At 34.6% G+C, this 72,089-nt stretch overlaps 1 protein-coding gene and 1 long non-coding RNA gene across 2 annotated transcripts; both read left to right on the forward strand.

The window, feature by feature from the left end:
* The first annotated feature begins 18,383 nt into the window (after positions 1-18,383).
* Positions 18,384-35,974, forward strand: LOC127855350 (late secretory pathway protein AVL9 homolog). The gene is made up of 7 exons (XM_052390849.1): positions 18,384-18,446; positions 22,864-23,002; positions 25,032-25,112; positions 26,393-26,507; positions 28,355-28,408; positions 28,753-28,841; positions 29,685-35,974. Exons 1-7 carry the CDS (start codon positions 18,402-18,404, stop codon positions 29,792-29,794), a joined length of 633 nt encoding a protein of 210 aa, XP_052246809.1. The 5' UTR covers positions 18,384-18,401; the 3' UTR covers positions 29,795-35,974.
* Positions 35,975-47,643: 11,669 nt separating this feature from the next.
* On the forward strand, positions 47,644-48,787 carry LOC127855699 (uncharacterized). Its single transcript, XR_008037644.1, has 2 exons — positions 47,644-48,006; positions 48,611-48,787. It is a non-coding gene; the product is annotated as an uncharacterized LOC127855699 (long non-coding RNA).
* The last annotated feature ends 23,302 nt before the right edge of the window (positions 48,788-72,089 follow it).

Consider the following 72,089-nt stretch of genomic DNA (forward strand, 5'->3'; position numbering starts at 1 on the left):
ACATAATGACATATAGACCCTTTAAGGCGTAAACATGGGTGATTTCGGCTCTGGGCGTACGAATGTAGCAGTACCGAAATCCCCGCTAATTATTTTCCAAAAGAAGTAACCGAATGGGAGATAATACATGTCACTGGTTGCTAATGAAAAAAAACACAATAATAATTTTGTTGACACTTGAAGGTTTGTACAGCAGGATTTCGGTACCGGCGCGCGTTTAAGTTCTAGTGTAGAATTACCGAAATCCCCACTGAGAGGCAACTTAATGCTGTCAAGAGTGCTTAATAATTAAAATTAATATCATTTTTTTGCACCTTAACATTCATGTGAAGTCAAAAACCATTCATACCGATGACCTATTGACCCTTTAAGGCGTAAATATGGGGATTTCGGTACTAGGCGGGCGAATGTAGAATTACCGAAATCCCCTTTTCATCATCGCACATTAGTGTAACATAAATTTTAACACAATATATGTAGGGAAACTCATATGATTCGCGTAATGTGAAAATGATTATTATGCTATAATTCGACCACGAAACTTGACGTGACTTAATACCGGACATTATGGAATGGAGCTACGCTGGCCGTATTTGACATAAGACCCATTTTCGCATATTATCTTATCAATGCTTATATGAATTTGATTGCTATAATCTAATGCGTATTCGACACGGAATTATTGTCAAGGTTTTTCATTTTGTCAATATTTATCATAGCAGGGGACATTTCTGACATCAATATGGATACTGTTTTCATTTTCTGTCGAAAAATGATATGACTTATTATCAAGATTATTTTATAGTACGGTAGCGTTCTCTAAACAAGTGAGATTTATTTGTACTGGTAAATTGCTCTTATACTCACCATTCGGACTCGACGATCGGCTCGAATAAAAATGTAAGTCGCTTAAAAGTACAAATTCATCATATTGAGCACGATTATTATTATGATTATTATTATTATTATTATTATTATTATTATTATTATTATTATTATTATTATTATTATATAGCTTTTAGAAACTTATACCTTAAAAAAAATCCAATTGGAAAAAAATCCCATGGGATAAAAAATCCCATGGGAAAAAAAATCCCATGGGATAAAAAATCCCATGGGACAAAAAAATCCCATGGGGTATTTTTATTTTTTTAAAACACGATTTAACGCGTTGAAATCGCGAGAAATGCTCATCATTTGTTAAAAGGTAGTGTTTCTGAAGGTTACATGAATAAATCTCTAAAAATCAGAAAAAAATCCCATGGGATTTTTTTTTCCCATAAAAAAATGGGATTTTTTTTCTATCAAAGTTAATTGAACGAAAATAAGCACAAATGCTTTAACAATGCTTAAAATCGATAACTAAGCACAAACGAACGTGTTTTATGTTTTTGAAAATCCCATGGGATTTTTTCTCCCATAAAAAAAGCTGGAGAAAAATCCCATTGGAGAAACCAAAATTCCCATGGGATAATGAAAAATCCCATGGGAAAATACAAAAATCCCATGGGAACCCCAACTTTGCTAATAAAGTTCATAGTGAAGAAAACGCATTTAACAAGCAAAAATAACCAATTATTAATCACAAGTTAGACTTTTATCTTATACTTTATCACAAATAAGCAAACCTTCAAGAAAAAGGGTACTTAAGTTTGCGAAATTTCGGTTTCGCAAAGTTTTTCCGGTGGCCGTTTTTTGTGAAGACAGCATGCAAAATCGTCAATGCAGCACGTGGGGATATACGTCACGTCTGTGACAAAACTCTAGTTACAGTACAGCCAACGCGGCACAAACATAATCCGCGGATACGCAACGACGGTGAGTCTGTATTAACCTCGCGTACTTTCGCGTTGTAAATCCGCCGCATACGTAGGCGGCGGATCGAGTGAAAAGATATCCACCTACATGTACATACATGTATGTGTAGCGTAGAATTAATTACGCGCAACTGTTAATATTTCGTTCGATTATCATTATTAAGTATGCAATTCGAAACACACTTCCGAATGTTAATGCTAATGCGACCTTTGGCAAATTCTAGCGTCAAATAAACAGTGCTAAAATATCCTTTGTTTCATAAAAAGCGCGCGAAAATTATGCAGACATGTAGAACGTCGTTTGGAAAGTTTGGGTGTATTTTGTGTTGAATAAATACATGAACATCACGTCAGGCGTAACTTGCGTGTTTGGTGGAAAAAAAACGCCCCGATTAGACGTTATTTCATCTCTATGAATAGTAACACATGCCAAAATGTATTTGATAATTAAGGAAATATCGAGAATGTTTGTGTATCGTAAATATTTACCAGCATTTGCTTTAAAACTGGAATATACGGGGTTATTGGGTAATTAGTAGCGATATTAACCGTATAATATGAACAAAATAAAACGTGTTTATATACGCATATTCAAACAATAGTTATAATAAGCTGATAATTAACAAAACAACAAATACGTTGTCACCGTCTTGATTATTGATGTGGCTTCAAACTGCTATTTTTCTCAGCTTAAATATAATAGCAAAATCAACATGCCATTAATATATAAATCCACCATATGCTGGAGCCTTGACCACTTGTATGTGCGAAAACATAATTATGTGACCTTGTTTATGTGTGAAATACATACACTACGGGCGGGAAACAAACTTAATTGGCCAGACACATAAACTATGCTTTCATGTATATATGCTAATACAATCCGCGCACAATAAATTCATTATGATTTTAACTATTATTATAATTGTTCTTTCAAAACTTGTTAACTACATGTAACTAATAATTTTAAAAATATTTTTTATTTCATGATGCGCATCGAATTGGCATCATTTCGCGGATCGCGGCATGCTTCGGCGTACAGATGCAAAGTTTCGCGGCGAAATGCGACTTGCCGCCGCATACTAACGCGGCTTCAACGACTGACACGGCATCGACTCGTTTTGTCTTGGTGCCGCGGATCGCGAAATACGTTTGTTTCGCTTTGGCTGTACTGTACTTCATATTTTGAATATACTTGTTGATGTTTTTGTTGTTATGGTTTCATAAGGTTTTCTAAGCCTTGCTAAAAAACTTTCTTATAGTAAAAACTAACCTTGTATACTATATATCTCTCTTGGCTGTGACCCTCTATGACACAAAAAACTGCGAAAGTTCCTACTATGACATCAAAATGGTGACAGTTCCCACTATGACACCAAAAACAGTGACAGTTCCCACTATGACACCAAAAACTGTGCCATTACCCACTATCACACCAAAAACTTTGACATTGCCCACTATCATAACCAAAACTCTGACATTACCCACTTTCACAACAAACACTCTAGCATTTTCCACTATCACACCAAAAACTGTGACAGTTTCCACTATCGCACCAAAAACTGTGACATTACTCTCTACAACACCAAATACCATGCCATTGCCCACCGTGAGTATCACACCAAAAACTCTGAAATAACTCTATTTCACAACAAAAACTCTGACATTACTCTCTTATCGTACCAAACAATGGGAGATGACACACTATCACACCAAAAATGTTAAATAACCCACCATAACACCAAAAACTGTTTCATTACACACTGTATCACCAAAAGCCGTGGCATTACCTAATATTGCCCCAAATACTGGGACTTCTACCATGAAACATAAAAAAACAAACACATTTCCTTGATGATATTTCAGCTGTGGTTGTCAATCTTGCAATAATTCATCTCTTGTTACTGGCCTAGAAGAAGTCCTATGGGAATAGAATTAAGCCATGCTCTGTGAAAAAGGGGTTTAATGCATGTGCGTAAAGTATCATCCCCGATAAGCCTGTGCAGTTTGCACAGGATAGTGCAGTCTGCACAGGCTAATCAGGGATGACAATTTACACTTATATGCAGGCTGCACAGGCTAATCAGGGATAACACTTTACACTTATATGCAGTCTGCACAGGCTAATCAGCGATGACACTTTACAATTATATGCAGTCTGCACAGGCTAATCAGGGATGACACTTTACAATTATAGGCAGTCTGCACAGGCTAATCAGGGATAACATTTTACACTTATATGCAGTCTGCACAGGCTAATCAGGGATGACACTTTACAATTATATGCAGTCTACAAAGGCTAATCAGGGATGACACTTTACAATTATATGCAGTCTGCACAGGCTAATCAGCGATGACACTTTCTGCAAAAACATGATTTTTGCTAAAAATAGACTTTCTTAAAACATAAAATATCATTAAAGTGGAAAGTGTCGTCCCTAATTACCCTTGTTAACTGCACAGGCTAATCTGGGACAACACTTTACACACACTGAGGATGGCTTAATTAGAATGTGAGTCGATAGGGAATAAATAGCAATGTGCGTCTTGGCTTTATGCTTATTGTGAATTTTAACCCATTTATGCCTAGTGGACTCTCCCATCCTTCTTAATTGGATATTTTTTTTCCAAAATTAGGGATGTCTAGTATGTTTTTGCCCCCATTCGAAGAAGAGGGGGTATATTGTTTTGCACATGTCGGTCGGTCGGTTGGTCGGTCTGTCGGTCGGTCCGTCCACTAGATGGTTTCTGGATGATAACTCAAGAATGCTTAGGCCTAGGGTCATGAAACTTCATAGGTACATTGATAATGACTGGCAGATGACTCCTATTGATTTTCAAGTCACTAGGTCAAAGGTCAAGGTCACAGTGACTTGAAACAGTTAAATGGTTTCCGGATGATAACTCAAGAATGCTTACGCCTAGGATCATGAAACTTCATAGGTACATTGATCATGACTGGCAGATGACCCCTATTGATTTTCAGGTCACTAGGTCAAAGGTCAAGGTCACAGTGATTTGATACAGTAAAATGGTTTCCGGATGATAACTCAAAAATGCTTATAGCTAAAGAAACTTCAGCATACAGGTTAGATAGTATTGACAGACCTGTACGCTGAAGCCAATCCCATATCGAAAGTCAACCAGAGTTGAAACATATTTATGTCACGCTATAAATCAAAGACAGTTCATTTTCTTGGATACATTTCTTCATATAGTGGTGAATGAATATAAATTACTGCATCGGGGCATATTTTAAGGTTCAAATAATTCAAATGCATCTTACAATAGATGAAAGTAACTCTCATCAGCCTGAAATTCACAAGTTTGATGCCATTGTCGCTTTATCACGTGACGAGTTATCATTTGGATACTTTCGGATCGACCTTGACATTTTTTGCTGAAATTGTAAACATTACTTTCGTTTTCTGAAATCTATTATTTGTGATTAACAACTTACGTCTGGTGGATTAAAACACTGATTTCAAAGTGAAATTGGTACTTATAAAAAATGTTTACTTTGAGTTTGTTTTTACACTACAATTTGTTTACAAAACAAGGAAGAATAATTTACAATGCTCGGAAAAGTCATTCTGAATTTGAAAACACTTGAGCACATGGTATGTTACAACAAAAATGGAACATCATATGACCGTGAAATCTCGGGAGATTCCCATTTCAATCATGTCTGTCGCATCGATGTTTTTCTCTATATGTTCGAGCAGAAAAGATAAATTGTAATTGTTTAAGATAGTATTTTTTGAAAGAATGTATGAGTAAAAGGTGAAAAATGTCAATCTTTCCGATCAAGTGTTTGCTTTGGGCAAATAACTTTCATTTAAAAGCTGTTTTGGACCGGTCTTTGTTAACTGTCAACTTTTCGGGAATTTCTGGTAGACTTTTCTAACGGGGTTGGTCCATAACTTTAATGTCGCGCCAGTCAAAAATCGTAAAAAGCAACATTTAAAGTTATGGTAGCCAGAACTAGAATGCTTTACGCCTAGGATCATGAAACTTCATAGGAACATTGATCATCACCGGCAGAAGACCCCTATTGATTGTCAGGTCACTAGGTCAAAGGTCAAGGTCACAGTGACTCGAAACAGTAAAATGGTTTCCGGATGATAACTCAAGAATGCTTACGCCAAGAAACATGAAACTTCATAGGTACATTTATAATGACTGGCAGATGACCCCTATTGATTTTCACGTCACAAGGTCAAAGGTCAAGGTCACAGTTACTCGAAACAGTAAAATGGTTTCCGGATAATAACTCAGGAATGCTTATGGCTAGGATCATGAAACTTTATAGGTACATTGACCATGACTGGCAGATGACCCCTATTAATTTTCAGATCACTAGGTCAAAGGTCAAGTTCACAGTGACTCGAACCAGTAAAATGGTTTCCTAATGATAACTCAGGAATAATTAGGCCTAGGATTATGAAACTTCATAGGTACATTGATCATGACTGGCAGATGACCCCTATTGATTTTAAGGTTACTAGGTCAAAGGTCAAGGTCACAGTGACAAAAAACGTATTCACACAATGGCTGCCTCTACAACTGACAGCCCATATGGGGGGCATGCATGTTTTACAAACAGCCCTTGTTATTTCTATATTTAGAATATTTCTTACAGAAATACCTTGAAGCAAACAGTGCAGACCCTGATGAGACGCCGCATCATGTGGCGTCTCATCTGGGTCTACGCTGTTTGAAAAGGCCTTTTTTCTACAGACGCTAGGAATGAATAGGTTAACACTCCTTTGACTTCTGAGAGTCACAGCAATGTCAGATGGGTGACATATTGTGTTCCTGAGTGGTAGCAACATGTGGTCTCACTTTGGTCATAAAATATGGTTGACTCTAACTTGAACCTTCATTGTTGAACAGTTGTATGATATGGCTGTCCAATTTGGAATAAATTACAGGAATTTCTCGGGGGGATTATGAAGAATCTGCAAGATAGTTTTGATTGGTAAAATGTTATTTCTTTTAAAAATATGGGTTGATTTAGCTTGCTTTGAGATTGGCAAATGTTTGGGCACAATTTGGGATATAATTGGTTGGATATTAATGGTATTAAAGTTGTCAATTTGGAATAAAAGAAGGTTCATCTGCTAATATTTTGTGACAACACTTATGCAGATTGGTCGCGTTTTATTGTGAAAACATTGTCAAATTTCTCAATTAATTGTTTAAATATGGGCCGTGCTTTGTGAAAAAGGGTGTTAAATGCATGTGCCTAAAGTGTCGTCCCAGATTAGCCTGTGCAGTCCGCACAGGCTAATCAGGGACGACACTTTCCGCTTTTATAAAAAAAATATTTTACAGAATGTCTTTTCTTAGCATAAAAATCCAGGCATAAAGTGTCGTCTCTGATTAGCCTGTGCAGACTGCACAGGCCTATCTGGGACGACACTTTACGCACATGCATTTAACCCCCTTTTCACAGAGCATGGCGCATATATATGTGAGGATATTAAACATGATATTCTTTGTGGTATTGCCTTAAAACCATGCATGTCAAAGTAACTGTGACTTCAGTTTGTCAAGTGGAGAATTTTCAAAACATTTGTTATATGCTTTACAAAGATTAAAAAAAAGGCAAAATGACATTGATTAGTCCCCTACCGGTGAAACCGGAGAGGGACTTTTGGTTTGCGCTCCATCTTTCAGTCAGTCTGTCATTCTGTCAGTCAGTGATCAGTCAATCTGTCTATCTGTCACACTTTTCTGGATCCTGCGATAACTTTAAAAGTTCTTCATATTTGTTCATGAAACTTGAAACTTGGATAGATGGCAAAATGGACATTGTGCTCGTCATTTAATTTTGTTCCTACATAAAAAATTCCGGTTGCTATGGCAACAAATAAACTAGAAATGCTGCTGAAAATGGTGTTTTTTTCTGGATCCTGCGATAACTTTTAAAGTTCTTCATATTTTTTCATGAATCTTGAAACATGGATAGATGGCTATATGGACATTATGCACGTCACTTCATTTTGTTCTTACATCAAAAATTCTGGTTGAAATGGCATTAAATATATAAAAAAAATCTGACAGTGGTGAAATTTCTGACAATCGTGGAGCCGGTAGGGGACATATATTGCTTGGCAATAGTCTCGTTTTTTCTGTCAATTTCAATATGGAGTACCATAGTTACTCTTAAGATTTTGGACACTCTAAATTTTTGGACACCCCCACTTTTAGTCAAAATAATTATTTTTGTGACTACATTTTCTGACAAACCGGTATGTGTCCATAATAAATGGCTGTTTTGGCTCTGACTTTTCGGACAATTTATTTTAACATGATATTTTTCCATAATTCTGCTATGTTGCCCATATCTGGTGAAATTTTGATCAAGCGTTCTTACAACTGGATTAAAGTCATAAAACCTGGCAGACGAATGCATTAAGGCCATGCAACATAACATATGCTTTATTTGGTAAATAACTATGTATACCGGAAATATATAATAGTTTCACTCAACAGCTTTATAAGTGAAACATATGTACATTTTATTGTATACAACGTTGCATTTTGCAAGCATGTACTATTATTATACCCCCACAAATGAAGTTTAGGGAGTGAACTTGTCTGTCGTTCGGTCTGTCTGTCGGTCCGTATAATATGTCCGCTCTCTAATTCAAGTAGTATTCATCCGATCTTCACCAAACTTGGACAGAAGTTGTATCTATTTGATCTAAAGGCCAAGTTCGAACATGGGCCTTGCCGGGTCAAAAACTAGGTCACGGGGTCACTTAGTGCGTTTTAAATATTCAGCATGTTGTCCGCTCTCTCATTTAAGTCCACAGTTTTCATCCAATCATTTCCCAACTTGCACAGTGTCTTTATCTGAATGATGAGTCAAACCCTATTGAAAATGAGCAATATCGGAGTTATAAGTCCAAAATTATCTTCCCTTGAAGTCGAGAAAAAAAAAGAAAATCTTTAACATTTTGCCATAACTTTTGCAATATTGAAGATAGCAACTTCATAATTGGCATGCATGTGTATCTCATGGAGCTGCACATTTTGAGTGGTGAAAGGTCAAGGTCATCCTTCAAGGTCAAAGGTCAAAAAAATAATTCAAAGCGGCGCAGAAGGGGACATAGTGTTTCCGACAAACACATTTCTTGTTTGTTTACATATAAAGTTCCATCCTTCTGAAACTGCAACGGATGTTTTATATCATCAAGGGCCAGAACCCTATTGAGAGTGAAGAAAATGTGTCCAAGTTATTGTTGAAAACGAACCATTTAAAGTTTAAATTTTACGTTTCTTCTTGTTTATGCCATAAATTTTCCATTTTGGGTCTGTTTATTTAAAACTTACTCAGATTTTTCATACTATCAAGGGCTTGAGCCCTATTGATTCCAGCCAGTAGAGCGATTCAGGCCCTCTTGGGCCTCTTGTTTTAGCTGTAGGCCCGGATATGATTCATGAAAAGGGGGGGGGGGGGTACGGGGGTTCTTCCCCGGATTTTTTTTTAATCCTATAACGCCTGTGGTAAGATTTAAAGCATATCTAGACTAATAATAAGATAAGACTTTGGCATGTTTTTCTCCGATATTTTACTGTTTTATCTAAATGTCAGAGAACTAAATTTTACTGTATTATCTTTATACCAGAGAACTAAATTTTAAAACAATATGGAACAAAAAACATTTAAAGTGTAACACTCCACTTATTCACTAGTCAAACCATGGGAAATTTTTTCCAATAATACTGTCTATAACAGCACGTTTTTGTTCGGCATCAAGGAATCGAACCGACCCGGATTCAGTCAATGGATCGGGATACGGGGGCAAGTGCTCCATTTTAATTGTCCGCGGTCATAAACATCATTCGGAATGTTTCTTAAAAAGCCAACGATAATCGATTACAACTTACTGCAGTGTTCGAAGGCAGACAAGTAGATCTATGTAAACTTGGTACAGCAGGTCAGGTGAAAAGTAGCGAGCTAGAATCTATGCACATAGAAAGAAGTAGAGTTGATAATTGGAAGATATGTCCTTTGAACAAGACCAGAATCCATTGTCTGAGGATTATGTCAATATGAAATGCAGATTTCAAACACTTCACCCCCCTCAGGGTCAACAATTGAATGTGTTTTTCGAAGTTGAGGCATTAAAAAAAAAATCATGTTTCAAAAAAATTGTAGGCCCGGGCCTGCTCTGCCTAAAAGCAGCTATGCCCCTGGTATGCATTAATGGTGTTTCAATTTTGTAAATGAAGCAAGTGTGTACACTTGGGAGACTTTTTTAATGCAACACTTTTCAAATATGAGTTATGGGTAAGGTTTGGTTTTACATTTTTACATGTGGCACCAGAAAAACTTAATCATGGTTTTATTAGCTCGGCTGTTTTCGGAGAAAACCCGAGGTATTGTCATAGCCAGCTGGTTATGACGTCCGCCGTCCGATGGCGTCGTGCTTAAACCTTAACATTGGCTCTAAAATCAAAGTGGTTCCACCTACAACTTTGAAGCTTCATATGTAGCTGCACCTTGATGAGTTCTGCATGCCACACCCATTTTTGGGTCTTTAGGTCACTGTGACCTCTAAAAAAAAAATCTTCAGACAAGTGTTCATTTATTCACAACTGCACCCGCAGCCGAGCGTTGGCGCCCGCTATGTGGTGCTCTTGTTAATTATATATTTTCCTTGTGTAAGAACCCACCAAAAATGATGAAATTGAAATAAAATTACACTTATATCGCGTTTCACCATTGTCACTAATGCAAAAAGAAGAAACCCTACCCCACACGTCTGATCGTCACAGGTGAACTATTTTATCATCAATTTGTTAAGAATGTTAAAAAGTCAACTGATCAAATTGTACAATTTTAAAGTAAAATCTTAACTCATAAGTGAGATAATCCAATTTGAAAAGTGTTGCATTAAAAAAATGAAGTTAAAAAAAAGATGTTTTACATCCAGGAAATGAATTGATATACTTAACACAATTATTGCACACTTGTGACAATAACATATTCATTGAAAAGGTATGCCATTTAAAAAAAATATGCTAGTACCGGTACTGAGTGTTGTTAACTGGATATTGGAGTGTTGTTGACTGGAAATTATTTGCAACTCATGCTTTGCAACTATGAAGTATTGTATAATTGAATGACATTAAATGTAAAATAATGATTATTTGTGAATAAGTTTTTAAGGAAATGTGCATTGTGTTTTTATTTAACAATAATTGATGATTGTCTTTAGACACGCATGATGAAACAAATAGAAGTTTGCACATTTGTTTTATAAAACAATATTGACATATCATAAACAATGGCATAATAGATATGCTTTTACTCTTTATGTGACTTTAGAAAACTGAAAATTGTCTAACAAAGGCACATTAACAGTATTATCTTATTCTTCCAATAGCGTTAATTTGCAAAGGACTGATTAAATATTGAGGAACTTGCGAATTGCTGAGTGTTGAACAAAGACTGATATTATTGTTCATAAAGACACCATGAAAGTATCACAAAGATAAGGAAATTAAGCAAATCAGGAAAATCAAAGGAAATAAAACAGGATACACTTCACTTATATGTGTGACATTATATTAACTTTGTGGAAATGGAGTTTTGCTCTTGCATAAATGGAAGAAACACTACAATGTCCATTGTGGCAGGTCAGGTAAGGTGTTGACTCTTTTAAAACAATACAAATATTATGCTTTAATAATAGTTACTATTTCTATTTATATTCACTGAAATGCAATAAAAAATATGTGTATCCACCCTTAACCCTTTTCCTCATCAGAAGCAAAGTGAAAATTGCTTTTGCAACCAGCATAAAACCAGAACAGACTGCGAGTTACTGGCAGGTTTTATGCTGCTTGCTGTTCATCAGTATCTAAGGGTTGGAAATGAAACCTTAAAAACTTAAATATAGTAAGAAAAGTCTTTAATAACACTTAACTTTCTTAGTGACTTCAACTACTTTAAAATACGTATCTAAGGGGTTAAGGGTTAATCTGCCGGCGTTAAGCACCATGTGTTAACATGTGGTAAATAATCATCTCTAAGCAATGTATGAGCTCTTTAACACTTCATGTTTTAATTGTTAGTTGTACTCAAAACTGGCCAAGTGACAACATCACATATTGTATTAACCATTTTAAATATTATACAATATTGTGTTAAATACAAAACAGTATTTTGAACATAAACCTTTCACACACCAATGTTTCTTTTCCTAGATTTTGATGTTCAAGCTGTAAATTAAATGCTAAAATAAGAAGACATTCTAGTATAAAGTTTATAATAGATAATGCTTTTTTGTGGTAATAAGACTATTTTTGTTATGGATTGTGAGTACCATACTTGTTTCCATTGTTTAAAGCATGCATACATACATGCAAAATCCATTCTGAACTTGTGTAACAGTGGGAATTCATATTAATGATTTATACTTTGTTATGGGAGTATCAAACGGTGAAAATAATCATAAAGTAACATGGTGTTCCATCTATTTAATGGCATACACCCTTTAATTCACAATCATAATATTAGATGCACCTAAGTATTAATATTATATATTCATAAAGTATGTATTTCTGGACTATAAAAGTGGTCATTGTTTACTTGAATGAAATATGTTTAAGTTTGAAAAGGGCTTTTTTCTCTGACCCCAAACAGGAAACATTTTTTAGAAACAAGCAGCATCTTAATGCTTTGACATGTTAAAACCAAATTTTCTAAGTTTCCTTGATTGAAGCAAATAGTGAAGTCAATGATTTATTGAACTACTAAATGCATTATACATGTCAACACCGTTATTTCGAAGTCGTCGGGACCGTTAAAAAACTTCGGATTAACGATAATTCGAAATAAACATTCGACAGAAGACTTCTTTGATTCTGTAAAAATAAAACGTTGTGGAATTCGCATGGTTTGTTACACGCTTACTTAGAAGCGTACCAGTATCTTGTAGAGTTCAAGGAATGTTTGTCGAGACAGATGGTGCTTTAAGGAGAAGAATGCAGACCTGAGATTTTATTGCAGTGATTTTGTGTAATGTGCCTTTTAGGTTAGGGAAAAATAGTGCGATAAACCTTGCAATTGGGAAAAAATGAAAATTATTATTATGATTATAAATAACAGTATTCTAATTGTTTATAGGTGAATGTTTAATTTCATCTTACAATTTATGTAATAAAGTGTTAAGAATTATTTACCTGTATAATAAACTCAAAACCCCAATTATTAACTGTATGCAGAACGTTCGGCATCTTTTTTGGAAAATTTTGGTAAGATTTTTGCAAAAAATCTTACTGTTTTGCCATTGTGAAGCAGCCTTTAAAATGCTATAGTTTTGGACCAAAAAAATCACTGTATTGCTACCCTCACCACTGTCATCAAATACATGATTCCATTAGCTTTTTGTCCTAGAAAACCTTTGACAATTTGTGGTGTGTTTGCTTTTATTCTGTTGCATTTGATTGAAAGGGTAAAGTAGACTCAATGATGGGGATAAGTAATGCTATATACTCTCTACAAAAACCTACATGATTTACTAGAAGGCATGGTTTCAGTTCAAGCGAGATTATACGATTTTGTCAAATATTAATGAATTTATATAAAATGTGTAAAAAAACTTATCATATATATATATATCAATATAAAATAAATAAAAGTTCAGAAGAACATGTGTCAAAAATGTTTAAATTGCCAGATATTTAATTCTGAAATCGAAAACGGCTGTACAGTCAAATTCGCCAGCATGAATATCATGCATGTACGATGTGAATCTAAACTTAGTTTAACGGTTCATTTTAAATTCCTTCAAAGATTTATATTCATACGACACACGAACACTTACTCTGGTCCTAATAAAAAGACAAGTGCTTCGGTTATTGAAGGAAAATATGTTCATCACAATCGGCTCGGGGCGCTAATTTATCTTTGCTGCATTTTATGAAATTGGTATTTAATGTATACTTGTTATTGCCTGTTTTGTGTTATTGTAACATATTTGTATCAATATATTATAATTTAACACAATTGTATAATCTCGCTTTAATGACACTGGTTATGTCATTCTTTTCCTGACCTGTGTGCAGGGAAAGAAAGCATTGACGCTCACTAAGAAATTACTTTTTTGTTTTAAGATTGGAGACTTTCCATTCTGACAGTTAAATAGAACTTTTCTCGTTTTGGTAAATTGACAAAAAACATGGTTTCAGATTCACAAATTCTTGTTGAAGTGATGATATTTGTGAGGAAACAGTAATACTGAACATTAACCATGCATGATTTAAAAACCTGAAAATTATAAAGCGTCGCAACATGAAACACTTGAATAATTTAGAGAGTTCTCAGTTGTTGTCATTATATTTTGTGACACTACGAGGATTTCTTATATTAAGTATCAAATACATCACTCGTTGTATGAGCACGGATGGCCGAGTGGTCTAAGCGTAAGACTTTTACTCCAGGGGTCAATGGTTTGAGCCCAGTTGAGGGTTACTTTTTTTCTTTCTTTAATTTAATTCTTGTTTTTTACTAGAGCTTTTTAGGTCCAATGTTTACATTCATAAATATAAAGCATTTAATCATTTACCACTTAGATACGTATTTTGACGCATTTGTAGTCCCTAAGAAAGTTGAATTTAATTAAATACCTTTCTTACTAGATTCAGGTTTTAAAGGTTTTATTTCCAGCCCTTAGCTACTTACGAGCAGCAAACAGCATTAAACCTGAACAGACTGCGAGTTACTTGCAGGCTGTTCTGGTTTTATGCTGGTTGCAAAAAAGCCATTTTCACTTTGTTTCTTATGGGGGAATGGGTTAAAGTAAAACTTCAATACATGCCAAAATCTATGAAAAGGTTCTTTTAAGTAGATTGTCCTCAGTTTCATCAGTTACATTAAGCATCAACATAGATTGACCTGATACCTGATTCCACCCTTATCATCAAACATCACTGTTCCTTGACTGTTGAAATAATTTAGACCAACATTTTGAATAATTTAAAGACATATATTTTTGACATGTAAAAGTTAGACCACATAGCAATACCTTACCAGTGCTCCTTCTGCTCCTTCAGCGATGTTTCCTTCTTTATTAAATACCCGTAAAAGGCACTTTCCCAAATTAAGGAAAAAATACATAATTCCCAAGTGCCACCTGAATGATTCCAAAAAGGAAGGAAAATTGTGTCAATTTCGTTCAAAAAGTGAATAAATAAAATGAGCATTGAAACTGAACTTTTGAAGTAAACATGCATGTAAATGATTATTATACCCCGCCATAGGCGAAGGGATATTGTTTTTGCGTTGTCAGTCCTTCCGTCTGTCCGTCTTTCAGTCCATCCGTCCGTCCGAAAACTTAAACATTGGCTGTAACTTTTGCAATATTGAAGATAGCAACTTGATATTTGGCATGCATGTGTATCTCAATGAGCTGCACATTTTGAGTGGTGAAAGGTCAAGGTCATCCTTCAAGGTCAAAGGTAAACAAAACAAATTCAAGGGAAGTAACAAGCTTTAAAGGGAGATAATTTGTATTTATCATTTAGCAGGTGCAGACCATTTCCACAAGGGAAGTAATATTTTTTAAAGGGATATAATATAAAAAAGCGGCACAGTAGGAGGCATTGAGTTTTTGACAAACACATCTCTTGTACTATCACAATTTTTACAGTACATCGGGGTTTTTTTCTTAAATAATTGCTGTATTTCCTAATTTTGAGAACCTCGTGACTCGAATTTTCACAATTTTGAGAAGTTAACAATTAAAATGTTCACAATTTATAAAAGTCTGCGACTAATGTTTTTACAATTTCGAAAAGTTTGCGACTATTTTTTTCACAAATGTATGGGTCAAATGCTGGTTCACAAAGACGGAAAAAAGCCCTAAATGTGGAGTTTTGAAATGAAAATTGATGAAAAACATGGCATTTTATGATTTAACTGTTTAATGGTTTTAACTGTAACATGATTTGCCTGTTCAGCTGTATATGCTTAGAAGCTGTAGAAAATATATTTATATTTATTGTCTTATGATTTTTACATCATTTGCTCTTATTTGAATCAAGCAAATGCTTAACAATCAGATACACCACTATTGATTCCCGAGTTTATTTACAGGTCGTACTGCCTGGTCATGACTGCCTCTATGATCAGACCTGCTTCAAATTCATCACAAGGCATCTTATTTTTGTAGGAGTTAAGGCTGCAGCTATTAAAAGTCGTCTAACCAGTGCCATCAGTGGACTTGGTATAAAGCAGAAATTTGCACAAAAGCCTGGCTCAAGGGAGACGAGTGGGCCTTCATCTCCGACAAATTCTACAGAGTTCATTCCCTTGCCGTTCATTCAGCAAGACGACTTGGGCTTCCCGTTGGCAGTGTTCACAAAGGTTGTAGTTAATTTTAAACCTCTTTAGTGCATCAAGAGCCTAATGCTTATTGAAATGTTCTCAAGTCCATTTCTTGGGTAGAACCATGCGATCCCAGGTGTCTTTTGAGGGTCTTTTTGAGATCTAAAGAATGCTGTCACAGAGGGTTCAAACCCTTGATCTCCCAATGGCAAGGCTGAAACCAAACAGCTGTGTTGTAACCATTAAAAAAAGCCAATATTGTATTATTTACTAGTATTTTTATTTTTAGCTCATAACATAAGGTATGAAGTAATTTTTTGATGAGTTTTATGTGTGGCATTAGAGTTTAACCACAGTTAGAAGCATTTCACTTGGGTTCATCTAAATGAAAGCAGCTGTTGATAAAAGATCCCTTCCAAGATTAGTAGCACTTTAATGCATTTAAGCCTAGTGGACTCTCCCATCCGTCTAAATGGGATCAATATATTTCCAAAATTAGGGATGTCTAGTAGATTTATTTCTATATTTAGAATATTTCTTACAGAAATTCCTTTAAGCAAACTGTGCAGACCCTGATGAGATGCCGCGTCATGCAGTGTCTCATCAGTGTCTACGCTGTTTGCCAAGGCCTTTTTTCTAGACGCTAGGCATAAATGGGTTATTTTGATAATTGAAATCTGCAGTGATTGCCTTGGTATTCAATAATGACATTCTCTAGTAACATTTACTTCCATTGACTGATCTCACAATAATAAAGAATTCTTAATTGTCACATTTCCTCAATCCATATCATGATCAAACTATTTCGATACTCGCATGTTTTTATGCCCCCGGTAGGGTGGCATATAGCAGTTGAACTGTCCGTCAGTATGTCAGTGTGTCAGTATGTCAGTCAGTCTGTCCGTCCGTCCGAAAAAAACTTTAACATTGGCCATAACTTTTTCACTATTGAAGATAGCAACTTGATATTTGGCATGCATGTGTATCTCATAGAGCTGAACATTTTGAGTGGTGAAAGGTGAAGGTCATCCTTTAAGGTCAAATGTCAAATATATGGCGTCTGTCCGTCCGAAAACTTTAACATTGGCAATAACTTTTTTAATATTGAAGATAGCAACTTGATATTTGGCATGCATGTGAATTTCATGAAGCTGCACATTTTGAGTGGTGGAAGTTCAAGGTCATCCTTCAAGGTCAAAGGTCAATTTTTTTTTTTTTAATCAAAGCGGTGTTCTCATGAAGCTGCACATTTTGAGTGGTAGTAGTCCAAGGTCATCCTTCAAGGTCAAGGTCATCCTTCAAGGTCAAAGGTCAAAAAATAATAATAAATTCAAAGCGGCGTTCTCATGAAGCTGCACATTTTGAGTGGTTGAGTTTAAGGTCAAGGTCACCCTTCAAGGTCAAGGTCATCTTTCAAGGTCAAAGGTAAAAAAAAATAATTCAAAGCGGCATTATCATGAAGCTGCACATTTTGAGTGGTGGAAGTTCAAGGTCAAGGTCATCCTTCAAGGTCAAAGGTCAAAAATGAAATTCAAAGCGGCGTTCTCATACAGTTGCACCTTTTGAGTGGTGGAAGTTCAAGGTCAAGGTCATCCTTCAAGGTCAAAGGTAAAAAAAATAATAATTTCAAAGCGGCGCAATAGGGGGCATTGTGTTTCTGACGAACACATCACTTGTTTTAAATATTCCCAGTTAATTTCCCAGTACATTTCAACAGTTTACGGGAGATTTTGAGCAAAACCACAATACATTGAGTAACAATATATTTTTAACAGCTAAAATCTATGTGATCTGAAGAGAAAATCTGTACAAATATGCCTAAAGATGAAAAACTTGAACATGCACAAGTACTCTTTTCTGAAGAGGAAATATGTATATTTATTGTCAGAAATTAGTAGGATGGATGTACAACATCTTATATTTAAAGTGAAAACATGTAAAAATATTCCTTATTTTTAAGGGGAAACATGTAAAAAAAAATCAAAAAGGTGCAACATTTAAAAAATGAAAAAAAATAAGTAGGAAACATATCAAAAAATGTTTTAAGAGGAAAGATTTGATAAAGTCTTTCCTTTGCAGGAAATTTTATCAAATTAAAAATGACACATGTAAACATATTTTAAAAGGAAATTTTTCTTCTGCTTGGAGTTGTGTGCTTCCCGTATCTGTCCTTGCAATACTATGACCTTCTCAACGATGTGAACATACGGGGGTTTTTCATCGGTGCAACCAACATGCTCTTTCGACAGAAAAGACATTTAACCGACATTGTGGTCGATGTAAGTATAAGATCTAGTACACATATGTACCGCTGTCGAAAGCCATTGTTGCGTATGGCGACCAAATTGCAAAAATGGCGACAGTTTTTCAAAATTGGCGATGTTTTAAAAGAGAATGTCTTTTCTTTGTTCTTTTTTTTACGTACAAAAGTAGCTGTATTGTGAAGCCAATTTACGGCATGCAATTACTGTAGCAGAGTAAGCATTGTTTGTTTTCATATGATAATACAGATGAGAGACGGTTTAAAACTAAAAGATTAACTTTTAACATCACAGCATCAGTTTTCTGCTTAGTTTGGCACAAACACAATGGTTTAAAATCTTAGTTAACAATATTGATTTTTAATGTTCTTACTAATTTTATCACATAGCTTTTCTGTTGGTTTTTATAGCATGGAATTAATTTTTATGTTAAATTTATAGTCAGGTAATTTTTAACCAGGTTTTCCGAAGGAAAAAACTGGTTATTAGATTGGCGAATGCGGGCGGGCTGGCTGGCTGGCGGGCTGGCTGGCTGGCGGGCTGGCTGGCTGGCTGGCGGGCTGGCGGGCTGGCGGAATAAGCTTGTCCGGGCCATAACTATGTCGTTCATTGTCAGATTTTAAAATCATTTGGCACATTTGTTCACCATCATTGGACGGTGTGTCGCGCGAAATAATTACGTCGATATCTCCAAGGTCAAGGTCACACTTTGAGTTCAAAGGTCAAAAATGGCCATAAATGAGCTTGTCCGAGCCATAACTATGTCGTTCATCGTCAGATTTTAAAATCATTTGGCACATTTGTTCACCATCATTGGACGGTGTGTCGCGCGAAATAATTACGTCGATATCTCCAAGGTCAAGGTCACACTTTGAGTTCAAAGGTCAAAAATGGCCATAAATGAGCTTGTCCTGGCATAACTATGTCATTCATTGTGAGATTTTAAAATCATTTGGCACATTTGTTCACCATCATGGGACGGTGTGTCCCACGAAAGAATCACGTCAATATCTCCAATGTCAAGGTCGCCACGACTAAAAATAGATTTAAAAAAAAAAAAAAACTTACAAAGGGGGTTAATTTTTTTTGGTCATTTCAAAAGTTCAGTTTGAGTTTTCTCCCTTTATCAGATTTTTTTTTCACAATGAAAACCTGGTTTTGTGACAATTTTGTCCCTTGTTATTTAAAGCAGTGTCAAATAGACCATGAAGACATTAATGCCTTTGTATTAGCCGAATTGATTGAGTTATTACATTAAGTCAATAAAAGGGAGAGGAAAAAGACACTGTGGGTAATTTATGTACAATTTAGTTATGCCAATTTTGATAAAGTTTTTGTATATTGCTTTGCTGTTATTGTTCAATATGTCATTCAGCACATGTATTCTCCTTGTTATATGGATAAACCAAACATTTTCTGAGGGACAACTTCAAAACATTTAGGTCCTTATAACTCTGTAGGTAAAACTTATATTATTCGTTAGACATGCATTTTTCGTGGAGTATTGTGTAATCCGTCAACACTGAAATTAAATATCCAAAGAACATTCATATCTGTAGTCTTATATCATGCAGACATATTTAAAAAAATTCTCTTCTTGAAGATCTAACACAACACCAGAATTGATGAATCCACAAAGTTTAATGTCAATGAAAATAAAAGAATCTTCAGTATTTTGTTAATAACAATTTGAGGATCTCTTTTATGCTCTCATATAGCAGTAGCACTGTCCTTCTATGAGGCCGTTCGTCTGGTAAAAATGCCTTTGTCAGCCATAACTTTGCCACAATATTATCCCTTTGCATGCTTGGAAATTTGTCTTCTGCTAAAATGTCGTCTGCTGACACTAAAATTAGCATTTTCTTTGATTTTTTTCAAAGAATACTATCAGAATAGCAAACAGTTTGGATCCTGATGAGACGCCATGTACTGTGGCGTCTCATCTGGATCCAAACTGTTTGCAAAGGCCTTTAAAATCCGGTTCCAGCGCTTAAAGGGTTATACTAGTATTGATGGATAATGAAATACCTAGGCACAAATGTAAGACTTGGTGAGAAGACATGTGTCAAATTCAACAACAGGGATGCAAATCTCAAAGGTCAAGGCAACACTGGTAGGCCTAAGAGCAGAAATGGTCAATATCACAATTTAAGGTGTGAATAATACTGTTTTTATACCCCCACAAACAAAGTTTAGGGGGGTTTATAGGAGTGAACTTGTCTGTCGATCAGTCGGTCTGTCTGTCGGTCCGTATTAAGTGTCCGCTCTCTAATTTAAGTAGTTTTCATCTGATCTTTACCAAACTTGGTCAGAAGTTGTATCTACATGATGTATAGGCCAAGTTTGAACATGGGCCTTGCTGGGTCAAAAACTAGGTTACAGGGTCTTTAGTGCGTTTTAAACATTCAACATGTTGTCCGCTCTCTAATTCAAGAAGTTTTCATCCGATCTTCACCAAACTTGGTCATATCTAGATGATCTTAAGGCCAAGTTAGAACATGGGCCTTGCCGGGTCAAAAACTAGGTCACGGGGTCACTTAGTAAATTTTACACATTGAGCATGGTGTCCGCTCTCTATTTCAAGTAGTTTAAATCCGATCTTCACCACACTTGGTCAGAAGTTGTAACTAGATGATGTGTAGGTCAAGTTCGAACATGGGCCATGCCGGGTCAAAAACTAGGTCATGGGGTCACTGAGTGTGTTTTAAAGCTCACCATGTTGTCTGCTCTCTAATTCAAGTAGTTTTTATCCAATATTCACTTAAATTGGTCAGAAGTTGTATCTTGATAATGTCTAGGGCAAGTTTGAATATGGGTCATGACGGGTCAAAAACAAGGTCACGGGGTCACTTAGTGCGTTTTAAACATCACAATGTTGTGGGCTCTCTAATTCAAGTAGTTTTCATCCAATCCTCACCAAACTTGGTCAGAAGTTGTATCTAGATGATGTCTAGGTCAAGTTTGTATATGGGTCATGCAGGGTCAAAAACTAGGTCACAGGGTATCTTGGTGCGTTTTCAACCTCACCATGTTGTCCACTCTCTAATTTAAGTAGTTTTCATCCAATCCTCACCAAACGTGGTCACAAGTTTTATCTAAATGATCTCTAGAACAAGTTAGAACATGGGCCTTTCTGGGTCAAAAACTAGGTCAAGGGGTCACTTAGTGCGTTTTAAAAATTGAGCAGTGTGTCCTCTGTTTTTTTTTGAAGACGACATGCAAAATATTATGTGTCAATGCGGCATGTGGGGGTATTCGTCACGTCTGTGACAAAGCTCTAGTTTGTTTTGCAAGAAGTGGGACCGTGGTCTAGTGGAATGATGCTGGTCAAGGAATCGGAAGGTCCCTGGTTCAAATCCCGCTCAAACCACGGAATTTCCCTGAGCAAAAAATTAATCCCACGCTTGCTCCTCTCCACCCTGGTGTATAAATTGGTACCTGTGAGGGAAATAAGCCATTGTGTCATGGCTGCATACTGCGCGGCATGTAAACGGACGGCTTATATATAACAGTGATCGGGGGGTAAATGTCAAAGTCAGCGATTTTCCTTGTCCAATTGGGAAAAGTACCCGTACCGGTCCAATTGGGAAAAATCGAGTCGTGAAAACCTCAAAATTGGGAAAAATCGAGTCGTGAAAACCTCAAATTGGGAAATTGGTGTATTTGATTTTTTGCTCCCAAATACTTTAAAATTGATAAACAAGTGTTTTCAAGCTGTCAATATTATATAAACCTAGGTTCAAGCTATAGAGCTGCAAAGGGAAACTAACTAAATGTTGCTTTAAAAAAAAAAAAAAAATTTTTTTTTTTTGTTTTTTTTTAACTTTAATTGGGGATTTAAGGACAGCAATTGGGAAATTTGTATTTTTTCGTCATTGGGAAAGTGCCGTTTACCGGTACTTTATAAAGAAGGAGGAAAATCGCTGAAAGTCAATCGAAGATGAGTCTATTTTTTTATAATCAGACTATATACCCATGCATTTACCATTTGCACTAACAATTATTGCACTTGTAATTTGAGTTCATTGGCCAATGACAGAATGTACTTGTTATTTTGAGGTCATTGGCTAATGACAGAATGTACTTGTTATTTTGAGGTCATTGGCCAATGACAGAATGTACTTGTTATTTTGAGGTCATTGGCCAATGACAGAAGGCACTTGTTTTTTTGAGATCATTGGCCAATGACAGAAGGTACTTGTTATTTAAAGGTCATTGGCCAATGACAGAAGGCACTTGTTATTTTGAGGTCATTGGCAAATGACAGAAAGCACTTGTTATTTTGAGGTCATTGGCCTATGACGGAAGGTTTCAAGGTCAGTCTTTTCAAACTTTTGTTTTGATTTCATGTTGAGAACATTTTCAGAATATCAATTATAGTATATGATTTTGTTTCAGGCTGCTTTCGCAGTTCTTTATTTTTGGTTTTGTACAGGTATCCGAACACAAAATTGAGATTAATGACAAGGAATTGCAGAAAAACCTCGTGTTGACGACTGCTGACCTACGATTTGCCGATATTCTAGTCAAAGCCGTTTCGGAATCTGTGGAAAATGGCTACTTTGATGGCACTGGTATCTATTGTGTCTTTTTTGTATTTTATTAAGACTGTTAAAAAAAATAGGGCGTAGTATGGGAACACTTGCTGCTGGGGTGGGGGTGGGATTAAGTGTTGGGTTGAATGATGTCTGCTGAATAACTCAAACAGTGTAAATCAGATCATCATGTAACTGGGCCAGAATGTTAAACCCTTTGCATGCTGGGTAATTTGTCTTCTGCTAAAATGTCGTCTGCTGAATTTCTAAAATTAGCATTTTCTTCGATTTTTTTCAAAGAATACTATCAGAATAGCAAACAGTTTGGATCCTGATGAGACGCCACGTTCTGTGGCGTCTCATCAGGATCCAAACTGTTTGCAAAGGCCTTCAAAATTCGGTTCCCGCACTGAAGGGTTATAGACATTATGTCTCTGCCGGGTTCATGAGCAGTCCAATTGCTTTAAGCACTTCTTCTAATGGCCCTTTAATAATTAAAAAAACAAGAACAAATTTACACAATCCTCCCTCTAACTCTGATAGTATACATTGGATCATCATGAAACTTTGTAATAATGTTGAGGGCATAATATCTCTGTCAAGTTTGATAGCCAGCCAAAATTTTCTGAATTGTGGCCCTTGAATTATTAAGAATTTGACAAATAAATTTTGTCTGCGCTGATATAAGAGGTGTTGTATTCAATCACTTTAGTTTGCAATGGATTATTTTTGGAGGCGTTCGAGTCAAGGTCACTGCACTTTAAGTAGAAACACTTTTTTCACTCAATAATTTGTGTATATTATGGGCATTGTGCTGAATTTGCATGTTCTGGTTGTTCTAAACAGTTTAGACTAAGCTTGGAATATCATTTGTAGGTCAGTTTATTGGTTCAAGGTCAACGTCACTCTTATTTAATATAGGAAAACTATTTTCTATAAAAAACTTGAGCTTGGATGGCAGTATTTTTTGCACAAACATTTTATGTGAAGGTAGCATACCTGCAGACCTTACTTGAGTTCTGCACAATTATTTTAACCCTTTGCATGCTGGGAAATTTGTCGTCTGCTAAATGTTGTCTGCTAAATTTCTAAAATTAGCATTTTCTTTGATTTTTTTTCCCAAGAATGCTATCAGAATAGCAAACAGTTTGGATCCTGATGAGACGCCACGTTTTGTGGCGTCTCATCTGGATCCAAACTGTTTGCATAGGCCTTCAAAATCCGGTTCCAGCGCTCAAAGGGTTAATAAGATAAGATTAACATGTATTAGTTAAACATTGAAGAACTGCTTTCATGACATTTCAATATATTGTTAACCCCCGCCATAGGTGGATGGATATTGTTTTGGCGTTGTCCGTCCGTCTTTCCGTCCGTCTTTCCGTCCTTCCGTCTTTCCGTCCGTCCAGCACTTTTGTGTTCGAAGCCATATCTTGGAAGTGCTTTGGTGGATTTCATTGAAACTTGGTATGAGTATATATATATATATATATGGATAAGAGGATGATGCATGCCAAATGGCATTGTACACCATCTGTTAATAGCGGAGTTATGGCCCTTTGTATCTTAAAAAATGCTTTTTTAGCTGAGTGTCAAATATAACACTTTTGTGTCCAGAAGCATATTGGCGGGGGATATCAATTTAACGAATTGGCTTGTTTTCTCTATTATTTGCTCTTCCATCCTATTAAAACAAATTTTTTATACGACCTTCACAGACCTTTCAACTGGCGTATTTTATGTCAAAGGTCACACTCTTGTTGAATAATGAATACCAAGAAAAAAGGCTTCAATGATTTGTAGTTCAGATGGACATAAGTAACATGACGGAAGGTTTAGGAACTATGTCGATTTGAATATGTCAAACATTTCTAATGAGATTTAAAAAAAACATGCATTGAAAATTTAATAAAATGTTAAGAATGTTATGAATTAATTGCTGTTATTCTATTGTAAACAGAGTGAATATGTCCAAAATGATTTATCTGATAAAAAAAAACAACATGCATTAAACATTTTATAAAATTTTAAGAATGTTTTGAATTAATTATTGTTGTTGCATTGTTAACAGAATGGGAAGGAAATGATGAATGGCTCAGGGCCCAATTTCGGGCCTACCTTGCAGGGATGCTGGCCTCGATAAAATCTGAAGGTAAGAATCAGTTGGTAGGCTGCAGGGATTTCAATAGAGTTTGAAAATTAACCCTTTCAGTGCGGGAACCGAATTTTGAAGGCCTTTGCAAACAGTTTGGATCCAGATGAGATTCCACAGAACATAGGGTCTCATCAGGATCCAAACTGTTTGCTATTCTGATAATATTCTTTGAAAAAAATCAAAGAAAATGCTAATTTTAGAAATTCAGCAGGCAACATTTTAGCAGACGACACATTTCCCAGCATGAAAAGGGTTAAGAGTCCAGTGACCCCCGTGCTTAATTTTCAGGGGTCCAAATATTGAAGTAAAGAGTAGTTTTGTTTATGCATATTTGTTAAAATATATGATTGTATGATATAAAATATATTATTGTTTAACTTAAAATATATGATTGTATGAGATCAAATATATTATTGTTTAATATAAAATATATGATTGTATGAGATCAAATATATAATTGTACAAGGTAAAATATATGATTGAATGATATCAAATACATGATTTTGTTATATAAAGTATATTATTGTATGATATAACATATATGATTGTATGAGATAAAATATATTATTGTATGATATAATATATATGATTGTATGAGATAAAATATATTATTGTATGATATAATATATATGATTGTATGAGATAAAATATATTATTGTATGATATAACATATATGATTGTATGAGATAAAATATATTATTGTATGATATAACATATATGATTGTATGAGATAAAATATATTATTGTATGATATAACATATATGATTGTATGAGATAAAATATATTATTGTATGATATAACATATATGATTGTATGAGATAAAATATATTATTGTATGATATAACATTTAAATGATAGTTATAGCTTATTGGTCACATTTACATCATAATTATGCAAGGCAAATATTTTGAAATAAAAATTTAAAAAAAATTAATAAAAACAAAACGCTTTCACCAAAATGCAGGATTTGGCTTCAATGAAAAGCCTTGTGGGCCATATCCATACAGATTCCTACTAAAATGTTATTGTCATATGTCATAGGTCATATTCACGGAGAAAAATAAGCTGCCCTAAGAAAACCTTTTTTTTTCAAGCATTTCGAATTATGTAAAACAGAAACCAATACAAATTACAAACAGCATTTAAAATAAAAGTTTTTGTTTAATTGTAATGTTTTGTTGCTTTCTCCCAAACTGCTTTAGGATGCATGTATCTTTCTTGGTAAGGGACTGATTGAACATATGCATTTTCAAAAGACAAACCTAATATTTTCTTAGATCCAAAACTCCTAGAAGATTACGGCATCTCGTTTATACAGTGCTGGAAAACAACCCACAACTACAAAGTGTGGTCTAGTGCGGAACGTCCAGGACTGAAGACCTTGGAAGCTGGGTACCGGTCATTCTTTTCAGTGTTTCAGTGCCTAGTATCACAAACCTATTTAAGTCAATACTCAGTTCTAGACCTTGAAAGCTGGGTACCGGTCATTCTTTTCAGTGTTCAAGTGCCTAGTATAACAAACATATTTAACCCTTTACCACTTAGATACGTATTTTACGCGACCTTGAAAGCTGGGTAGCGGTCATTCGTTTCAATGTTCAAGTGCCTAGTATAACAAACATATTTAACCCTTTACCACTTAGATACGTATTTTACGCAACCTTGAAAGCTGGGTAGTGGGTATTCTTTTCAATGTTCAAGTGCCTAGTATAACAAACATATTTAACCCTTTACCACTTAGATACGTATTTTACGCAACCTTGAAAGCTGGGTAGTGGCTATTCTTTTCAATGTTCAAGTGCCTAGTATAACAAACATATTTAACCCTTTACCACTTAGGTACGTATTTTACGCGACCTTGAAAGCTGGGTAGCGGTCATTCTTTTCAATGTTCAAGTGCCTAGTATAACAAACATATTTAACCCTTTACCACTTAGATACGTATTTTACGCGACCTTGAAAGCTGGGTAGTGGCTATTCTTTTCAATGTTCAAGTGCCTAGTATACCAAACATATTTAACCCTTTACCACTTAGGTACGTATTTTACGCGACCTTGAAAGCTGGGTAGCGGTCATTCTTTTCAATGTTCAAGTGCCTAGTATAACAAACATATTTTACCCTTTACCACTTAGATACGTATTTTACGCGACCTTGAAAGCTGGGTAGCGGTCATTCTTTTCAATGTTCAAGTGCCTAGTATAACAAACATATTTAACCCTTTACCACTTAGATACTTATTTTGACGCATTTGTAGTCCCTTAGAAGGGTAAATTAAATTAAAGACCTTCCTTACTAGATTCAAGTTGTAAAAGCTTCATGTCCAACCCTTAGATACTGATGAGCAGCAAACAGCATAATACCTGAACAGAGTGCAAGTTACTCGCAGGCTGTTCTGGTTTTATGCTGTTTGCACATAGCCATTTTCACTTTGCTTCTAAGTGGGAAAGGGTTAAGTCAATACTCAGTTCTATTTTTTATCCGCCGCCGAAGGCGGAGGGATATACAACTGGCTTTGTCCGTCTGTCAGTCACAGAATTTTAAAATGGCGGTGGACATAAATTCAACGATGTTGCTTGTTTGATCAATTTTCGAGATGAGTTTAATCATCATGCTCTATTTGGTTATTATAAAAACTACTTTGATTTTTTAATCTGACTCAACCCTGAGTTGGAGGAGAAATGTGTGTATATTCTCACAACAGTTACTGGGATTTGAGATTGTTCATGAGCAGAACGACATTCGCAGTACTTAGCTTAGTAAATACTCAATTCCTTTGTAATGAAAGCACGTTTTACCCAGTGCTGCACATTTCATTATTAAGTTATCCCAAGTGTGTGTTTTTATTTTGCTTTATATTTTACTGCCTGTGCCTTTTTGATTGGGAAATATATAGTAGGACAAAGAATGTAATTGGGAAAAATGAGACATTATTATAAACAAGAATATAATAATATGCCAATTTTTCTTAAGTGCATATTTAAGTGCATTATTAGATAAATAGTATTAAGTGATATGATATGATATTGCAGTATAATAAACTCAAAAAACAAATAATTGAGTTTATTGAACATGTTTGGAACCTTTTTTGGGAAACTCTGTTGATGTGTTTGGGCAAAATGCTATTTTTTGCAAATGAGGAACAGCCTGTAAGAGGCTGTAATTTTGGAGAAAAAAATCACTGATTCCCAATACTGTAAGTACGTAAACTTTTATTGAACAATTATTTTCATTATTTCAGACACCCCTGTCAGGGCAACTTAAGTGTGGCTGATATTAAAATGAGATTTTCACAGTACGTACTATTTGTGTGCTTGTATCTTTTGTAAATAACTTTCTCATTATTCATCAAAGCTTGTTGAAAGTATTATTCCTTTGTATTATTTTCTGTTAAACATCAATTGGTAGCTTTTATGCATGCCTATATTGGGGCTGTACTACTGAAGCAAATACATTGGTAAAATATTGAACAACATTTTATGTGGCCTGGTCACATTCCTTGTTTAATTAAAGACCAATTTTAGTTTGAAGATACTCAATTATTGAAGGATCTTATTCACAGATGTTTCTATATTAAGAAGTATGCATTTCAAGGTGATCACATGGGGAATCAAATCACTGGTACTGTATTCATTACAGTACCATGCACAATACCGAAGGTGGAAAGAAGATAAATGCAGCTGTGACTCAAACTGGGAAATATGTAGTGCAAACTGGGAAAGCTGTCGGTAAGTATTGTTTGATTGGCTATTTCCGGCTCGGGTACTACTTAAAAGTACCCTGGGTACTCTTAAGTATACTTAAATGTACCCCAGTACAGAAAATATGCTAAAATAAATCTGGTAAATATTAGACTATACCCGAGTTTTATTCCCATCCCAAATCATGAATGTCATAAAACGTTACGGAACAAAAGTCTTTTTGAACAAATCTCAACATGCTTTTTTGAGTACATGTTTCGATAATATAGAGGTCATTTTACAGAATATTAAATATTTACCTAGTAAATGTTTGACTGTCCTATCGCGTAAAACCATCCATAATATGTCTGTTTATGCTGACTAGTGTTTTTTGACCTCAAAGGAAGTGGTTATAAATCCAATAGCATATCTTCCATGAATGTGCGGACAAAAACAACAAACAGCAAACATTATGAGCCTTTCAAATTTGGAGAATAAGAAGAACATGAACCCCACCCTATAAGTACTAAAAAGTATCCCCAAGAGTACCTCCAATTGCTTTATTCATCTAAGTTTTATGGCAAATACTTCAGGAATAGGAGGATCATTGGGCATGTTTAGTGCCTTGCACATCTACTGTGGGGGGGGCAGATTACAGATTAGCCTGCGCAGACGACACTTTCCACCCAGATTGTATTTTTGCCATTAAGAGACTTTCTTTAAAACAAAAAATTCCATAAAAGCGGAAAGTGTCCTCCCTGATAAGCCTGTTTGGACTGCACAGGCTGATCTGGGACCTTTTGCTTACATGCATTAAGCACCATTTCCCCATGCAGAGAGTGACTGATATCAATTAAATCTCACCTGTGAATTCCATTCATATTATTGCAGGGGGTGCACTCAACCAGGCCAAGACCTCAATATCCTCCTGGTTTTCCACATGGAAATCCGGCAACAACAATGACGAGAAGGAGAAAGGCCAGGAACCCTCTTTATCTTAGAAGATAATTGAGTCTCGCTTGACGAGGATGACAAGGAGAAATGCGAGGAACCCTCTTGATCTTAGAAGAGTCTCGCGTTACGGAAACCAGGCTGAATGCATGTTTGTTAAGTGTTGTCCCAGATTAGCCTGTGCAGTCTGCAAGGCTAACTAGGGAAGTATCTTTCCACTGTTTATGCCCCTGGTAGGGTGGCATATAGCATTTGAACTGTCCGTCAGTATGTCAGTCAGTCTGTCCGTCCGTCTGTCCGAAAAAAACTTTAAAATTGGCCATAACTTTTTCACTATTGAAGATAGCAACTTGATATTTGGCATGCATGTGTATCTCATGGAGCTGCACATTTTGAGTGGTAAAAGGTCAAGGTCAAGGTCATCCTTCAAGGTCAAATGTCAAATTTATGGCGTCTGTCCGTTCGAAAACTTTAACATTGGCCATAACTTTTTCACTTTTGAAGATAGCAACTTGATATTTGGCATGCATGTGTATCTGATAAAGCTGAACATTTTGAGTGGTGAAAGGTGAAGGTCAATGCCATCCTTTAAGGTAAAATGTTAAATATATGGCGTCTGTCCGTCCGAAATCTTAAACATTGGCCATAACTTTTTTAATATTGAAGAAAGCAACTTGATATTTGGCATGCATGTGTATCTCATGAAGCTGCACATTTTGAGTGGTGGAAGTTCAAGGTCAAGGTCATCCTTCAAGGTCAAAGGTCAAAAATATTTTTTTTTAAATCAAACAGCGTTCTCATGAAGCTGCACATTTTGAGTGGTGGAAGGTCAAGGTCATCCTTCAAGGTCAAGGTCATCCTTCAAGGTCAAAGATAAAAAATTTATAAAAATTCAAAGCGGCGTTCTCATGAAGCTGCACATTTTGAGTGGTGGAAGCTCAATGTCAAGGTCATCCTTCAAGGTCAAGGTCATCCTTCAAGGTCAAAGGTAAAAAAAATATTAAAAAATTCAAAACGGCGTTATCATGAAGCTGCTCATTTTGAGTGGTGGAAGTTGAAGGTCAAGGTCATCCTTCAAGGTCAAGGTCATCCTTCAAGGTCATTTTTTTTATTCAAAGCGGCATTCTCATAAAGCTGCACATTTTGAGTGGTGAAAGTTGACGGTCAAGGTCATCCTTTAAGGTCAAAGGTCAATTTTTTTTATTTTTTTTTCAAAGCAGCACAATAGGGGGCATTGTGTTTCTGTCGAACACATCTCTTGTTTTTTTCATTAACACAAAGTCTCTTCTTTGGGTTTATTGTACCCCCACTAAACAAAGTTTAGGGGGGTATATAGGAGTGAGCTTGTCTGTCGGTAGGTCTGTCTGTCGGTCTCTCCGTGTCCCCTCTTTAATTCAAGTAGATTTCATCCGATCTTCAACAAACGTGGTCAGAATTTGTATCTAGATGATGTCTAGGCCAAGTTTGAACATGGATCTTTCCAGGTAAAAAACTAGGTAACGGGATCACTTAGTGCGTTTTAAACACTGAGTATTGTGTAAGATCTATAATTCAAGTAACTTTCATCCGATCTTCATCAAACTTGGTCAGAAGTTGTATCTATATGATGTCTTGGTCAAGTTCGAATATGGGTCAAAAACTAGGTCACTGGTTTATCTGAGACTGAAAGTGTAGTATCTGATTATCCTGTGGGGACTGCACAGGCTAATCTGGGACAACACTGCACACAAGCATGAACCCTTTCAGTGCGGGAACCGGATTTTGAAGGCCTTTGCAAACAGTTTGGATCCAGATGAGACGCCACAGAACATGGCGTCTCATCAGGATCCAAACTGTTTGCTATTCTGATAGTGTTCTTTGAAAAAAATCGAATAAAATGCTAATTTTAGAAATTCAGCAGAAGACATTTTAGCAGACGACAAATTTCCCAGCATGCAAAGGGTTAAGAATCAATATACTCATCATACAGCGTCCCATTTACCCAGCAGTACAACATTTGACATCGCATTGCAGTAGTGGAGTTACTGATTGTCAGTGTGCCATTAAACCTTCAGAAAAGTGTATGTGATGCAACAGATGTAAGTCACTGTGAATGACAACCTTTGATTGTTCTGCTCATCCGGCAGTGTTGCGTTTACACGTTTGTTTTCAGTCAATCAACAGAGCAATTGTCAATAAACTGTTTGTGTATTAAAAGGACTTCTGGGCATGATAATAACTATGTTCATATTATCTTGGTTTATCATTTAAATAATCAAGTCATCATTAACTTTAAAGGACAGAGTGGTTTACTTTTTTATATTGAACTGAAATTGTAAACATACATTTATTAAGAACTACTAGGATGACATGTCCTCCTGCAGTTTACAACAACAAATCAGGATGTATCCATTTATCGATGTTGCCTCATTTTGAATGTATTTGGCCGCAGCATAAAGTGTTGGTTATTGTAACTTTACCTAGAACCATCATTTATAACGTGTCTACTTTAGTCACAAAGCTGGGTGACAGATTCCTTTGACATAAACGATGTGTAAATTTCTCATCTTTCCTCATCTTGCATGTATTTGGTCGCTGCATGGAGTTTCGATTGTTATTTGTTATTTGACCCAGAACCATCATATTGTACTTGTTTTTTCAAGTCACTTAGCAAGGTTACAGATTCCTTTGGCATCTGTTATATAATCTATGTAAGGATTACAACTTGGCCTTTCTATGTGTTTCCCTTTACTTTACTTTTCTGTCTTTATCCAATGCATCGGCAACTGTTTGTATGTCTTATATATATATATATATATATATATATATATATATATATATAAATATATATGTTCATGGTTAAGTAAAACTGTTGGCCTTCAACTAATTGGTCCCTTGTCAATGACTGTACAAATTACTAGTATGCCAACAAATATTAGTATAACATAGGACACAGCTGAAGCTGTCTTCATTGTCATGACAACATGTTTATTCGTCAGTGTTCTATTGACAAGATCTATGCATAAACGTAACAGTTATGTTGGTAAGGGAAAACCTAAGAAACCAACCCCAGTTTATTTCTGGTCCCATATCTACGAACATAAATTGCTTATCGACCAATCGGATTGGGAGCTCATTGGTCAATTTTGCATTTTATTATTTGTATTGATTTTTAGAACATTATTTGCCTTTGGGGTCATAATTCCAGTTTTGCCTTTGGGGTCATAATTCCAGTTCCAGAGATTATGTTTAATAGCTTATGTATAGCTCAACGACTCAATTGATATCTGGTAAACATTTAGAACACAAGTTATAATCTTTGGAAGAGCACAGTTATTGTAATATATGTCCTTAAACGTTGACTTAACCTCAGAAACATTGGTAAATCAATAGACAAAAACAACCACAGCCATTTGTTCATTTACTACATATGTTTATGTCATTGATCTCAAGAAGGTAGGACGCATGGTCAAACTTATTTTATAACCAGTGAAGATTTAGCTAGCATTTGTAAGTCTTACCATATACAAAATCGTTGTAAAGCTTGAATGTAATGACTTGATCGAGAATATTGTATTCCAAATAGATTCATCACCCAAAGAGAAATTGCACAAAAGTAGTGCGGTGTTAACTCCGCCCACGAAGGGTTTGGGTTAGGGGTTAATTGATGTGTAATATCTCTTTAGTATCTGTTATTTGTGTCGTATCTATCTGGAAAATAATGCCACCCTGACTTGATGCACTGCCACAAAGGTGTGATCTTTGGCTATAATGTGCCTTTTGATATAGTATTATGAGTATATTAGAATAATAACAGCATGCACATTATGAAATATGTTTATTGAAGTGTTTACTTCATTCACTAGCTTCTTCTTGAGTCATGGTAGAGTAGGGACTTAAAGTGATACGATTTATTTTCTACCGAAAAGAATGAACTGGAATTTTTTTTTTTTTTTAAATCCTGTTCTCAGCAGCTTTTAACCTGATATTCTTCAAAGTTTTAACTTCAGGCGCTAGTTTGTGATCAACATAAGTAAAGAATTAAAACACTGGATGTTGTCCGAAAAGTAACAACTTCAAACAATGCATGTGGGAATCTGTTTCAAGAGTTTGATCATTTGTCCAAAATAAATTATGAAATGCTTGCGTGAATTGGTTAAAACCCAGTGGTGAACGCTATATGAAGACTTATTAAGCAAATAGCCAAGCCGCATTCATACACTGTTTTTAGTTTACCGGTATCTGGGCATGAAGTGCTCAAGTATGAGCCATTCTTCGGTCAAATTTGGTTGTCAGTAGTATTCATCTATGTTACGTAAATGAAGTCATCAAATCAAACTTTGAATAAGTGTTCATTTGAAGGTCTTTTTCAAAAAAACGTTATTTGACATTTAGTATTAATGGTTTGTGCTTAAGGATTATTGCTTTAATTCAAATTGCTGCATGAACACAATATATTGGTAGATACATGTAGTATATAAGTAATTTGCACTACTGAATGTCTTGTTTTGTTATAGTTTTGTTAATAATTAGCTTACACGTTATTTACCTACATGCTATGATGTTTTCAATGTGTTCATTAGGACGCTCTTTTCCATGAGACTTATTTTGATACTTAAAAATTGGCCTTATAGTGTTATTTGCTTGCGCTTTTAGGTCCTTGTACAGTAAGTCTTATATTCTTATTGCTGTGTAAACACAATATAACGATATTAATATATTTGCACCACTGAACTTATTCGTTTTTGTATTGTTATGTTAATTATAAGCTTGCAAGTTATGTAATTATGTGCATACATTGTTTAAAACATGATTAAAGCAAATGTTATTGCGACATTATATGCACATTTTTGGGTATTTATGTGTATTTAATTATTTGTATAATGGTTTGTTTGTAAAAAACATTTCATGCAGAAACTGCATGTTCACAAATTACTAGCATATCTGAAAAGAAATAGAATATCTCTGATTTATGACATTTGAAAATTATGTCAATAATTTGTGTTGTAAAGTAGGCTGAACGTTTAATTAGGCCCATATTAACCCATTTATGCCTAGTGTCTAGAAAAAAGGCATTGGCAAACAGGTCTGCACTGTTTGCTTAAAAGAATTTCTGTAAGAAATATTCTAAATATAGAAATAAATATAAAAAAAATCACTAGACATCCCTAATTTAAAAAATAAATTGATCCAATTTAGAAGGATGGGAGAGTCCACTAGGCATTAATGGGTTTAAAACTAAAATAAATATAAATGGTTGTGACCAACCTATTATTATACAAGAATGTAGTTCAATTTCTTCGAAAAATGTTGTGTTTTTGGCCTAATGTTGTGTTTGCATATAAGGTATGGTCAAAGTTAAACACTTAAATACCTCTCAAATTTATTTCTAAAAAAAAAATTATATATATATAATACCAACGTACATTTAAGACAGACAAATAATCGTACTTTTTAAACACAGTAATATTAATTAGATTTTATTCTTTGGAAAAGGTTTAATAAATATGCATCTTTGTAAGTAACAGTCCCTCGTGAATTGAAAGAAATTTAGAATCCCAGTGTAATAACCTAGGCAAGATAGAAAATAAATATTTCCCAAATATATCGATACAAATAGCTGGGGACGAAGCAGCTAGAATTTTTCTTTCAATATCTTTTTTTAAACATGTATATTGATTATTGTTAAAAGCATTTATTATGCCCCCAGTAGGGTGGCATATAGCAGTTGAACTATCAGTCCGTCTGTATGTCTGTCAGTCTGTGCGTCAGTCCGAAAACTTTAACATTGGTCATAACATTTGCAATATTGAAGATAGCTACTTGATATTTTGCATGCATGTGTATCTCATGGATCTGCACATTTTTGGTGAAAGGTCAAGGTCATCCTTTAAGATCAAAGGTTAAAAGACAAAATCCTAGGAAAGTAACAAGCTTTAAGGGGAGATAATTTATATTTTATATCATTTACAGGTACAGATCATTTTTCACAAGGGAAGTTATATTTTTTAAAGTGATATAATCAATTTTGTTTATTATTTCAAATCGGCGCAGTAGGGGGCATTGTGTTTCTGACAAATATCTGTCTTGTTTCAACATGTATTTCTGGAATTGTTCATTTGTTCAAGATTTATGTATTTATAATTATCAATCAAATAAGTATACTCAGTTATAAATTGCGTTGTTTATTTCAAAACTGATCAATTTCAATGTGACATGTGGCTATGTGCAATAAAGCTACCATTTCTATTTGTTCTGCTTTCCATTGTTGTTCTTAGTAAACTATAGCGTCATATGGATACCATGAAGAATGGCGAAAAGGCCATACACAGTACGATAACGTCGATAAGTCTTTGTCCGGTGCCGTTACAAGTCAAGAAACCAGATTTTCACTAAATCCTAATGAAACTGAATGTTTATTTGGACTAATATCGAAGTAAAGTTTTTACAAAAACTAGGTCACAAGGTTTACTCTTAGAAAACCCATGACACCACTCTATAAGCCACATTTATAGCTCGATCTTGTAAAGAATGTTTATCTGGACAAATTGCAGGCCAAGTTCTAGTTTGGATCAAGTGGTATGATAAAAAGGCCACCGTCGCAACAAACTATAAATGCATTTATCATGTTTCATAAAATATGTATATCTTAAAAAACATTAAGTGTATCATCCAATGGGTTTTGCAATACTCGTTCCAATGCGTTTACGTAAGTTTTTAATATTGATTGTTATGTAAATTTGTGTGGCAGTTGACAACATTGGAAAACACAAGTATGGATCTTTTTTATAAGAGTGACCATTTAACAGCCACAGATGTCACAGAAGGAAGAGTCCCTCAGAATAGATGACTGGTAGAAGCTCAGGGCCTTGAAACGCTCTGAAAAGGCACATGTGCTAAAGATTAACTCAAATTTCAAAATTAAATATGCATTCATAGAACAAATTATCTAATTATGTCATTGCTGTAATAGATTATATTGCTTTACAGATTACAAACATCGCTGTCCGTTAAAACCGGCGTTGATATAAATATATATTGAGAGCAACTTACCAATTCTTGTATTTTTCTTCCAACTGAATTATCAAATGAATTATTTAAACTGTCGAATAGCTGTCGAAGAACCGTTTGCAAATAAGCCCCTAGTCAACTAATCCTATTTACATGGGTTACCAGACAAATCGACCCAAAGACAACTCGCCCCAAGACAACTCGCCCCCAAAATCTGGACAACTCGCCCAAAATATATTTGACAACTCGCCCCAATCAAAAGACAACTCGCCCCAAATGAAAGACAACTCGCCCCAAACTAAATGACATCAGGCAACAACATATTTTGTCATATATTGAATACTCTTTGTAGGAAAAAATGTATTATATCACGTGTTTGACTTTAAAAGGAAAACGAATACACAAAACGAACAAGACATGGGGAAAACAAAAAAAAAACTAGAAATGTGTTATATTCAAAATTATATTCATAATTTATAACAATTACATACTCAAGATACTAACATTTATTGAAAACATACAAAGCATCAATTACGGCATATTACACGAAATAAATAACAAAGAATGAAAAGACAATGCAATATATGATCAAACATTTCCAACATCTATAATAACTTTAAAACATTAAAAACACACATGTAATTTTTGCCATGTTGTTATTGTTGTCATGACACTGCAATATAGCAACTTTCAGGCATTTGGTTCGTAAATGACACTGCACTCCCTCAGTTAGGCCGTATGCAGACGTAAGCATATGCAAAGAAGGTAGTAAAGTTACATAATTCAAGATCATGATTATAATAACTAATGTGAACAATGATGAGAACAAAAACAGAAAACCAGGTATGATTACCATAAAAATGTATACAGAAATATATAAGACGGGGCATTTAACTTGTGGTTCATAAATATTTCATGATAGAAATATCAACGGAATGCACAGTTTAACTATCAGCGGAGTTTTAAGTACATCAAAACTGATTGAAGGTGTTGGATTTCCGGTGTGCGGTAAAAATGACAGAGGTAAAAATGCCAGAGGTAACTATACTTCTGGCATTTTTACCTCTGGCATTTTTACCTTTGGGATTTTTACCTCTGGCATTTTTACCTACATTCGTTAATCCTGTCATCTTATGAGCGGGATTATATCGCCTCCGATTTAAAGTGATAATCTGATTACCAGCAGCGCGCACAATCTGATTATATAATGACTAAATTTAGTATAAGTACTTATATGATTTAATAAGAAGCGTATATGTACCTTAAAAACTGTTGAATACAATAATACGAACTCATTAACTTTTTAATCCGTTTTATTCACCATATATTATTGTATATACGCGTTCAATGCCAAATAATACCAGTAAAATCACTAGTTTATGTGGATATCAGTACATGTAATAAATGTCTATATATTATAATCAAACCATGCGCAATTTTATAATTCCGAAGTAATCTTATTTACTGAAATATGATCTACGGTAGCTAGAATGGATCAACATCACCATTGCACATTTTTACGGATACTACTAAATTTGAATTAAAACGAATGTAAACATATATGCTCATAAATTCATATTATAAACGCTGAAAGTTATTACGTTAAATGGGATAATAATTATTGTGATCAATGTTTAAGGGATATAACTACAGGAGTTTACCAGTTATGCCAGGATCTATATCAATGCAATGAAAATAACTTAGATACGGATGAAATGGTCGACCGATTCAGTGTTTTAAAAAAATAACGGAAGTAAATACTTTATAATGGCTAAACAACGGCATAAATGCTCACAGTCTTCAAACACAAGTAATAAATGGTAGAAGTAAATACTTTATAATGGCTTAACAACGGCATACATGCTTACATTCTTCAAACAGAAGTAATAAATGGTAGAAGTAAATACTTTAAATGGCTACAACGGCATAAATGCTCACGGTCTTCAAACGCAAGTAATAAATGGTAGAAGTAAATGATTTATAATGGCTAAACAACGGCATAAATGCTCACAGTATTCAAACACAAGTAATAAATGGTAGAGGTAAAAACTTTATAATGGCTAAACAACGGCATAAATGCTCACAGTCCTCAAACACAAGTAATAAATGGTAGAAGTAAATACTTTATAATGGCTAAACAATGGCATAAATGCTCACAGTCTTCAAACTAAATGGTAGAAGTAAATACTTTAAAATGGCTAAACAACGGCATAAATGCTCACAGTCTTCAAACACAAGTAATAAATGGTAAACTGGATACTCAGGTAAAGAGTATTGTATTTAGAGAATTTTCTTCTTTTGTTTAGATGTTAATAAAGTCGTCTGCTGCATATTTATTTAAATAGGGAAAGAGTCACGCCTTTTTTGACAAAGTAAATATTTTCAAAGTATGCGCCTTATGTACGTACATGAAGTATATCAAATAAAATGTTAATGTAAATTCTTATCATAAATATAAAATGCACATAATACATATTGTTTTAAATCCTATATAATCAGCACTTTTTGTTGGATTTCACCAATGACTTAATTCATTGTCGGGTGTAGCAATTGTTTATTAGCTGTGTACATTACCCAAATAACGCAAAGGTAACCGTCAAGTGACTTCTCACATTTATCTGACAGGTTTTATGATCATTAGCAGGTCGTAAAACACATCTGATATGTGTCACCGGATTAACGGACATTGGTTGATTACCCGATAATATGCAAGTTTCAAATAATTGAGATTCATTAGTTATGGGGAAACATCAGATGCCTGGCCTGAAAAGTGTAAGTCACAACAAATAATTATATTATAAGTTCACATACCAGAATCACAGCTTAAGAGTTGCCATCGCTAGCAGGCATCGCAAGAAACAGCACGTTGCCTCTGCCAAACAGTCTTTCCACAATGTATGCACTTTGCCACTTCTGTCATTGCAGAAAAACAAACACAAAACTCACTTACTCTTAGTGACCAGACAATCAAACCATGTCGGCATAATTAATTTTCGTCCATTCACACGTTTACAAAACAAAACATAACTAACACAAAGGCATTATTCCATTATTCTTTTATTAAACCAAACTATCATTCAACATGTCTCATTAAAAAATCTTTGAACAGAAAATAAAAGCATGCCGTCGAATTAAACGTTTAACAATTCACAAGTTTTCAAAACAAGACGGACTAAATGGCGCGTATTTTAATATATTTTTATATAAAAACTGATAATAATATATTACTAAAAGCAATCCGGTATGTAAACAATTAATTAATTACAAAGTTTTACTATATTAAAGGAAAAATAACATCATACAACTACATTTTACATTAATCACGAATATAATACATCAAAGTTAACAAATATTTCACGAATAAAATATTCAAGATAAAATATATAAGAAACAAATTTCGGGCGAGTTGTCTTTGGTTGTCCAATATATTTGGGGCGAGTTGTATAGATTTTTGGGGCAGGTTATCTTGTGGCCAGTTGTCTTTGGGGCGAGTTGTCTGACTCCCTTTAAATGGACCATAAGATAAGCCCCAAATGACGTTCACATGCAGGGATAGTTGTTGTCGTTATTCACGAAGAAAGCAACAGATGTATCGCACCACTCCCCAAATATGTGAACACAGTTTACGTTGGCAGACGTTGTTTCTCAATGATGTCTTTCCAAAGACCTATATAATACAATGTATTCTAAAGGTCTTTGGTCTTTCAAGCTGAAACTATACATCACCCATTTGCACACGTAAATTCCCTAACCTCCACCGGAAATCAGGAAGAAATAATACAAATAACTAGTCAAAAGAAATTTTAAAATGATTATTTGAAAAACCGAAGGAAAATACAAACTTTCAAAAAGATTTTAGTTATGATGCATCATTGATTGAAAACAAATAACACCAATGTCACCATATACATGTAGAATTAGGGACAATACGTACCATGGACCACACGACCCAGAATATACGTCCCAGATTGGCTGACTATACGGCCCAGATGGCCCAGACCAGCGGACTATACGGCCCAGATTTGCGGACCATACGGAACATGTCTGAATTAATATTCATTTCGTGTTCAACTTTCTGGTATTGTATTAATACATTTAATAAAATTTTAAAGTTGATTTAATGACATTCATGACTACATACTAGTAAACATTGTGTGTTCCACTCCTTCATTATTGCATTTATACATTTAACAACATATTAAAGTTGATGTAATGACGTTAATGACAACATATTGTTTAAATTTGAACATTTGCGGACCATACGGAACATGTCAGAATTAATATTCGTTTCGTATTCCACTCCTTCAATATTTTATTAATACATTTATTAAAATATTAAAGTTGATGAAATGACATTCATGAAAACATTTGTGGTCCATACGGCTAAGATTTTCGGACCATACGAAAAATGTCAGAATTAATATTGATTTCATGTTCCACTCCTCCAATATTGTATTAATACATTAAATAAAATATTAAAATTGATGTAATGGCATTAATGAATACATACTTGTTTAAATTTGAACATTTGCGGACCATACGGGACATATAAGAATTAATAATCATTTCGTGTTCCACTCCTTCAATATCGTATTAATACATTTAATAAAATATTAAAGTTGATGTAACAACATTAGTGACAACATACTTGTTTGAATTTGAACATTTTCGGATCATACGGCCCAGACCATACGGCCCAGCTTAACGGACTATGCGGCCTAGATTAGATTTGTTGATCATACGGAACATGTCTGAATCAATATTCATTTCGTGTTCCGCTTTTTCGGCGCAGCCTTTCCGCGGCTAGACACGAATGAACACACTTCATTTATTCCATTGGCTGATTTGAGCATACCACCAGAACATTGGAAACATGAACGCGTCTTTGTAACACTGTTATACTGCGTGTTCAGCATGAAACAAATTTCTAATAAAGTGGCTTGATAGATAGAACAGTTTTACACTCAACTCTTGACATCAATACAGTATGGCTATGTTCTCATATTTAGTAATTATTTCCATATTCCTGTATGTGTACTAGTATACTTAAGTTCATAAACATATCGTTTTCCCTATCCTGATATTCGTTTTGGCCAAACCATTTTAAATTGTTTTCGAAATTGAATATTTAACATGTAAAAGTATAAATTTTAAACAAGCCGTCGTTCCAGCAGTGGAAGCGTGGCCTCAATTTAATACATTGCATTCCAACCCGCATGGTATCAGGGTCAGTTCGCGGCCAGTAAACTAAACGTTATATAATATAGACGCTATCGCGTGAACTAGATGAAGTGGAATTTTCTTTAGACCAGAAATATTTTAAATGAAGATATTCAGCGATATAATTTATGGAATGTCATAATAGATTCTTAATGTGTTTTCAACAATACCATAATAAATATTATTTTTGATTAATTTAACAAGAATTATTCCACCATATTGACTAATGTATTAAGCATTAGCGCGATTATTCTCGATACTGTTAATAATCAAATCAAATAGCAATGCCCGACACACCACTAAAACAGGTTTGTTCGAAGAACGCGCGTATAAATGTTTAAAATATGAACGGATACTTCGCGTGTGGCCGGTTGATTCATATTATTTAATTTCAATTCCATTCTTCTTTTTGTTTTCTGTTTTGTATCTATAGGTTTATGACCAGCAATATGTAATAATGTAAAATCAGCCGCGAAAACTCCGCGTAACATCCCGTACTGCGTGTTATGCAGCTAAGAACTGCAAAAAAAGACATTCGCTATCTTTGATCTCATTAATCGAACTCTTTACTTTTCACCAACTCCAACCACAATCAAAGCAGTATATCTTTTTTTCTTAAAGATATTTCTTGTTTTCAATAATTCCACGAAAAGTACTTGTTTTTATTATTAAGAATTCTTCCACCATAGCGACCAATTTATTAAGCATGAGCGCGATGATTCACGATACTATGAACAATCGAATCAAATAACTCTGTCCGAAAAAACACTATAACATGTCTGTTTGAATAACGCGCTTATTAATATTTCAAATATGTACGGTTGATGCGTATGTGGCCATTGACTCGTATATTTTCATTTAATTTCCATTATTATTGTGTATTTCTGTTCTATATCTATAGATATATGGTTAATAATATCTAATAATGCAAAATAAACCACGACATCTGGCGCAACGTAATTGGTTTGCATGTTATTCTGCTAAGAACTGATCAGATAACGGCATTTGCTGTCTCATTGATATAACTCTTTATCTTTCATCAACCACAACCACAGTCAACGCCGTATATCTTTTTTAAAGATATTTCTTGTTCAATATTGTATCAACAAATCAATTAAAATATTAAAGTGGCTGTAATGCCATTAATGACAACATAATTGTTTAAATTTTAAAGTGGTTATAATGGCATTAATGACAACATACTTCTTTAAATTTGAACGGCAATTGTCATATTATTTCATCGTTTCATGACACATCAATTATAAAAAAAATAGTGTAATTGTTAATATCAAACAATATGTGTCATAAATTGGGCATACTCGAGATGCAAACAGAAGACGATGTTGTCCACAATAATAACGATTGTCGCACTTTACCTTTAATTGGTAAGTATAGACGTGTTAATCAATTATGTTATCTTCTCAACTAATGTAATAGAGAGATAACATCACTGATTAATCAGTAAGTGTCATACAAAAGGCGCTTTCGAGATGCAAACATACGAGTCACTTATGCGAGTGTTATACCCATATTGACATGTTAAAATATACTCTAGACTGCTATATTTTAATAACATGTATTAACTATGTATAAAACGTGTTCTATAAAGATACATATATAAAACATGTGTTTTTGCATTTATTTGTTAAGATAGAAACACATGTGTATTTTTGTAAAATATTTAAGTGAGGTAAGAAATTTTAATTAACGCTGTCACCACGCGGCATCTTTAAATTGTAAGAAGTATTTATGTCCAATTTTATTAAAATAGATTTTATCCCTGAAAATGCATGTTTGTGTGATGCCTACTATTTACATGAATAAACAAATGTATAGTATCACATCATACTAAGCAGTGTAATCTTTCGTGTATTAAAATAATCTACATCGCGTTAAGACATATGGTCCGTATGGTCCCCAAATCTGGGCCGTATAGTCCGCTAATCGGGGCCATATGTCCGCAAATCTGGGCCGTATGGTCTGGGCTGTATGTCCCTGGTCCGTATACCTACATGTAAAGGTCTAGCTTCATTGGCAAAAGGCACACTCGTTTGTCACAAACAATTTACATAACCATGCTAAAGCGGAGAATTACAGATGTTGCGTTCAAAAACTTAATAAACATGTTTCAAATACAACTGTCACAAATGCTCAAATGTATGCTTTTTATTTATGACATCATTTGTCAACCAATGTCATCAGGCCACAAAGAGTTCATTTTGCTCAGTTCATATTGGTCACTCAAGCAATATATTCACAATTACCTAGTTTACACCCACAATACTTTAAGTAAGTAAAATACTGGTCAGTTCATAATAAACACATAGTGGGAAAAACTTATGTTTACATGGCACCTTCATATTTCAGAAACGGTTTAATCAACCAAACTTGAATTCAAAATAGGTGCTCAAAAATCTAAAATACAAAGGACACTTGTTGGAGAAAATCAGGGACCTGTTCTCTCTTTTCGATTGTTTAATTCATTTTTTTATAATGTATTAAGTAGGAACTCTTTTCTATTTAGAATATTGAATAGCAAGTATATCGACAGCGGGATTCGTACCCAGGCTCTAGAAGTGAAAGCCGACGCTCTACTTTTTATAAAAAGTGCCGCGTAAGGGATCATGATCGTGTATAACGGGAATAACCGTTTAAATTATGAACAGTCATGTAATCTTTGTGTTTCTGCTGTTTGAAACGATCGGAAATTGAAGCTATATTGGACATACTTGTGTCCGACCAATTTTTTGTCCGTGAGTGTCAACTCCTGAGGGCTGGTATCAAGCGGGGAATCACTCAGTCCATTATTCAGCACCGAGTGGGCAACCACGTCTCCAACTTTAGTCAGGACGAGCTCTCCTACACAGGGGCCTATAGGTCCCAGTATGAGGAACCGGATTTTTTTCTGAGTATGTGTTCTATCAACTGTGATGTTTTTGTAAGATTGTTTGTTAGTTATTGAGGGTTGTGATTTTTTCTCCTGTTCAATGTCAAACTTTTTTTGCAAATATTTATTATACCCCCAGAAATGAAGATTAGGGGGGTATATAGGAGTGAGCTTGTCTGTCGGTCGGTCTGTCTGTCTGTCGGTCTGGCTGTCGGTCCGTATTAAGTGTCCACTCTCTAATTCAAGTTGTTTTCACCCGATCTACACCAAACTTAATCAGATGTTGTATGTAGATGATGTTGAGGTCAAGTTCGAGTATGGATCATGCCGGATCAAAAACTAGGTCACTATGTCACTTAGTGCGTTTTAAACATTGAGCATGGTGTCCGCTCTCTAATTCAAGTAGTTTTCATCCGAGCTTCACCAAACTTGGTCAGAAGTTGTATCTTGATGATGTCTAGGCCAAGTTTGAACAAAGAGTTCATTTTGCTCAGTTCATATTGGTCACTCAAGCAATATATTCACAATTACCTAGTTTACACCCACAATACTTCAAGTAAGTAAAATACTGGACAGTTCATAATAAATACATAGTGGGAAAAACTTATGTTTACATGGCACCTTCATATTTCAGAAACGGTTTAATCAACCAAACTTGAATTCAAAATAGGTGCTCAAAAATCTAAAAGACAAAGGACACTTGTTGGAGAAAATCAGGGACCTGTTCTCTCTTTTCCATTGTTTAATTCATTTTTTTATAATGTATTAAGTAGGAACTCTTTACTATTTAGAATATTGAATAGCAAGTATATCGACAGCGGGATTCGTACCCAGGCTCTAGAAGTGAAAGCCGACGCTCTACTTTTTATAAAAAGTGTCGCGTAAGGGATCATGATCTTGTTTTGATTTAAACCGCATTATCGTAGTTTTATGAACATTTTTGGAAAAACGTCCGGGTTGACGATAACTTAAGAAAATTGGTAACATTACAGATCTCTTACATTAATACGTTCGTTCTGATAGCCTTTGGTTTTTGCGCCGCAACAAATGAAACAGTTTTTCACAGGAATTAAGTCATTGCATACTGCGGATATTGTTGTTTTTTAAACAGGACTTTTAACATCATATTTTTAACAGTGAGGTCTACGCGTACCCATGCATGTACACACAGAATGACATTTTTATGTTATAAACTAAATGTCAGAAGTAAAAGTAAGACAGTGAAAAGATAAGCTGATATTCTTCTCTTTTTTCCGTTTTTAGTACTTTATTCATTACATAATATATGCACATATCATTCATCATCTTACACAGGAAAAAGTACATAAATATATATATATATATATATATATATATATATATATATATATATATATATATATATATATTTATATAGCAGGAAAAATTAACATCAATACCATTGAGCAAGCAGTATTTCGATGCCAGCCCTCAGAAATTGACCCTTTTCCAAAATCGTGTTTGGTCGGACACAAGTGTGTCCACATAGAGATTTTCCATGTCGATCACTTTAAAGATCTAAAACTCAATAACCAAGTCATAAAACGGTAGATAAACAGCACCAGTATGCACATTAAACATTTTTCATCCGGCTACAATACATATTGTTATCGAAAAAGTATGGTAAACGCCATTTTATCGCGTCTTTCGATCCGCGAGTACAAAACCTAAACACAAAATTCTATTTTTACTCTGGGAAACCCTTTGATGACGTCAGAGATTTTGTAACACAAAATACGATTGGTCGGTTTTCATCAATTTCTCACTCACCTTTTTACGGAGATCCTCGGTAAATTCCGCCCAGCCAATGAAAAGACCATAAGCAAATGTATGCTTTTTGAATGACGTTAGAGGATTCCCTTATTTCCTTTAAAAAATTAAAGCTCTTGGTTGTTTATTTACAGATCGGAGTGAAAAACACTTTTGATGGTGTGTGAATGACTATGAAGTGTATTGTTATCGATTCTTCAATGTTTATTGAACGGGAATAACCGTTTAAATTATGAACAGTCATGTAATCTTTGTGTTTCTGCTGTTTGAAACGATCGGAAATTGAAGCTATATTGGACATACTTGTGTCCGACCAATTTTTTGTCCGTGAGTGTCAACTCCTGAGGGCTGGTATCAAGCGGGGAATCACTCAGTCCATTATTCAGCACCGAGTGGGCAACCACGTCTCCAACTTTAGTCAGGACGAGCTCTCCTACACAGGGGCCTATAGGTCCCAGTATGAGGAACCGGATTTTTTTCTGAGTATGTGTTCTATCAACTGTGATGTTTCTGTAAGATTGTTTGTTAGTTATTGAGGGTTGTGATTTTTTCTCCTGTTCAATGTCAAACTTTTTTTGCAAATATTTATTATACCCCCAGAAATGAAGATTAGGGGGGTATATAGGAGTGAGCTTGTCTGTCGGTCGGTCTGTCTGTCTGTCGGTCTGGCTGTCGGTCCGTATTAAGTGTCCACTCTCTAATTCAAGTTGTTTTCACCCGATCTACACCAAACTTAATCAGAAGTTGTATCAAGATGATGTCAAGGTCAATTTTGAATATGTGCCATGCCGAGTCAAAAACTAGGTCATTGGGTCACTTACTGCGTTTTAAACGTTCAGCATGTTGTCCGCTCTCTAATTCAAGTAGTTCTCATCCAATTTCTTCACCAAACCTGGTCAGAACATGTATCGATATGATCTCTACGCCAAGTTTTAACATGCAGGGTTCCCGCTGTCGATCGCCATTGGCGCCAATTGCGACAAAATAAAAAATCTGGCGACAAAATTGCGTAAATGGCGATTTTAAAAAAATCGGCATTTTTCTGCGTTCATATTTTCTTAAAATGACAAAAGACGCTGTGTTTACCAGCCGCTTTACGGCAGTCGTAATACTATAGATTTCCATGGTGTAAGCGATACAGCTGTAATCAATGGAGCGTGGTGCTGACTGCCGACTACCGCAAAGTGGAATGTTATGGTGATAATTGCGATTATCTGGGGTGTTGTTGCAAGTTATCTTAATTGGTCGGCAGTTTTATTGCTTCAGAGATAAGGCAATATTGAAATATACCGACTTTGCGCTTAAATGTGAAGTGTTTGTCACAGTGTTCGAAGCAGATTCAAGACCGTTAAATTGACAACAATGACAATCAAAAAGGTAAGTATCGATTGTTTTTAGAAAAATCGGTGTAATTATAGAAAATAGTAAAACATTTTACATCTATTGGTTCTATTTAAACGGTGACATATTGCTGTTTCACTCGTCAAAATGACAAGTTCAGAGTGTAAAACGACTTTTAGAAAGTGAACATTAGATGCTGCTTATTTTGAGACTCATTCAAAATGCAAACGTTCCCACCGCTATTATTCACCAGCTAACAAACAAAAACCTAACAAAGACAGTTGTTTATCAGAATTTCATTTCCTTCAATATGATTTCCAACACACAATCTATGCTGTGTGAACTCTTTATATCCTCAACACTTATCAATTCATTCACTACCGGATGTACCTTAAAAAAAAGGTAAACACAGTTTAGCACATGGAAATCAATTTGACATTTGATATACACAAATGCTTATTTTATTTGACTGTTGTGTTAAGGCAGGGACCTATACAAACCTTGTTTGTATAGGTCCCTGGTTAAGGGCTCTATGTAGTAGATCATATGCTAGCACACATTTATATTATTTATATACTTCACATTCATTGATTATTATTAGTATTATATTAATATTATATTTCCATTTTTGTATTTTCAGAATACCATAAAGCTTCTGAAGCACCAAAACTGTGGCAACATATTCAGGCTGCTAAGAAGGTGTCAATCAACAAGAGTTACAACTGATTGAATGTGCCTTTATTTAATTAACAATGTTAAATGTGTTGTTATTATTAATACTACTGTTATTAAATCAATTCCTTTAACATACTGTAAATGCTCAGTTTTTGTTTGTATTATAATAACATGATCTTCATTGCCCAAATGTAGCCCCAGTGTGGCGACAACTTTTTAAATTTGGCGAAAGTAAGTGGCGACAACTTTTGAAAGCCCAAAGGGAACCCTGAACATGGGGTACGCTTGGTCAAAAACTAGGTCACGGGATCACTTAGTGCGTTTTTTTAACATTTAGCATGTTGTCCGCTCTCTAATTCAAGTAGTTTTCATCCTATCTTCATCTATCTTCACCAAACTTCGTCAGAAGTTTTATCTAGATGATCTTAAGGCCATACCAGATAAAAAAATGGGTCACGGGGTCACGTTGTACATTTTACACATGCAGCATGGTGTCCGCTCTCTAATTGAAGTAGTTTTCATCCGATATTTACCAAACCAGTTAATTTTGCTAGATCTTTATACAAATAATGAGTTTAATTGAATGGTGTAAGGGATGAGAGGAAGGGCATTTTCCTCCCTTGAGTTGGTTTTTTATGCCCCCGGAAGGATGGCATATAGCAGTTAAACTGCCCATCAGTCCGTCAGTCAGTCCGTCCGTCCGAAAACTTTATAAATGACAATAACTTTTTGAATATTGAAGATAGCACCTTGATATTTGGCATGCATGTGTATCTCATGAAGCTGCACATTTTGAGTGGTGAAAGGTCAAGGTCATCCTTCAAGGTCAAAATTCAAAAAACTACAATCCAAGGGAAGTAATAAGCTTTAAAAGGGAGATAATTTCTTTACCTGCCAAATGATATATTGAAATTATTTGTCAAAGCGGCGCAATAGGGGGCATTGTGTTTCTGACAAACACATCTCTTGTTTAATTACATCCCTGGTTACTCTTAAAATGTTCAATATTGAGAAAACAGCTTGGTCTTATACATTGGTAGCTGATAAATTTCTTATTTTTATACGCCCGTTTTGAAAAAACGGGACGTATTATAGTTTCACCCTTGGCTGGCGGTGGGTGGTGGCGTACACAGCAGTGTCCGCCCTCTCATTCAAATAGTTTTCATCCGATCTTCACCAAACTTGGTCAAAAGTTGTATCTAGACAATATCTAGTAGAAGTTGTAATATGAGTCATAAACTAGGTTACGGGGACACTTAGTGCACTGCAAGGATTTAGCATGGTGTCCATTCTCTAATTGAAGTAGTTTTCATCCGATTTTCACCAAATTCGGTCACAAGTCGTGTCTAAATGATATCTATGTCAAATATGGGTCATGGCGGTTCAAAAACTAGGTCACGAGGTCACTCAGTGCATTTCAAGCATTAAGCTTGGTGTCGGCTCTCTAATTGAAATAGTTTTCATCTGATCTTCACCAAATTTGGTCAGAAGTTGTATCGAGACAATATCTAGGTCAAGTTCGAATATGAGTCTTGCCGGGTCAAAAACTAGGTCACATGTCACTTGGTGCATTTCAAGGATTTAACATGGTGTCCGCTTTCTTATTGAAGTAGTTTTCATCCGATCTTTACCAAATTTGGTCAGAAGTTGTGTCTAAATGATATCTATGTCAAGTTTAAATATGGGTCATGGTGGGTCAAAAACAAGGTCACTAGGTCACTTAGTGCATTTCAAGAATTAAGCATGGTGTCCGAAACCTTCAAACGGGCGTATCTTGTGACAGTTTGGCACTCTTGTAATTATTTGTATTTTGTAAACATGAAATGTTGTGGAGCCCTGAATTTTTGGCATATTTCTTTGAGAATTTAAATTTGTATATTTTTAGCAAATACTGAAGAACATAATCTTTGTTGAACATTTTAGTAGAAAATACATGAAAATCTGTTTCCAATCGATAATATTGGTTTTACAAAACGTCTTGCTGCTCTTAAGCTTTTATATAAGTCATACTCGATTAGCAAGATGGCTACATGCTATTGCCAAGAAAATGATTTTGCTGACATATTGACTGATCTGTGATTGGAATAAATAATGGGCTCTTTTCATCTTTGTATTATACTACTGTAGGTAATGTTTAATAGTCAAATTTGATATTTGCTAAAATGCTTGTTCTCAAAACCAAACAGTCAAAAAGAGTTCTTGTGGCAAAATATGCATAGGTCTGGGAAAACAGTGCTTAATACATGCAGGTAAAGTGTTGTCACAGATTTTCCTGTGCAGTCAATTCTGGCTTATCAGGGACATAGAGAATAATAAGGGTTGATTATAGATCAGGTTAGTCATGCGAGTCAGAATGAAAAACACAATCTATAATCAACACTTATCTTTTGTTCTATTTATCCCACTTTTTATTCAGTAAACCTTTTTATTCAACAAAATAAGTTTAACTGGATAATTTCGCAGGATTTATGACGTCATTTTGTCAAAAAAAGACGTCATTTTGTGCTGTGGTTTATAGCAGAAATGTAATAAATGGGGCTTTAATCAACCGAATTCAACCGAATTCGCTGTTAAAGTGGGATACAATACTTTCTACGTCTTGGTAGATTTGTTTAAAAGACATTTTTTGATGCAAAAATCCAGTTGAGGCAGAAAGTGACGTCCCTGATTAGCCTGTGTGGACTCCACATTGTCATCTTGCATGGCACTAATCCCACATGCAATAAGTCTAGTTTTACCTGAACGAAGCTCAAATAAATAAACCAGTATCTGGCTTCAAGATTATTCTTATTGGGCTGTATGCCTGAATAGGCATTGAGTGTCACAGCTTAACTAATATAAATCAGCACTTTAATAATGGTGACAGTCATAATAAGAATTAAAAAATGATATTTAGAAACATTTTTGTTTACTTACTGTGTTGTGTACATTTTCCTAAATTGCAAAACAATATGAGAAGCAGATTTCAGAAAACATTGATCCTTTACACTGGTTTAAAAATGGAATGGATAATGAGGATTACATGGTAAGTAAAACTCACATGCAGTGTTGCATGTACTATTCAGAGCTTATTATATGTATATATTAGACCCCCACCAGCAAAATACAGAGGTGTTAACTGCTTGATTAACTATTATTGTCTGTCCATAATAAACTTGTCATACAAAGAAGTCCTGCGCTTCATAACTTAAAATATTCTAACTTGAAGTTGTGCATATGCCATGTTTAAAATTGCCCTTTTCAATTTATATTTAATAATGATAATAAGATCAGATAATTTTCACAGCTAAACAGCTTGCTCTTTCAGCTGAATCTTGCCAATAGGTTTTATACCATATGCCTCCTGTGACACATAGTCTTTGAAACACAATGAACGTACACAACTTCATTTCATTGTTCAAAGAGATTTCTTTATATTGATTTAATTCTAACACATCGTTTTCCAGTGTCCCTCTAACACACAGCAAAACCCTTAACGGTCCTCTCCCGCGACTATAAGACATTATGGCCTCTCTGTACAGTGTTCTGTCGTGGACTGTATTTCTTCTTTAATACGAACAGTGACTGGTTAAATACACATGATACACAAGACAAAAGAATGTAAAATCAGGTAAAGTTCAGCTAATTACGAAAGGAGAGTAACTAATAAATGACATTTTGGCCTATCTGCTTAACAGAACATGAGAAAGTCGGCTTGGTAATAAGGCGACGCCATTAAATCATTGTTTTTGTAAACATAAGGACACACCATAAAATTGTTCTTTTTATGAATAAATGATTTTTCTAAGGTTTAATTCTTCGTTACATTACACCCCATTTTAGTTTAGACCACCCCGTGCAATCTCAAATTCTGATCAGGAGCTACCTTGCCACTATAAAGTCACGTAAGGGTATGTGGTCTAATAAGGGGTCAGGCTTGCTACTGGCCTGACTGCGCAATAACACCGGCTGGAGCTATGCTAGCAGCATATGGCATAAGATCCTTTTTCGCAAGACATGGCTTGTAAAGGATAACTTGCAGCTAAACTGGCCCCGTGTTCACAAAACATTTTTTTGCAATCGAAAATCGATTTTGCTTGTTATTGAAAAGGGATTTCCATTGAAGTTGATATGCAAAAATAAAAATCGATGTCAGTTAAAATCGATTTTTGATTGCAAAATCGTTTTGTGAACACGGGGCCAGGTTATTCATCCTACTGTTACAAACTCAAGTAATTTATGTATGCATATTTTTTTTAATATGCATGCCTTAGATAGAAAAGAACTGCAATCAATCCTTGGTTTGCATTTGTCTGTTGGTTGTATTCCTAAATCTTCCCTATTTCAAATGCAGCGATTTTGTGACATCTGTTTTCTAATACCTGTAATCTTTGTGCGTCTGAGGGCAATGAAGAGGCTCAACTGAATTCTGGAGACGCTCAATCAGACGAGAGTAGTGCCCTCTACCTGAACAACAGCCACACCGGTAAGTACAGAAATTAACTCCAAAATGAAAACCTAAACAGTTTGTGAGTTAAGGGCAGTCTGTTAAGTTTTGTGTAGTTTGCTGCTCATCAGTATCTTAGGTTTGGAAAAGAAGCATTTAAAACTTGAATCATACAAGATAGGTCTTTACTTAAATTGCTTTTCTGAGGGACTACAAACACTTCAAAATAGGTATCCCCTGTTGTTACAGGTTAAATAAGAATTGTTAATAATTTGTCTATACTGAACCTAAGACTTAGCGCAGAATTAATCACAGAATACGTGTAATGTATAAAATCTAAAAATATTAACAGTAGATAAATTGGTCCGTTAACACAGCATTAATAACGACTGCTTTGTCCGTTAAAACAGTATAAATAACGACTGTTTGGTCCGTTAACACAGTATTAATAACGACTGATTGGTCCGTTAACACAGTATTAATAACGACTGATTGGTCCGTTATCAAAGTATTGATAACGACTGATTGGTCCGTTAACATAGTATTAATAACGACTGATTGTTCCATTAACACAGTATAACAAATGTAGTAACAACTGATATGTTTCAGATGAAGCTGTCACTGTGAAGTTTGTCTGTGGTAACATGGAACAGAAATACAAGTAGACCAAGGCCCTGAAGGACAAAGCCTGGCATGAACTCATTAAGGATGAGCTGACATGGATACCCAAGGTGATACTTGTATTCACACATCATAGAATAATGCCTCAATGTTAAAATTCCTAGAATGTATTTGTCTGTTTTAGAAAAACCTTACTCAAGTCGTATATAGCCTATTGATTTGTGTTGCTTTTTTAAATTGGTAATATTTTACAAACTAGTATTTATGGTGTTTTTTCATATGTAATGATCATTTAAAGCTGGGAGATATAAAGCTTTGAAGATGTCTGTCTGTACATAACAACCTGAAGCCTTGTTATGGAACTCCTCTTGAACCCTTTAACACATAGATACGTATGTTGATGTGTTTGCAGTCCCTTAGAAAGTAACATTTAATTAAATAACTTTCTTTCTAGATTTAAGTTTGAAAGGTTTCATTTCTAACCATTAGATACTCGCAGGCTGTCTAGTTTTATGCTGTTTGCATTTTGCCATTTTTATTTTGCTTCTGATTGGGAAAAGGTTAAATACTAAGAAGATTTTGCTCAAACTGTCACAGAAAGGAATTTCAGTTGCCATAATATTTTTGCAGTATCTGGTCATTCTGTTTTTCTGCTATATACTATTAATATATTGTCCCAACATCTTTTTCTGTCCTTTACTTGTGCGTGAATATCACTCCATGATGTAATTGATATGCGCAGGATAGATTGTAGACCATGGGCAGAGGATAGGCAATTATTTTCCTGAGGAATTCATTTTGATAAAACAGACTAAGGAAATAAGGAAAATATACATCTGTTTGAGTGAAAATAAATAATTTCTTCATAATTTGTTGTCCAGGGACCCACGGTCAGGAGTATGGATGCCTGTTATCAACCCACTAAACCTTCAAACTTATGATTTAACCCTTTGCATGCTGGGAAAGTTTTCGTCTGCTAAAATGTTGTCTGCTGAATTTCTAACATTAGCATTTTCTTCATTTAAAAGAATACTATAAGAATAGCAAACAGTTTGGATCCAGATGAGACGCCATGTTCTGTGGTGTCTCATCTAGATCCAAACTATTTGCAAGGTCTTCAAAATTCGGTTCCAGCACTGAAAGGGTTAATACTTCTTATCTATACCTCTGACTATTCAATTTTAGACAACAAACTATGGAAGAAAAATACTATTTCAAAAATGAAATCGATCAGTCTAGAATAAAATCAATCATCTCTGGTAGAAATTTAGCTTGGATCAATACTGTCTGAGGACAGAGAATGGAGTCGTGCTAGACATTGACCTTCTGCCTGAGACCAGCCCTCTACAGCTGATGGTGACCCGGGATGGCCCTGGTGGGCTGATGACATGGGGCTGTACTTCCGCTCTAGCCCAAAACCAAAATCCAAATGATTCGGTGATACAAATAAACAACAGTTTTGGGAAGAAAATGCAGACAATAATGTGTAATTGTTAAAATATAATTTCAAAATAATTGTTAAGTTTAACTTTATTGTTAATCTTTTCTGCCTGTTTTTGCTTTTGTTTTGAATTATTGTAGTGACTATTATCAATGTGTATATTTCTGTTGCTGAGTAAGTACAATGGTATTTAAAATAAAACCCTACTGGTACAAATGTACAACTGGCCTGTATAATTCTTCTCTTGGAAGGAAAGTTTTTCATGTGAACTGAAGCGGTCTTTCGCCATGTCTGTTAATTTGTTCTAGAAAATGCTTACTGGAAACCCTTCTTTAAAAAATATTTTGTTTGTGAAGTGAGTTATCTTTTGCATGATGTTGTTGAATATAAAATGTATAACATTTCTCAGTATTTTTCTTATTTGTTGCATTTAAAATTATGATATATGTATAAATGACATTTGTGAAGATTTGTTTTAATTAAATTATACCATATGCCTCATTCGTTTTCATTCTAATAGAATACAACCAGTTTTCCTTAGCTTAGTTTTGTGTAATAAATGCAAATGTAGAATGATAATGTATATGTAAATGCTAATATAGTGGACTGACGAGCTGCTTGAAATACCTGAAATGTGATTTTAACTGATGAATGTTGTTCGGGAGATAAAAACATTAAAACATAAACAACTTAAAAATTCAAACATTAGATGGACTGATAAAATTCTTTATTATGAGAAACATTTATGTTGTTGTTTTTTGGCTCAGTTATTTTGACATATTATGTGTAATGTAAATTGTTGAATTATGAATGTAACTATGCAACTTACGTTGTACCTAAACTTCTGTGAGCTTGCTTACTTATATATATTTTATTATTATGTTTAAATTGTTATGCAAAACAAATAAAACGATGTTTGATGTTTATTATATTTGCTTCACCATGTATGACATTTAAATTTCGAGATCCATGTGCAATTGGATTATTATAATGTTTAAAATGATAAAACTAATTGTAATCCTAAAATGTTTTAAAAACAGACAAATTATAATAATTTGATTGAATTTTTTTAACGAAAGGACAACTTTATATATTTCATGTATTAGATGTTATAAACAGTATTTTTTTGTATTGCATTAAATTGCTTTTACAACAAAAAGTGCCATTATTTCATGTACATGTATTTCTATGGTATGTTTATGCATCTGTCATGTAAGAGATTGCATTTTCGTGCATATGTAATGTATTAATATAATATAATGTTTTACATTTTGTGACTTGAATATTTGTTAAATATTTATGTAAGAATAGTATTGTATATTATAATCTCATTTCAAGCCTGAAACAGCCAATAAAGTTGGACTGGCATTTGGCTAAACATCTGGCTTTTTGTCCAGTCAAAGTTCATCAAACCAGAGTTTGTTTTGGTCAGGAATGGATTTATATTTGGCAGTTGTAAGTAGAAGCATGTGCACGACGTGTGTGCACATTGTACTGGTAAACAGCCTTGACTGACCTTGCCCAGGAAAAGTGTGAGTAGGTAATGATTGCAACGATATGATAGAAATTATGTGAGATCAGCAACGATATAATAGAAATAATGTGAGATCAGCAACGATATGATAGAAATAATGTGAGATCAGCAACGATATGATAGAAATAATGTGAGATCAGCAACGATATGATAGAAATAATGTGAGATCAGCAACGATATGATAGAAATAATGTGAGATCAGCAACGATATGATAGAAATAATGTGAGATCAGCAACGATATGATAGAAATCATGTGAGATCAGCAACGATATGATAGAAATAATGTGAGATCAGCAACGATATGATAGAAATCATGTGAGATCAGCAAACATCGAATAAAATCCTACAAAGAGTTCTTCATTTAATGATTTATATAATTAAGCTATTGATACATGCATTCTTTTCAAGAAAGAAACTACTGGATTAGTTTTAACGTTGTTTATTACATCTAATGCATATTTTATTTCTTTGGTTAAAAATATTTATTGTAGAGCGTGTTTTACAACATAAGTTACCAGCATCTGAAGTTTATAGGATTGGAACGTTAGCTAGGCTAGTAGAGTTCCTTTCCTCATTCTTATTTCTTTAAAAAATGACTAAGTATTTTGGTTGATTTTTATAATGTACATGGTTAACTATTTCATTATGACATTGTGAATGCAAATGAATTAATCTATTAACATGTTTCACATTGAATACATATCTGTTTATGTCATCAAATTTTTATTAAATGCTTCTCAAATCATGATTTAATGTATGCAGAATGGAATGTACATCCTGTTTATATGGTATTTTAATTTACAACATAACCTAAATTGTTATCCACTTCATCGCCAGGATTACAGCCATAAAGTGAACCACTTAATGATTGTGAACATGGACTTAATATTCATTACATTTCTAGATTTTGATGTTTTTGCATTAAATAGTGCTTTCTCAGAAGCTATTCTACACATTTCCATATTTAGAAATCTACTAGACACATGTTTTAGCGATATTTTCTAGAACAATCAAAATGTTGTTTATATATTATACGAAAATGAAAACATATATGGTCCTGTAATGTTTTTAAAACTACTTGAATGTTTAGTCTGTCATCACAGTTAACAACAAAAACTACGTAGTTTTTTAGAACAGTTTTTTATTAACCTAATCATCATTTTTAGCCTGTATATGAGTCGCGTTCTGAGAAAACTGGGCATAATGCATGAAGTCCGCACAGGCTAATCAGGGACCACACTTTCCGCCTAAATTGGATTTTTGTTAAGAAGAGACTACATTTAAAAGAAAAATGTCATAAAAGCGGAAAGTGTCGTCCCTGATAAGCCTGTGTGGATTGCACAGGCTAATCTGGGACGACACTTTACGCACAACAAGCATTATTCCCAGTTTTCTCAAAACGCGACTCATATATTGAAATTTGGAAATTAGATTTATGGGATCTAAGTCTATTCTGTAATCTAATGCAGAAGAATGAGTTGGTTAATACAGGCCATGGTTCATATAAAATCTTTTTGTCCAAGAAGTGGCTCACTTCTCTGTGCTTGCTCTTCCCTTTCTTAATCAATAATATTTACCATATGTTCTTACTATTACTTAAATCTATTAAAAAAATAACCAAATTGTTTAGTAGCATAATCTAAGCAGGTATTTTGTATTGTTGTAAAGCAAAGAACACCATAGATATTTAGCTCGGCGTTTTCGGAGAAAACCCGAGGAATTGTCATAGCCAGCTCGTCGTTTTGTCTGACATCCGCGTCGTGCTAAAACCTTAACATTTTGTTAAGGTTTTGAACATTGCCTCTAAAATCAAATTGCTTCCACCTACAACTTTGAAACTTCATATGTAGATGCACCTTGATGAGTTCTACAAGCCACACCCATTTTTGTGTCACTAGGTCAAGGTCACTGTGACCTTTAAAAAAAATTCTGACAAGCTTTCATTTATTCAAAAACTGCACCCGTAGCCGAGCGTGGCACCCATTATGCAGTGCTCTTGTTTAAGTCTTGCATTCATTTCAAGATCAAGTTTTAAAAAGCTTACACATTTATTAATATACATAATTGAATATAAATAAATGATTGTTACCAAGCAACACAACTATCAAAATATTTCATATTTGTTTAAGATTGATATATAAGTTGATTTCATCCATACTATATCATTAATAAAGGGACTGTCAACCACAAATGACGGAAAAAGAAAAGTTCTTAAATACCGTATTTTTTACAATTATTAGGTTATATTGATTAAAATAGCACTACTGGTATATAACATTACTTGAAAAAAAGTTGTTAAGTTTTCATATTTCAGTATATTCGGTAATACATTTTACTGGGTACAGGTATCAGGTAACTACCAGTTAAGTATAAATGACGCAAGTAAATTGATCATCATCGTCACGTCGTAAACCCAGGAATGCAAATTGTGCATGTGTTGTGAATTGTATATATTTTATATATAAAATGACCAATCGACTTGCGTTATTTATAGTGTGTATATTGTTATGTCACGTTATTTTTGCGATGTACTTTCGATTTCACGTCGCGAAATTTTATTACGGAATATACTGAAAATATGAACTTTTTTCAAGTAATGTAATATACCAGTCGTGATATTTTAATCAATATACACTTATAATTGTAAAAATAATGGTATTTTAGAGCTTTTCTTTTTTCGTCATTCGTGGTTGATGGTCCCTTGAAGACTTTTTTTTTAATTTTCATTCATTCAAATCATTATGAGGCATTTTTAACTAAGCATTCAACATTAATAACCATGACTGTGAGCTTGTTGTTCATAAATTCTAACACCTGTGTGCCTTTAATACTGAGAGCATTTTAACATCCAATTCTTTTCTGTTCACATACTCATTACTGCCCCTTCATTGCTGTATGCAACACAAAGGAATACATATGCATGTGAGATACATGTGATTGTAAAATTCAAGGATTATTATTTTAACAAAATGTAAACTATACAAATTGACTCTAATTTATCAAAGGTGTGATCGTATATATTAAGATTAATGTTTACATTTCAATGGTTACAACTCAATGGGAAAACTATTAAGTGAAATTAAATTAGTGTACAGTAGTAATGTTATGGGGAGGATCCTTTAAAAAAAAATCATTAGGCAGTGTTAAAACTTAATTGTAAGGATCAGGTACAAAGCTTGTTAGTAGAAGTGTTATGGCTTCTTATGTATTGTGGTATCAAGTTATCAATTGCACATGTATGTGTATCCATTTAATGCGTGTGATTATCCATGTGAACTGATTGCTGCTTTGCGGCAATGTTGTGGACAATTCAATGAAAATAAACAAAAAGTCCGCACATGCTAATCAGGGACGATACTTTCCACTTTTATTTAATTATTTGTTTATAAGAATTCTTTAAGCCAAAATCCAGTTTGAGCGGAAAGTGTCATCCATTATTTGTCTGTGCAGACTAGGACAAAACTTTATAAACATGCATGAAGCCCAGTTTTTCTAGAACAAGGCTCAATGTACAATGAAGCACCCAAGTATATTTCCTTCAGATGTATTGACAAAGCTCAAGAAACCTGTTGAATGGGCAGCAGTAATCTTTCCTTTGGATTACATGATTATATCAATTTATATGGTGGTCATGAATAATTTTGAGTGTGGAGTATTTAAATTAGCTCAGTTCTATACTGGTTAGTTAAACTAACATATGCTTTGATCCATCTGCATATTTTACTAGGTTATGGTGATGTGTTAGAAATCTGTCTATTTAAGAGATTGGAAATGGATGTGCATTTATTTATTGTTTTCCGTTAAGGTATTTAAATCAACATCTCAGTTTATTGTGATCATGTAAGAAATCTATGCAATAAACGTGGCCATCATTTATTTGTGTTTCGTTGTTGTACATGCAGCAGGCTGTGCACCAGAACATCGATGTATAACCTAATATTCTAGTTTTTAATTTATATTGACGTTCTGTTAATATGATACTTGCCATAATTTCTAGTGATTTTTTAGAAAGTGTGGTGGTGGTGCGGTGGTCGAGTGGTAACACTCTGGTCTACCATTCCAGATGTCCCCGGTTCAAATCCCGGCCGGGGCACTGGAAATTTCAGAAATGCTTCAAGTGTTTCCCACCCAACTAGAGATGTACTGGTATGATACCCAGGTAATTCTCGCGTGTATCGGTGCTATACACTGAGCACGTAAAAGAACCAAGGTATCTATTCGCAAAGAGCTAGGGTATCGCACCCGGATTCCTTGTATCCCAATACTGTCTCTTCTGCTTGGTGTCTCTTCAGCAAAACCAAAGGACCCCATTGGAAATAAGTGCTTGCACTTTCATGGGTTATCCTTGACCGCAAGGTCAAAATAAATACATACATACATACACTTAGCTCGGCTGTTATCGGAGAAAACCCAAGGTATTGTCATTGCCAGCTCGTCCGCCGTCCGTGTCGTGCTAAAACCTGAACAAAAATCGCTAAAATCAAAGCGCTTCCACCTACAACTTTGAAACTTCATATGTAGCTACACCTTGATGAGTACTGCACGCCATACCCTTTTTGGGGGGTCACTAGGTCAAAGGTCAAGGTCACTGTGACCTCTAACGAAAAAAAAAATAAACTTCACCCGCCGCCGAGCGTTGGCACCCGCTATATGGTGCTCTTTTTTGATCTTTAGATTGATCATTTTTGAAAAAAACTTAATCCAAATGAAAATCTGCTATGTCCTTTGTTGTATGCATGCCAATTACGAAATCAAATTGTATTAACACATTGATCGTCTTCAAGATGCTGTGGTTACGATTGTAGAAATTGTGGTTGGGCAAATCTTATAATGTTAAAAATGTGCCGACACATGAACTGGTCACCCATCATTTACACTGAAATTGTGACCGTGGAATTTGACCGAATTTGGAACATGTGCGTGTTACATTGAAATAGTCATAGGGAATAATACAAAGTATACTTTTGAATGTTAAAATCCTGGCATTCTGAAGGAACGAAATACAAATACTAGTACTTTGCTTTTTTCCACGTTACCTTCACCTTTGCTGTGCTTATCTGACGCTTAAGTATATCCATACATACCGGTATTACAACTTGCCCAGCATGAAGCACAATGTGAAAGAACAGACAATTTTATAAGGCTATTTTCATGTAACGGCCACCGGAAAAACTTTGCGAAACCGAAATTTCGCAAACTTAAGTACCCTTTTTCTTGAAGGTTTGCTTATTTGTGATAAAGTATAAGATAAAAGTCTAACTTGTGATTAATAATTGGTTATTTTTGCTTGTTAAATGCGTTTTCTTCACTATGAACTTTATTTGCAAAGTTGGGGTTCCCATGGGATTTTTGTAATATCCCATGGGATTTTTCATTATCCCATGGGAATTTTGGTTTCTCCCATGGGATTTTTCTCCAGCTTTTTTTATGGGAGAAAAAATCCCATGGGATTTTCAAAAACATAAAACACGTTCGTTTGTGCTTAGTTATCGATTGTAAGCATTGTTAAAGCATTTGTGCTTATTTTCGTTCAATTTACTTTGATAGAAAAAAAATCCCATTTTTTTATGGGAAAAAAAAATCCCATGGGATTTTTTTCTGATTTTTAGAGATTTATTAATGTAACCTTCAGAAACACTACCTTTTAACAAATGATGAGCATTTCTCGCGATTTCAACGCGTTAAATCGTGTTTTAAAATAATAAAAAAATCCCATGGGATTTTTTTGTCCCATGGGATTTTTTTGTCCCATGGGATTTTTTTTCCCATGGGATTTTTTTCCAATGGGATTTTTTTTAAGGTATAAGTATCTAAAAGCTATATAATAATAATAATTATAATAATAATAATAATAATAATAATAATAATAATAATAATAATAATAATAATAATAATAATAATAATAATCGTGCTCAATATGATGAATTTGTACTTTTAAGCGACTAACATTTTTATTCGAGCCGATCGTCGAGTCCGAATGGTGAGTATAAGAGCAATTTACCAGAACAAATAAATCTCACTTGTGAAGAGAACGCTACCGTACTATAAAATAATCTTGATAATAAGTCATATCATTTCTCGACAGAAAATGAAAACAGTATCCATATTGATGTCAGAAATGTCCCCTGCTATGATAAATATTGACAAAATGAAAAACCTTGACAATAATTCCGTGTCGAATACGCATTAGATTATAGCAATCAAATTCATATAAGCATTGATAAGATAATATGCGAAAATGGGTCTTATGTCAAATACGGCAAGCGTAGCTCAATTCCATAATGTCCGGTATTAAGTCACGTCAAGTTTCGTGGTCGAATTATAGCATAATAATCATTTTCACATTACGCGAATTATATGAGTTTCCCTACATATATTGTGTTAAAATTTATGTTACACTAATGTGCGATGATGAAAAGGGAATTTCGGTAATTCTACATTCGCCCGCCTAGTACCGAAATCCCCATATTTACGCCTTAAAGGGTCAATAGGTCATCGGTATGAATGGTTTTTGACTTCACATGAATGTTAAGGTGCAAAAAAATGATATTAATTTTAATTATTAAGCACTCTTGACAGCATTAAGTTGCCTCTCAGTGGGGATTTCGGTAATTCTACACTAGAACTTAAACGCGCGCCGGTACCGAAATCCTGCTGTACAAACCTTCAAGTGTCAACAAAATGATTATAGTGTTTTTTTTTCATTAGCAACCAGTGACATGTATTATCTCCCATTCGGTTACTTCTTTTGGAAAATAATTAGCGGGGATTTCGGTACTGCTACATGCGTACGCCCAGAGCCGAAATCACCCATGTTTACGCCAATCCCCATATTACGCCTTAAAGGGTCTATATGTCATTATGTTTGGGTTTTGGCTTTGCATTAATGTTGATTTGTACACAATCATATTAGTGTTAATCATTTAAACACTCTTATCAGAATATTTTTTCCATTATTAAATAGTTTATTAATGTGAAAAATGTGTAAACGAATGTAAAAAAGGTAAAATGTACATTTAAAACATTGGTTACACAAAAGTATATGTAAATATAACATGACATAGTAATAATAAGTCTTCAGAAAGTATTTTCCAAACAAATCTGATGAAACAAATGATATCGTACTACCTTATTTACAATATGCTTTACACTTTTGCAATTTAGTTATCAATGTTTAATCAAAGCATAAATCAGGATAATATGTTGCCTCTTAGCGGGGATTTCTGTAATTCTTAACAAGCACATAAACCCGCGCCGGTACCGAAATCCCCGCTGTACAAACCTTCAAGTGTAAAAAAATACTGATTTAGGTTTAAATAAAGGGAACAATAGTATTTTTGGCCACCAAAAAGCACTTCCGCGTCAACAAAACGATTGAAATTATGTCAGAAACCCAGCTTTTCATTGTATATATTGCAATACACCATCGGCCGCCGAGAGCGGAATACTGCGCTTGGCCGCTAAACAATATGGATTGCATCAAATTAAATGTCAATTTTCGATTTTATTACAAAAATAAACACTGCCTTTTTATAAATATGTCAAGCACGTACACTTAACAAAAAAAATCGATATATCTTTATGTAATGTAGAAAAGTAAAGCGCTTTATATATTACAATGTTTTATAATGTCTCTCTGGTTGAGAAAAAAAACTAAACAAAACCATGTAGAACATATATGTTTTCATAATTAAAAAAAAATATTTAATGATGCACGTGATGTTTTATAATTGATATAAGTTCACGTGTCATTGAACGAGTTAAGGGAGAGATGCGAATTAAATTACACATAATTAAAAAATGATACTATACTGTCAGCTTGATTTATAAATTGTGTTCCATCGCGCCAATATATTCATTGTTCCATGAAATTGTGTATAAAAGCAAAACGATTGAAATTATGTCAGAAATCCTGCTTTTCACATGAAATGATCTTTAACACTTTATTTATTCCAGGTAAATAACAAATACAATAATAGGGGAAGTCTATACTGTGTATTAGAAACTTGTTGTGGTGATCCCTATCTTATCCGCTCAATACACATCCACCTGGCTACTGTACAGAAAAAATTAGATTTACTTCCAAAATAACTGATTTCATTAATTGCTAACGTGTTGTCTACATTTTAAATTAACAACGATAATGGATCAACATCACCGTTGCACAATTATTAAGTTCACAGTAATCTGTACTTTAAATAGATAGCCTAATTAAAGACGGTGCTAATAAAGAACAAAGCGTGAATGTGGATATTAAGAAATTAGATCCTTTTTTGCATGACACTGGCAGTATATCATTTTATCTTATATAAATAAGCCACATTTAAGACATGGATAAAATTAAAATAAGACACATTTGCATCTTTCATTTCTTGAAAAAAAAAATAAGCACGCAGTCACATATAAATAAGATACATTGAAGACACAGAAAAAAATAAATAAGACACATTTGCATCTTTCACTAAATTTTCTTAAAAAAACATGTGAAACTGAAGAAAAACATTTATTACTGACACATTATTCTAAAAGTCGACTGACAACTTAAGTTCAAAGAGGGATTTACAATTAAATAAGATCCATTTTCGCATGATGCTGGTTGTAGAGCAAGCAATACATTTCTTACTGACACATTATTCTAAAAGTCGACAGGCAACATAAATTCAAAGAGGGAACCACAATTAAATAAGATCAATTTTCGCATGATACTGGTTGTATAGCAAGTAGTCACATATTAATTACAGCTTGCATTAGTTGCAATAATTTTGTTAAGTGCGCGTGCATCTGAACGTTGCGTTAAGCGAGAGTGTTGTCATTTTGTTAGTTTTATATTTTGGTATTATGTATGATTATTGCTTGTTTTGAATTTGAAATAAACGCTTTCTGGCAAATAAGCATCGTCTTAATTTTAATACAAATAATGAACATTTGACATACAAAATGTCCAATAACATACCGGCAATAACATTATATATATGTTAATTTCTGTGCATGTTTATACCGAAATTATAGCCGACATCGGCAGTTAGGGAAATTTAGTGACACACTTTAACACATCAAACATGCATGATAGTTCTTTTTTCATATGATATTCCCCTGGTTGCTTACCGGTGTATTGGTGCAGTTGGTAACCCCGCCGGGACTACAGTAGGGTGCTAATACACACGTGTATCGTGTTCAATACAATCGTCTTAATTTTAATACAAATAATGAACATTTGACATACAAAATGTCCAATAACATATCGGCATTAACATTATATATATGTTAATTTCTTTGCATGTTTATACCGAAATTATAGCCGACATCGGTTGTTAGGGAAATTTTGTGACACACTTTAACAAATCAAACATGCATGATAGTTCTTTTTTCATATGATATTCCCCTGGTTGCTTACCGGTGTATTGGTGCAGTTGATAACCCCGCCGGGACTACAGTAGGGTGCTAATACACACGTGTATCGTGTTCAATACCCGATCCATGCTACAACGTGTAAGAACGGGAATTTCGGTAATTCTACCTTTTTAAGCTTGCGCACCTCTAATGGGCACATATCCAAATATAATTTAATTAATTATTTTCCTAATCAGCATCATTTAAACATGCAAATTTGTAGGTAGCTTTCCATGCTTAAAAAAAAATAAACCGATTTTTTCAAAACCACCCTCACGCTCGGCTTTTGTCCAGTTTATTTTCACCCCTGGGGTATATAAAAGTTCCATAATTCATTCAAATTTCCAAATATGGGCATGCAGTTGGTGTGTACAGATGCAGTAAAGGTGTTTAAAGTTTAAACAAGATGAAATAAGTATTCTTTTACAGACATTTATTTTTTACAAATGTTAATCTATGGAATAGCGCCATGAAATGTAAGTGATTTCAGCCAAGTAAAAATTGGGTCGGTTAAAAACAAAGTGTCATAAAATTCAAAATAGTATCATTTAAGTTATATTTTAAACTAGGTTTTTATAGAAACATTATATACAGCAAAAATACCAAAAAATAGACAGATTTACCGTTTACTTTTTGAAATAAAAATAAAAATGCAACATGCAGCATTCGTATTTTCAGCAGTAAATTAATCAATTTAGCCATAACGTTGTTTTAATTTTGAAATTGAAGGATGTGCATACAATTTTCAACATATTTAACAATAAACATAGCTTATGTGCTATATTAAATCAAATTACGTTAGAAAAGAAATAAAACGCGTCGCAAAAAGTATGCGATGTCGGCAGGAATCGAACCTGCGCGGGAAAATCCCAAAAGATTTCAATTTCATGACCCTTACCCACTCGGCCACGACAACTTTACATCTGTGTAACCTTAAATTAGATATATATAAGTAAACAGGTAAAAAGGCTCGCTCGATCTTTGAAGAAATCGCGAAATCGTATTTTTCAGATGATAATTGGATCAAAGTCAATATTTATAGTGAAAATAATGTAATCTAAATCACAGGCAGCAGTATCATAAAAAAAAAATTGCTCCCCCCCCCGGACCATACCCCCCCCCCCCCGAGCTTACCCCAGGGGTTCCAGATTGTTAAATGTACACCTATTGTGTATGGTTTAACTTTCCAACAACGAACATTGACAAAAAATAACAGTTTAAAAAAATACCCCTCTTATAGGTATTATATATACACAAGGTATGAAACGCACTATATGCCTATTGCTGAAAGATTGTGGAACACTGGACGTGACCTTTTTCATCGAAAACACACATGTTCCCATGCAGTTGCCGACAAAAAGCAACTGGGTTCGTTAAAAGACAGTAAAAGCAACAGATTACACTACTAACCGATCTCCTGCTCGGCTAATAACTTTAATATTCCATTAAATTCGACTTTCTCGCTACATGTCTGTGTTTTGCTGTCATATTTTGTCGATCGAATGCTCGGTTCTAAAACGCCATATCATTGGCCAACACAATGAGAACAACCAACCAGATGACGCGTTATAAAATTAAAATGGTGTGCATGTGTAGATGAAACACCGAGTGACATATAGCGTGAAAGTCAAATTAAATTGAATATTAAAGTTATTAGCCGAGCAGGAGATCGGTTAGTAGTGTAATCTCGTTGCTTTTACTGTCTTTTAACGAACCCAGTTGCATTTTGTCGGCAACTGCATGGGAACATGTGTGTTTTCGGTGAAAAAGGTCACGTCCAGTGCTCCACAATCTTTCAGCAATAGACATATAGTACGTTTCATACCTTGTGTATATATAATAACTATACGAGGGTTATTTTTTCAAACTGTGTATTTTTGTCAATATTCGTTGTTGAAAAGTCAAACCATACACAATAGTTCGGGGGGGGGGGGGGAGGTAGGGTCCCCGGGGGGTGGGGGTCCCCGGGGGGGGGGGGGGCAAATTTGTGATACTGCTGCCTGTGATCTAAATGAATAAGTTAAACATATATCAAAATTCGAAGTTTGAAAAAAATAAAATGCATCTCTCGGAAATAAGCGATCATTGAAGATCGGCAAATGGCTTATTTATGAAGTGAAAGGACAGTTGAAAGTTTCCATTTTGCACGTTAATGATTCTGATAATATGGTGACAAAGGCAGCAGTCCTATGTAGTATTGTGTTTGACCGGAGAGTAGCGTGATCTGTGTCGGTGTTGGGCGCTCTGAGGGCGCAATCCGGCTACATAGGTACATAGAAACCTCTTGTGGCTATAGTCCATGGATCGGGTTCGGCAGACAGGGAACATGTAAATTTGTATATGTATGTATTATATCTTAATTACCTAAACGTATATTTATCCTGGTTACTTATTTACTGCGGTATGAGTTAGTCGCAATGATTGTAGATACGTTGTACTATATTTAGTAAGTATTTGGAGGACGAGTGGCACGGGCACGCGCTTTATTATCACTTATGCAAGGAACGCGTTTTGTTTATATACGTATTTTTGATATTCCGATAGGCTTAAGGGAGGTAACTTATTCAAGTAAAACGCGATATTTTTTGCGATGGCCTTTTTATAACTCTTGTTTAATTAATTACATACGAATATACAGCTAAATTTAAGATGACTTTTACCAGAAAAAAAATTCGGAGAAAGATATATTGAGATTTTGATATTCCATAGAATGCGAGTCTCCATATATATTTTCTATTGCAGGGGAGGTAATTTAAAAATTTTAAAGTCTCCGAATTGGTCTTTGTTGTATCTATTTACGTTTATTTTCAAGCTTATGGCGATTAAAAAATTAATTATTATTAGTATATGCTCACATGGATATTGGTACGGATATATCGTGTTCATATAACTGTTACTACATCCATTTCATTCATCATTCAGGTCGGGCTACACAAATCTCGTGAAGAGGCCAGTAGGACCTGTAAACAAACTCTCATACACACACACTCTTCACTCATCGTGGCGCTCTCGCATGTCTGAGGCAATATATAAGATCGATGTCATATAAAATACTGTATTCGCTGGTATTTTCGGTTGATATGTTTGATTGCTTAGGACGCAATGAATATAGTGTATTTATATTTAATCGAAGTGAGCTCATTGTTGTTTCTGGCGGTATTCAATTTCTGGTAATAGTTTCGCGATTAAAGACGGTCGGTTCTCGGTTAGGTGTGGAATGTTCTTATTTGTTAATGTGCCAAGTGCTTAAAGGCGGTTTATCGCACTTTATTAGTCGGCGTTTCAAGAGAATGGGTAATAAATGCAAATCAGTAGGTGCTTAGAAGACTTAAGTACGGCAAGAACCACAACTCACTCTGCTAGGAACGATTACCACTGCCTGTCTGCAGCAGACGACAAATGATTCTGCTCTAGCAGTGAATGTATATACCAGCTTGTAAACGCCATTGGCCAGTCTAGTGTTTATCATTAAAATATGCACATATTGGCTGCTTTCATGGAAAACGAGGCTTAATGCACGTCAAATAAGATTAGCCTGTGCACAATGATAAGCATATGCAATGCGAACAAGCTAATCAAGGACGACAACAGCGAACAACTAAAGTGCCTTCAGCGCTTTGATTTATAATATACATTATGTCCTATGTTATATGGCGTATAGCTACTAATATATGTGTGTATAAAATATGTTAACCGTCTTTATTTTTTTAAATAAATGAAATCATACTGAAACTCTACGAATTGAGGATTTACATGTTTTTATGAGCTGTCAAAGATTATTACAAACAACAATTATTATCTTTTTTAATGCAGACACTTTAAAAGACTGTGGGTGCGGACCAGGATCCTGCGATAAATCAAACGGAAAGGTACTTTAGGTACTTAAGCTACGTTGAAGAAACTCGGACATTGTTGACGCCCTGTCTTCAATAAATACTGTTTTTGAGTGAGGTTAAACTTACAAATGTATTTGTTAGCCAATTGACGTGTATCGTGGTATTTTGAAATTATTTTTAAAATAACTGGGCTAAGCATTGGTTTCGGTAGAAAAGTACTGCAACAATTTCGCTAGATTTGAACACATTTTAACACTCCGCATTATGATATTTTGATTCATCCTTGCGGATACAGATCCATTAGCATGTGCTTGTGTATTATAATAACAATTAATGAGTTAATTTACTACTTACAGTATCGTTATTTTCATCAACATCATCGTTATCAACGTTATCATGATCATCATCATCAACATAATCATCATCTCATCATTATCATCATCATCATCATTATCATCATCATCATCATCATCATCATCATCATCATCATCATCATCATCATCATCATCATCATCATCATCATCATCATCATCATCATCATCATCATCATCATCATCATCATCATCATCATCATCATCATCATCATCGTCATCATCATCGTCATCATCATCGTCATCATCATCATCATCATCATCATCATCATCATCATCATCATCATCATCATCATCATCATCATCATCATCATCATCGTCGTCGTCGTCGTCGTCGTCGTAGTCGCCCTCGTCCTCGTCCTCGTCCTGCTCCTCCGCCTCCACCACCGCATCATCAGCAGCAGCATCGTCATCAGCAACAGCAGCAGCATTATCGTCACTATCACCAACAACATCGTTATGGTCGTCATCGTCGTGATCATCATCATCAGTGTCATCATCATCATCATCATCGTCATTGTTATCGTCGTTGTTCTCCTCCTCGTCGTCGTCATCGTCATCATCGTCGTCATCGTCATTCTCATCATGAACAATTTCAACAACCGTAAAACCTATCGCTCAGCTCATTTTGCAGTGAATTCGGATGTTATAATCAAATCTTTTTGATTAATAGAGTTTGCTGCTTAATGTATTAATAACTAAATAATAATGTTGATAATATTGAAAATAAATGGTTTCAATTTTATTTATCCGTTTAAGATGCAGTATTTGACCAAGTCAATTTGTCGCTAAAAGTAGTCATTACACATTCAATCCAAAAAGCGTTACGAGTTGCTATTGAAACTATAATCGCATTCCGATAAAATGGTGTCTGTATTAGGGCCTGTTTAATTTCTACGCTTAATTGCAATTCATAAAAATATTTTAAGGGTACCGGTATATCTAGACACACTCTGTTATCCAAACAATCCTTGTGATCATAAACAAATAAACAATGAAATATAAATAAAATTAGATGATAAAAAATGGTATCTTCCTTTTTGCTGTTGCTAGTTATCAACAGAGGTAGCAAAACTTTAAATATAAATTATATTCAATTCATAGCACGCTTAAATATTTGAAGTCTATCTAAATCTATAAGCACAAACATATTTATGTTTGTTAATACAAAGCTGTAGCAGTTTCTGATTGCGCTTGAAAAGATGTGATTGCTGTTGTTGCATTAATAGTATCATTAGTTTGTATTTCCAGATTAGGTATTCCACCATTCATTTTGTTTTTAATCAGATGTCTTATAATTGGCATTGCAATATTTCAATAACGAGTAATCAACACAATTGACTTTATGTATTTTTAATTGTTTATCCATATTATCATTAACACTTGAGGGAAAAATACGCTGTGTCATTTTTATTTTTTATTTTACTTATGGTTCAGACAACTCTGCTTTTACTATATGCCGTAATAATTATAAGTTCCGTTCACTTAAAGATATTGTTTTTCGTGTTGGAAATTTAAATACGAAAAATATTTAGAGACAAGTGTGTTATGTTTGTTTGTCAATTATTTAATTGAAGTAGAAATAATACATCAGTGTACATAATTTTATTGTGTTGTTCCCTTCGGTTCTTTACTTTAAAAATACAACTTAACAGCTTTGCAATCAACTGAAATAATATATAAAAAGTAAAAACAGTAAACGTTTGGCTTTCTTAATACGATATCATTTCAAACGCTGTTGGAAGGAACCATTGCTTATTAGAGGTTTACAAGGTAATTTACCCAAGTACGCAAATGTATGGGTCGATTGCCCTTAGGCATGAT

Source organism: Dreissena polymorpha, chromosome 13, assembly GCF_020536995.1.
Source record: "Dreissena polymorpha isolate Duluth1 chromosome 13, UMN_Dpol_1.0, whole genome shotgun sequence".
Lineage (NCBI taxonomy): Eukaryota > Metazoa > Mollusca > Bivalvia > Myida > Dreissenidae > Dreissena > Dreissena polymorpha.

What these genes read in the sequence shown, in the direction of transcription:
- LOC127855350 (XM_052390849.1), top strand. Translation starts at nt 18,402, where the DNA reads ATGCTCTTTCGACAGAAAAGACATTTAACCGACATTGTGGTCGAT. An exon ending in TAACCGACATTGTGGTCGAT is followed by an intron (nt 18,447 to 22,863) that starts GTAAGTATAAGA and finishes GGTTTTGTACAG; the next exon opens with GTATCCGAACACAAAATTGA. An exon ending in CTGAAGACCTTGGAAGCTGG is followed by an intron (nt 26,508 to 28,354) that starts GTACCGGTCATT and finishes TCATTATTTCAG; the next exon opens with ACACCCCTGTCAGGGCAACT.